The sequence below is a fragment of the Haemorhous mexicanus genome, chromosome 6, assembly GCF_027477595.1.
Source record: "Haemorhous mexicanus isolate bHaeMex1 chromosome 6, bHaeMex1.pri, whole genome shotgun sequence".
Taxonomy (NCBI): Eukaryota; Metazoa; Chordata; class Aves; order Passeriformes; family Fringillidae; genus Haemorhous; species Haemorhous mexicanus.
The window spans coordinates 47,988,516-48,049,463 of NC_082346.1; the positions used below are offsets into that span (position 1 = coordinate 47,988,516).

General features: G+C 38.6%; 2 protein-coding genes and 1 long non-coding RNA gene across 7 annotated transcripts; 2 read left to right on the top strand and 1 right to left on the bottom strand.

Annotated features, from left to right (window-relative positions):
• Positions 1–17,696: 17,696 nt before the first annotated feature.
• On the bottom strand, positions 17,697–49,084 carry GALC (galactosylceramidase). Of its 2 annotated transcripts, none has more exons than XM_059850105.1 (17): positions 48,849–49,084; positions 47,867–47,935; positions 45,898–45,961; positions 43,798–43,911; positions 42,292–42,431; positions 40,158–40,196; positions 34,817–34,947; positions 32,459–32,614; positions 30,315–30,439; positions 29,002–29,129; positions 28,459–28,548; positions 27,173–27,262; positions 26,686–26,830; positions 26,116–26,296; positions 23,715–23,878; positions 22,068–22,144; positions 17,697–20,298 (listed from the first exon to the last, which is right to left on the bottom strand). In XM_059850105.1, exons 1-17 carry the CDS (start codon positions 49,014–49,016, stop codon positions 20,155–20,157), a joined length of 2,025 nt encoding a protein of 674 aa, XP_059706088.1. In that variant the 5' UTR covers positions 49,017–49,084; the 3' UTR covers positions 17,697–20,154. The 2 variants fall into 2 exon arrangements, with proteins under 2 accessions (XP_059706088.1, XP_059706089.1); XM_059850106.1 differs by lacking the exon at positions 34,817–34,947 and adding an exon at positions 36,852–36,979.
• A 67-nt stretch (positions 49,085–49,151) lies between these two features.
• Positions 49,152–51,409, top strand: LOC132329248 (uncharacterized). Its single transcript, XR_009487001.1, has 2 exons — positions 49,152–50,511; positions 50,899–51,409. It is a non-coding gene; the product is annotated as an uncharacterized LOC132329248 (long non-coding RNA).
• Positions 51,410–52,964: 1,555 nt separating this feature from the next.
• GPR65 (G protein-coupled receptor 65) lies at positions 52,965–60,331 on the top strand. Of its 4 annotated transcripts, none has more exons than XM_059850109.1 (4): positions 52,965–53,114; positions 54,730–54,825; positions 55,788–55,842; positions 57,735–60,331. In XM_059850109.1, the coding sequence occupies exon 4, from the start codon at positions 57,841–57,843 to the stop codon at positions 58,894–58,896; it is 1,056 nt and encodes a 351-aa protein (XP_059706092.1). In that variant the 5' UTR covers positions 52,965–53,114; positions 54,730–54,825; positions 55,788–55,842; positions 57,735–57,840; the 3' UTR covers positions 58,897–60,331. The 4 variants fall into 4 exon arrangements, with proteins under 4 accessions (XP_059706092.1, XP_059706094.1, XP_059706090.1 ...); XM_059850111.1 differs by having other exon boundaries at positions 57,738–60,331; XM_059850107.1 differs by lacking the exon at positions 55,788–55,842.
• The last annotated feature ends 617 nt before the right edge of the window (positions 60,332–60,948 follow it).

Below are 60,948 nucleotides of genomic sequence, written 5' to 3' on the forward strand. Positions count from 1 at the left end.
TCAGTCACAGATAACAATTATATGACTAATAATCAGGGCAGAGAGAGGAACTGCTTTCTGACCCATTACAGACCACTGAACAGGGGTACACATGATTAGGGTTGGGCCATATGATGGTTATCAGTGAGGTCACCAAGAGGGAAAGAGGAAGATGCTGAAGTCAAGCTCTCAGAGGTGAGAGAACCCTGAATGGTGATTTCATTTGCAGGCTCCCATTTGGCCCTCTCCTGTATTAGTCTCATAATGGAGTCCCAGATCCAAAGTCCTCCCTCTGCTCTGCTCTTGGGCTCCCTGCTCAACCTACACCAAAATTCTGCCCCACCTGCACTTAGATCAGAGAGGTGCCCCACAGCAGCCTGAGAGTCACAGAGAGTTCATAGGTGGAGTCACACTGTGTAGCTGTGACTGGAGCATGCTTTATGAGAATACCAGGTGGGTGAGTAATCAGCCACCTGAAAGAAATACATGCCAATGGAGAATGCTAAGAGAGATTCAGAATTGCAGTTTAAAGCCAGAATTACTTGTGCCCTGGGCATGAAAAATGAATTATTGCCTTCCTTTTGCAGCAGTCTTTTATACATATTAGAAGATCAAATAGACACACACTAATTATTTTTTTTTCTGACAACCCATGCTTCTCCAGGCTTTTGATTATTCTCATTGCTTTTTAATAACATTCACATATTTCTTTGCAAACATACAATTTGCACTAAAAACAAGCAGAAGATCTCTTACCTATTCAGTTAGGACTGGGATGACCAAACACTCCAAACTGAAGAAAGAGAATAGCTCTCAAAAAAGACTGAATTTCCTAGTTGGACAACAGATTTTAAAGGTGGGAACTCTTTCTACTGTCAATAGATATAATGATACATTAAAAACCTCTCTGGACTCTTTTTTTGAACTAGTATATAAAACAATTCATCTGAAGGTGAGACAGCCACATGAGAACTCTCTAAATAAGAAAGAACTATGAGATATTTTACTTAGCACCATAGAGAAAGAATAGAATAGAATAGAATAGAATAGAATAGAATAGAATAGAATAGAATAGAATAGAATAGAATAGAATAGAATATATTGTTTCCATTGGAAGGAACCTCAGATTATTATAGAGTATTTTATTTGGGACCTACCTAAAATAATCATCTAGTCCAACCCTCTAACCAATTCAGGGTTGATCAAAAGTTAAAGTAAATTATTAAAGGCATTTTCAAAATGTCTCTTAAATACTGCCAGGCTTTAGGCTCCAAATTCCTGAATTATGGGACCAATGGTCCCATATGGGACAATTTAGACAGATGATGTAAGATCTGTCTGCAGGAAGATGCAACCCCCTAAAGCACTTGATGTCTTCGCAGCCCTATGTTTGTGCTCACCACTCTGGAAATGAGTCCACTGCCTGAATCCAAAGTGGCACATGCCTGGCATCCAGATGTCCCTGAAGATACGTTTAAACCCTATCTTTAACTTATAAAAGCTGTTACCACCTCCACTATTCTAAACCTTTCCCCACAAGGCACTGAACTGGCTCTCAGGCAAGATGAGTGAAATCAGATGTATGGCTTGCCCTGCATACTAACACTGCTTCTGAGACAAAAACACTGCAAGCACTATCAAAACAAACACCTCTGAGCACCTCTCACACTCTCGTACAAGCTTCTTTGTATTTGCAGGGATCTGGAGAAGTCAGGGAAATGCTGTGTTTCCTCTCCAGTGCTTCCCTCCTTGCTTTAGATTTAATAATAATAATAAGTCACTGTGAGCATGTACAAGCATACAGGTTAAAAAAACCTCTGAACATTAATCTCTGGAGAGAAGTAAATTTTTTTAGATGATATTATAGACCAAACTATATTCTTTATTCTTATTAAGTTACAAATCTTCTACGTACTCCTTTCCTACTCTCCAACCTCCTTCGTGCTGCCCCTACACCAGACTGACAGCAGAAATGAAGGGAAAGGACAAAATCAGATTTCTAAAATGAACTCAGAAAGTACATTGCATTGCTGCAAAGCACATTTTGCAGAGAGCACTGAAAGCAATTTGAAGCACAGGCAAAAAAAAAACCCTCCTAAATCATGGCAATGAAATGCAAATATTCATCACTGGCAGATTATACACATGACATGCCAAAACTGAGCTGAAAAATTACGTTCAGAAGCAGCCACACAATAACTCTGACCTTTTCTCTATTACTGCATTAGATAATTATCAGACCAGGAAAACCATCAAGTAACACACAAAGGAGGCAATGCAATGCTCACAGCTCTTTGCTTTTTACTGCATTGGGTTGTCTGAATTCAGTCAGTTATTATTCAGCAAATAGAAATCAGCAGTTACAGGCTAAAGGATAATATTCTGCTAGTCTATAGACCTCAACAAGTGAAAATATCAGCAGAAAGAACATGTATCTTTACTGTGAAACTGGTTACCATTTCTTAATAGAGCTGAGAACATATTGAAGACACAGTACACATATCCTGTATAGCAGTTAGCATGTCATGCAAATTGTTGTGGAAACACATTGTCATTTGCATGGAAACTCTTAGAAAATCCAAAGGATTGCTTGCAAAAAGCAACAACAGTTAAATCCTTACATCTCAAAAGCTGAATTTAGTATGAATCCCCCAGGACGACCTTGACATCAAAGACAGGATGCATACCTGCAAAAGGGAGAGAGGCAGAGACCAGTAAGGAGATCTACTTTTGTTTGAGCCCCCAAGTACCAGGATGAGAACTTCTGATACCTTGTGACAGCAAAGCAAAATGTGACACTTTGAGGATACCTTGGGGTATGAAAAGTGATGGAAGGCTGATGGTGATTGACTTAGGTACTAAATATAAGGCAAATATTTACTGTTTGATTAATAAAGCAATAGCTTAGGCCCTGGAATAAAACAGAGTTCTCACATGCTCATTTTGTGGAGAAAAACTGAGTCAATAATAGCTTCAGGGGGCTGGAGAGTTCAGTGAGGAGTAAGACAGCAGGACAGACTGACCCAGAGGGCTGTCTGGCAATGAACCCACAGAGACAGCTCAGATTTGATGGTCAGCAGGAGAGTGAGTAGGACACGATGTTTCTCTTCACAAGGAGTATGTGAAAAAGGAAAGGTTAGTACTGAGCACTGTTTGAATAGAGAGAGAGCTAGCAGGTGTGGATTTGACATTTCTGAGTATAAAGCTGGGAAGAGAAGCTTTCCTTGGGACAGCCAGTGGGAATTTCAGGCAGTGAGAGCTAAACGTTTCACAGGCCCATCGGGCAAATATTTGAAAGAAAGATGACACAATAAATGTGGCATTTTATAGCCTCAGCTAATGAGCAGGCTTCAGTACCTACTGCTCAAATATAATTGAAAAGCAGAGCACTACTTAACCTATTCCTCATCAATGCAGGTGTTTTATCCTCAAGTTTAATCTCCTTTCCTCTTTTTTTCCACTTGTGATCGGCCAAGAGTATTTCCTCCTTTGCAAGGCTGCTGAATTCTTTCTTCTGTAAAAAGCAGGACTATTGAATGGAATAACTCTCTCTGGGATTTACTTCTTTTGCTTGTTTTGATGGGTAAACACCAAATCACAGTGACTTTTTCCCCTCTCTTCTGTGTCGATACAAAACATGTGCTGCTTTTACAAGGCCTATCAAAAGTAAAGGAAAAAATTTCCTACAGATTTTCCAATAGTCCTATTTGGAATAAAAATAGATAAATGGGCAGAATAGAAAAGCTAAAGGAGACAAAAGTGCAAGGCATCAGTCTGATGAAATATAGTTGCTATTGTTTGACAAGAACTGAGGTGTTGTTTATCCCAAATCTCTGTCTCAAATCCATGAGTTGTGGATGATCAATCTATACATTTCATTAACCCTACAAAAATCTCCTGAATCAAATTTAACCAAGTTTTTAAAGCTCTCAAGATTTCCCTATCTCTCTGATATTACAGTGCAGAACAGCAACTGCTGCTCAATTCCTGTAAAAGGGAGGCCAAAAACCCTCTTGAGAAAGTGTCTTGATGCAGAAATCCTGAAAATGAAGAAAGCCTCATTTTCAGACCACACCTCTTCAATTATGACTTTTCTAGAACCACTAGAGCCCTGCTCATCCCCCCTCCTTACCCCTTTTCTTGAAGGAAATCTCCAGCCAAACCAGAAAACCTAATTTTAACATTCCCAGCATTGACATGGATGGGAAAAAACTAGGGGAAATGTTACTTTTTTTTCTTGAAAAAAACCTTTCATTTCTGCCCTCAGATAAAGATATGAAAAAGAGGAAAAAACTGATTCTGCAGGTCACCCTCACAGTCCTGACTTAATAATTGACTGAGAGGTTCTATAGCAAAAGGAAAAGAAGGATAGAGAAGGTTGACATTATTTTTCTCCCTCTGTCCTGAGTCACCTGCTCTGACATGGAGAGAAAGTGAGATTCTTTCACTCTAAAGTGGGTGGGTTGTATCTGCAGTTTGGAATGAAGCATCACAAAGAATTTAGAGCATATCAAACTTGTAATCCCAGTACCCTGTTTGAAGGAGGCCCTGCTCACCACACCCATTGCTGGAACACAGCCACACCACAGAGATAAGGATGAAGAAGAAGATTCTGTACCCAGGATCACGAATCACAGCAGGTAAACAGAGCACAGTGAACATTACAGGTTACAGGGCTCAGAGCCTGGGTGTTGCAAAGCCTGACATTGATTAATCAAGTCCTACAAATCATGAAGACTTATCTAATGCCAAATCTGACAGACACTTATTGAGGAGGCACCTTGCATGCTAACATTTCTGTGTACCTTTGCCTGGTACATAGGGCAGTGAGAGAAATCTCCCATTCAGTGGCCTGCAGCATCCTGGGTTTCCCTCAGAGATTCCTGTCCAAGTTCTGGCCAGGTTGTGAACACTGATCACCTGAGTGTGCCCAAGTGGAGGTGCTCTAGGCATGTTCTGATAGCCAAAGGCACCTGCTCTCTCCCTCAGGTGACTGAACCAGCTGTCCCAGGAGAAACTGTGCTGCACTATGCAAGGGAAGCCATTCTATCACTGTCCGAGGAAAAATTACACTCCTTTAAGTATACATTGTTATTATTAGGGGGGAATTGGTTTTTGTGATTAGTGTTCAAAGAACCCAGCCATTTCACTGAGCAAAGCACACTCCAGAAAGCATACTGCCCCAAAGAACCCATTCCTACAAAAGCCAAGACTGGGAGCAGGAAATACAGTCACATCTGCAGAAGTGAAGCAAAAGGAATTTACTTAAGTGTTGTGCAGAAAGTCTGTGGCCAAGACCAGCTGCTTTGAGACCTGTCAATCCTACAGCTAAGACACAAGATGCTGCTTCCTTTGCAAGCCCAGTCCTGACAAACCTTTAGCTGGATTTTGTGCCTTTCATTTCACTTCACTTTCACTGCTAAAAGTAGTATTGATCTCCCAGGAGGAAGAAAATATTCCTTTGCCTCTCTGAGGTGCCATGGCAATTAAGATGGGCATAACTTTTTAGGAAGCTTCTGAAATGGAAGGCACTTAGAAGTTCAAAGCAATATTATTATATTGCTCAGAAAATGACACAATATGCTGACAGAAATTATGCAGTATACTGCTTAATAAACTTAGAGCCAGCATAGTAAAAATTCTGTCAGTAATAAACTGTTTTCCCAGTTGACTGCAGTCTTGCGTTGCCAGAAATTATCATCATCTTGCAGGTCCTTTAGCACTCCACCTTCATACTCAGTAAAATGGCACCCCAATTACATTGGCAGACATATTATTTATTATCTACAGTAATGAAAAATACAAATAATTGACCTTGGAATTCTTAAGCTTACTGCTAAATTGACCCATTAAAAAAGTAATAATATTGTATGCACACTTAGGTGAATGTGTTTCCATCTAAGAGGGTATGCCATCAAGATGTGGATCTGCCTGTATTTAATATCTTTGAGGTAACCTTTATTCCCCTTTACATTTCTCTTTCTTGCTGCCCCACATGTAACTTACACGTATTGTCTTATTGAAGAATCACCTGGGCAATCTGTTCTTGTGTCCCTCACTGGCCTACAAAGTAACTAACACACATCCAGAAGGCTTAAAAAAAATATCAAACAACAATAAACCAATAGCTGATATTTGTTCTACTTTAGCACAGTGTCAGCTTTTCCTATGATTTTAAAAATGGTCATAAATGATGTATTGGTGTACAGGGGTGATTTGGGAGAAAAAACGTCACCACACATGCCAATGGCCAGTAACATCAACGGGACCCTTTTGAAAGGCCTCTGATTTACTTCCTGTTAGATATAAATGATCTGGACATCGATTATCTGATCAAAAGCATCATATTGTCCATTCGATGTCAGCACTTTCTAAATGGAGAACAGCACAATCTGAGAGTAATTTGTAAATAACAGAGCGAAAGCTGTTCACGTAAACAGATCGATGGACAAATGCATAAAGGGAATGGGGCCTCCTGGCAGATTACTCATAAAAACAAGCTATTAGAATTCATTAAATAAGCATTACCAGTTTACCAGCTTTAACTATCACACTGCAGCAGATGAAGGATTTCAGAAGACACGGCTCAGTAGTCTGAGCACAAGGTATTTGAAGTATTCCAATGCCCGAGAACTACTGGTTTGAATCCAGGCATAAGGCATAACATTTTGTCCCTCTATGGATGATAAGCCACATATTGGGTGTTTATGGAATGTAGATAAGACTTAGAGAGAACTCTCTCCTGCTGGGATTATAACAACCACATATCAGCTTTTCATTAAAGGAAAAGAATTAGTCAACAGTGTGCTGGGCCAATCTTCTCAAGTCCAGCACGAGCATGCATGACTCACAACTTTCTGCTCAGTACAAAGCTTTGGAGAGTGGCTTTTTTTTGGAGACTATCTGTGACCAGCCAAAGCTCAGTGCCAGAGTATGCCTGGTAAAACTGTATAATGGCAATTCATCACAGGTTACAAACTGTGCAGCCAAAAAGATGTTAGCACCAGTGCTAGAGCCATAAATCTTTTCCTGAATCCTACCAAAAGGTTTAAGCATCGTCCTGATGAGATTCTTGTTTTTTGCCTTTACTATGAGACAGCACTCATGAAACGCACAAATTCTAAGACCATCATGGTTCCTTCTCGCACTAAAATTTGCTTATGAATCCTTAAAAAAAGTACACAAAAAAAACAACTGAAAAAAGTCATTTGGCAACAGATATAATGAAGAGCCAGTAATCTCTCAAGAACAATATAGCTTCATTAAAGTGTAGGAAACATGTAAATTTTTTTGATGTATGTCCAGTGCTGCTACCCTGTGATATGTCTTCTAAGAGTGTGATGACCAAATGCCACAAGGCCTTCTCAGAAATGTAGCATAGACCTAATAAATACGTAAATAATCCAACATTTCTTTGACATTTATTGACTTCCCAGGGGCTCATGGAATATGAAAGACCAGAATTTTAAGCAGTGTTGCCTTGTGTAGTTGAAAGGCAAAAGATGGAAGGATTTTGTTTACCTGTAGTCAGAGATGCAGAGAGAATATGAGAAGCTGAAAGTAGAGGTAAAGTAGCGACTGAGCTTGTTCTGAAGCCAGAGATAACACGGGTTTAGATCTCTGAAACAGAGAGCAGAGGGTCCACAAGTTAAACCTCATCTGTCAGAGTAAGCTAAGGCTGATGTTTAATATTCGTATTCCATAAAAGAAGAATTTAAGGTTGAGCACAGTTCCAGATGTGGTCTCAGGTACTCTCAAGTCAGAGTACCTGAGATTTCTCCTTTGACCAGTCTATTAAGATATGGATACTGCCACAATCATTCAGTGTAGAACTAGGAAAAAGAGTTTTTACCCCCTACTACTTGACCTCCCTCCCCACGCCATTATCTATATAAGACAGTGGTAAATGGGAAACATATTTTGCCATTATTCAGGTAATTAGTCTTTCTACAAGGTGCTTCTTCCAATTGGCTTATAAGGTACTCAGTTTGCAAAAGAAGGAATGTACTGAGGAGGATTTTATGAAGCAAAACTAGCTTTATTGGTGATAGCTGATCCAATATTGTGCTGTTTGCTTAAAATGTATTGTTGCTGTAAGCAACACACTGAATTGCAAAACTATAACTGCAAACAGTTTATATGTCTGTGGGTGTACACATCAGCACCAAAGCAGAATGCAAACACGTTGGAATAGCTCAAACTCTAATTCAGCTATCATGCTTGCAGAGCTTGATTTACTGTTTTAATAGGGTGTCTTCTCTATGCTGGAGCTGTCTTAAGCATCATTAAAATACTAAAATTTGTTGCCAGCTAAGAACATACATATGTTTTTACAACAGCTCATCTCAAATATCATAACTCATCTGACAACAATTGTAAACTAGCATAAGATGAGGCTGACTCCTGAGTCAAGCCTCTTGCATCCCCCCCCTCCAAAATAGCAATCAGCTTCAACAATATGGAAAAACAGACTGTCAGTTTAATTTCCAGGACTAAAGCACAGAGAACAAGGGTCCAGATCCATTCCCACTGACTCAATTGCCAGGCTGTGGGTTGCTCTGGTATGAGTTCTTCTTTCTTCTATCTGAAAACTCCTGCTCTGCTCTGGAATGGTAATATGTACTTCTAAAATCAGCATTTCAAAGGGCTGCCCATGTTTACCACGAAATACTCATAGGAAGTCATGCCTTAAGTCACTTGTTTTGGTGCTTTTGGACAGGGGGGTGTGCCAGATAAACCCAGTGGATTTAACAAAGAATAACACAGAAAAAGGTTCCTCTAAATTCTTATGCTCTTCAAGCACAAGAAAATCCAGGAAAATTATTGGACCTTTTATCTCATTTTTGCACATTTCTTGTGAACTAATGTGCCTTCTCAGTCTGAATTCTTCACCAAGTGAGTTGTAAGGACGGATTGCACAAATTAAGCCTAACCATAAACCAAGGAACTGGTCTGCAGAAGGGCTCATGACCCTCAGCTCCTGCTGAAGGTCACCCTTGTCTTCACCCTCCCTGGGAGTTAACTCCATTCCCTCACTTAAAACATCCTGCAGCTAGCCGAGGGTTGGTGCTCAGCCAGCTACTCCCAGGAGCCCTGCCTCACTCCCTTGGCCCAGGGGCTGACTCAAGCCCTGCTCCTGGTGTGGTGCTTTCCACAGTACAGCCCTCAGAATCCTGTGCTCTGCAGGCACTGTGCACGGCTTTCTGAGGCATCAGAATATAGCTCTGTTCTCTTACTGGAACTCCTCCTCCTCCTCAGCTTCACTGCTCTGTGCTCTGCATTACAGCCCAGGGCAGCCCAAGCACCCACAGCACTGCAGCACCGTGCCCAAACAGCTGGATTTTCATTCCTGGTGGGGAATCCAGCAACAGGAGCTCCCACCAGCAACTGGCAAGAACAGATTTACACCAGCATCTCGCCCAGGCTCCTCCTTCTCTCTCAGGAGCTAAAGGCTTTGTCTTAAAAAATTCACTCCCTAAATAATGCAGGAGGAGCTTTTCAAAATTATTCAAAACATTGCTAACAGGCTGCCAAGCTGCATGCCTGCACTGGTTATACAAAGCACAGTCATCCTGGTGTTATCCTGCTGGCTGAGACAGGGCCCTATTACTCACCTGCTCCAAGGATTCTTGCAAAGAACCACTGTCTTCAACAGTGGGATCTCTCTCAGTTTCTTGTATATCCTTCACTTATCCAAGCACGTTTTTGGTAAGCAATTTGCCTTCAAAGCACTGTGGGTGAAAGGGAAAACCTGTCAAAGTTTCAGTAACCACATTTCTTTCTCACTTTTGCACAAGAGACTAAAGTTCTAGCAAGGAAAAGTAAAATGAAAACCTGAGATGCTTCTGAAGATCGCTTTCTGTCAGAGCAAACAAGGAAAAGAGACATAACCCTGAAGCACGGAGCACCTAAAGGCCTGTAAAAATAACCAGAGGAACTTCATAAAGAAAACAAAGAAATATACAGACAGTATTGGGATTACAAACCAATAATTAAAATTTGTCTTCTTTTTCAAAAAAGACATTATCTCTCATTTGATAGAGGGGCATGACACTCCCATAGAAAACATTATCTTCTTCTCCCACAGAAACTGACATTAAATACTGGTCTTAGGAGCCACATAAGACAAACAAGACAAATTAACACCAAGGTCCTTGCCTTGTGCATTCTCCCCACCCCACATATCATATATCCCCTTTAAAGAAGCAAACCTCAGGGATGCCTTACAGAAAAGGAGGACTACAGAACAGTGTCCACTTCAGTTTCACACTTCCTCTAGTTATTGCAATAATCTCTGTCAAAATCAGACACATTTCTCACTTTGTTTTCCAGAAGACAAGACATAGTAATACTTTTTCATGTCAGGATCTTGTATCTTTGTTTTCATTAACACAAAGACTTTCTGCTTCCCAGTCCCTGCATACATCCAGGTAGGCTCTTTCTAGAATAATGCTAAAGGTACAGAAAGAAGACCAGGGAGCCCATAACTAAGGATTTCCTTGTGTAAGCTGTTGCTGGAGAGGCAGAGCTGAGATAGCCCATACTGATGTGCAGAGTTGTGCTGCCTGGCCATGGGGATCTGTGAGGGACAGGGAAGGACATCACCTCAGGAAGCCTGGGGCTTAATTCAGAGTGAAAGCAAATAGCAAATAGCTGGCTATTAACCTACAGCACATAAAGCTTTTGAAAACCTGGCATGAGGGAGTGAATTGCTTTCCCGGTAATCACTGCTCATTTACCTCTCCCATATTTCAGATTATGATGTTCTGAGACACTTGCTAATGGACAAACCCATCCTCCCTTTCCACTTTCACACTGTTGACCCCTCTCTTTTCATAAGTTTTTCAATCACCCCAAAGTCAGCCAATTCCAATTTCAGACGTGATCTTTGTGTCCTCCCTTCACATGTTTACAGGGCTGCTGCCTTTCCTTGTCTCCAGACCCCTTTGAGCAAAGGACTGCCTTGCTCAAGCCTAAGCTGGATGACAATTCCTCTCAGTACAAATCTGCTGCTTCTTTCTCAGTGTCTCCATCCCCTGCAGCTGACCAAGCTATCAATTTCATATTTTAAAACTTCAGCAGAAAAATGAGCCCCACACCTCAGAAAACCTCAGACTGCTGGGAAATAACCATCTTGCAGCTGTACACTGTAAAAAGCTCCTGCCCAGCATTCTCCTCCACTCGAGTCTGGGGTTTCACCCTGTGATCCCACCTGCACACAAGCACAGCTCTCCCAGACAGCCTCAGAGCTCACACAGCTGCACACAGCTCACAGGGAGACCTTCTGATAGTGGGGCTGGGGCATTTCAGAAGCTTTTAGGATACAGGCTGTAGAAAATAATCACAGCAGATCATTTCTTAGGTTGAACAAGAGTTAAAAATTGCCAAGACTCACACAAAAGCTGTGCCACTGGCAGAAATTAGAAATTGGCTTTTTCTTCATTTAATGGTTTTGATCCAGACAAACCTCTGTAGGTAATAGACGCTTTACAAAGCATTTGGGGTTTTATAGGTTAATCTGCTTTAAGGAGATGCAAAATTATTAAATGAGGAATTAGTATTCCTTGTAAGGGAAGCCTTGAGTTTTGTGCACAGAAGGCCGCCCGTAGTCTCAACCTTATCTTTCTTCTCAAGTAAAGCTGCCTTCATTCCTTGTTTTTCATGGCTCAGAGAAGCTGGCCTCAAAGCCCGCAAGACAGCTGTTTCCTTAGCCATGCTTCCACTGCCATCTAGTGCCGTCAGCACAGACTGCAAGGGCCTCTTTTGCTTTACGAACTTGTCACAAAAGATAAAAAGTCCTAAGGTTCATGTCAAACCTCAATTTTTCATTCGGAAACCAATCTTTGCGATACCACTATAGATTTTTTTTTTTTCCCGAGAACAGATCAGACTTGCTGTAATGAGGTGGGGTTTTTTTGCAGCCTGAAGTATGAGCTACCCCTCCAGACTGTCTGGGCTGAGTGGTGATTTCAAATACCATGTCAGTCACACTCAGTGAACGGGAATAGCATTGTTGTTTATCTGGTTTTGGTTAGGACTGAGAGACTTTTCACAGGGACTTGGGTCTCCAGAGGAGAAGAAGTAGCAATAGTCACACAATAATGTGAGCAGTGCTCATTAGCTTCAGGAAAACAGCTGCAGATGGAAAAGTGAACTTGGCCCTCTTTTTCTCTCATACCATTCTGCTCTTTTGCTGGGTACAACTGACATCATTTTTTTCAGCAGAAAAAGGAGAGAGCCTGGACATGAGAGCATATTATGAACTCAGGTTTTTACAGATGCAATAACACTCCTCCTGCCTTTTTAGGTCGTGTTAACTGCACGGGGACTGATCCAACTCTGAGAAGACACTATGTAAACTTTACATCATTATACTTTGTGTTTCTATATCAAACCAAGCCATTTCCAACCTATCCTATTCACCTCTATTCTACTGACCCCACTAGGAAGGTGACTCTGAGGCACAGCATGTTTCTTTACCTGTTCCAGATCTCCTTGCAGGTAGTGGGCAGCTGTTAGTGATGTTATGTTTCAGCTCACTGACTCCACCACTCTTGCCTGTTTTTTTCTCTACTGTGAGACTGTTGGACTGTGAACCCACAGGATTCCAGTGTATACAGAATCAATGGAGTTCTTTCCAAAACTTTGTGAAGAGCTCTCTACTCATAGTGTGACTATCCATAGAGGTAGAGCATTATCCCTGTTCTATGCAGACAAATAGAAAAGGCAGTATGTTCAGTGGTAGATTCAAATGAAAATAAGGTCATGTCTTCCAGTCCCCTAACACCTCTAACACAGAGGCACACCCTCAGCAGATTGTTCTCAGGGCAGTCATTTCCTCACAATTTCAACAGGAAGTGACACTGAGCTGTTAATCAATGTTGTCCCCACTAATGCATTAAGTCTTTGTAGGAAGGAAGTTAAAGCAGCAGTTCTGTTTCTACTTAGGTCTGCTAAGCAAGAGTGCTCAGTGCCATGGTATTCCTGTGTGCTTCCTGATGAGGAAACTGAGGCACGTGAAACAATCCCAGGAACAACATTAGGATTGTACTCCAGACCTTCATCCACCACTCATTTAAAGCTCTGGTAACTGTAGTGAATTTAAAAGTTATTAAAAAATCCAGATACCAGGAGCACTATACACAATGCTCCATAAACACTTAAAACCAGAAGACACATTTTACATTTTGAAAACTCAGTATAGGGTTATATTCAAGTTCATTATATTCTGATTTCAGAACCCTGTCCCAACAGAGAGAAACCTAAACAGAGACTCTCTAGAGCATCAGAAAAATGCAGCATGCAACACATATTTCTCTCATTTGCAGTTGAAGACACTGGCAGTATTTTCATGGTGTTGAGGTCCTTGCAGATTAAAGCAGGATGTGGCCCACCATCTTTTGAAGTGGTAGAATAGGGGAGAAAAAGACATTTCAGTTACAAAATGCAAGGCTAAAAGATCAAAGGGCAAAAAACACCATCACAGTTAGAATTAGCATGTTACTGTAGAAGAAAATACCTAATTTTTCAGAGAAACTGCCCTCTGAAATGACTTAGTACAGATAACTAATGCCAGCGGAAGTCTTCAAAGGCATCTGAGGATGCATTGTAGGCTCTTCTGGGAGGTTGCTGAACACAGAATTACTGTAATCAAGTTTTGATGTAATAAAAGCAACCAAGTACCCTTTCTGCATCAGGCTTCTTGAAGAAAAAAATAAAAAAAAATTTAAAACAGCAAAGAAACATGGTTCAAAGGAAAAGAAAGAAAATCCTCCAGTCTATTATATTCCAGTGCCTGGTTGTATAATAAAAGTGATCAAAAACCTGACTGACTTCCAGGAGGTTGAGTTCCACAGAGAAGGTACAGAAGATTGGCATTTATCATTTCCAAGTCACCACGTCGCACACAAGAAAAACACCCATCTTCAATCATTGAGGATGTTACCCAGGTAGCCACCCTATATGGCACTGAAGGATGTGTGGGAGAAAGGAAAAATACAGGTAAGGTCACTTGTGCCTTGAGGGCTAAAACACCACAAGAAATTTTAGATGTCTACATGGCCCTTCTGCTAACTCCTTGCAAAGCCTGTTTAGATTAGTTTTATTATAAAAATCAAGTGATGTGACAATATTCAGATTCAGCACCAGAAAAATATAATTAGCTGCAGTACAGAGGTGAAAATATTCCACTGTTCAAAAAATGAAGATTGTTGCATTTTCATGTGGCTAAGTATTTGTTTGAGAAGGGTGACACATATCCCTAAATATTCACCATTTTAAAAGTACAATCAGGAAATGAAAATGAAACCAAGGTATGTACTGAATTTATTTACATATGGGGAGGCTAGAATTTTTGTTGTGGAGATTTACTAGAACTAACATTTAGAAAAATATATTTATATCATACTATAGTATTTGAAATGAGTCTCCCATGTGAAGAGACACCATAAGAGAAACTCCCATTGGCTTGGGAACTGCGTGTTCACAGCTGATGCATCTGTATGAACACATTCATCTAATCAAAGCATTTTGTCTCTCAAGGTAGAATCACAGGTGTTTAATGAAGGGCTCAATCCATCCTGCAAGTAAATACTAGAGCTCAATAAACACAATTACATTCTGCAGTATCAACCTTGCTTTTATCATGAATTGGGAAGAAAAGTTGAATGACCTCCCTGCATCCCTTACACAGATCATAAACAAAAGCAATTATGCTGTTTGTCTCAAAATCCATAGAACAGCCATCTGCAAAAGAGAAGTGGAAGCTCTGTCACCCTTTTGTTTCAGCACTCTCCTAAGGCAGGTCCTAAAAACGTACAGTCTATCTAGAAAGGAGATTGGCTGAATGATCAACAGGGTATTCTCAGCTTCCTTCCTCAGGTACAGGCTTGCCCTGCTGCACTGAGCATTTTCATATAATTCTGGCAAAACAATTTATTTAGGACAAAGTATCAGCTGGGCTGAAAGAAAAAAATTAAGCTGAACCAATAAACAGCAATCTTAGACTGAACAGGAAATAGGCAGCTTATGCCAGAGACGTTGTGGATCCCAGTGAAGCTTTACAGGTCTCTGCACAGAGCCATTTGTGTGCACCTCCATTCAGCACAAAACCTGCCTGATCTCTGGCCAGTGAACACTACCATTTATTGCTCCCACTACAAGAGCAATCACATCAGAAGGGAGTATGGACATCCTTAGCAGGATTTGCTGCTAGCCATTGCCAGCTGCTCTTTCAAATGACTCTGTTAACACTATATAATCAAGCTGAGAGGCTACAGAGTCACTCCTGTGTGATCTCAGATTGGCCAATGTACAAAAAACTTCCCAAAAACAAGGAAGGGGGGTAGCAGTAACAGACAAATATTTGCCCTCTATTTTCCATAAGGCTCTGCTGCTATGCTCACAGGGAAGGAATCTTCTGCAACCGGGAGAGGGACTAAGTCACACATCAGACATGCCTAACCTGTTCTCATGTTTTCTAACCTTTTCTGATTCTACTGTTTTTGGGAAACAGCAGTGCCTATAATTAGCTAAACAACATTTGCTTTTTTAGCAACAATGAAGTCTTGCATTCTCTATAAGCATTTTAACTGAACCATTGTCCATGGAAAACAGTAAGGAAGATGGCTGTATTTTCCAGCAGTAACTGAACAAAGCCAAGTTAAATCCAGACTGTTCTTTGCTTTCCCCTGTACTACTTGGGAACATGTGTGCAGTTTGAGGGGCTTCTGTTGGTGATGCTGCTTTGATTTTTTTAATAGTCATTTTGTTGTTACCATTTTAGACCATGAAGGATTCCCAGACCATGGCTGCATAACATTAGAATAATATTACACACTAGGTTCAGGTTCCTCTTACATACTCTCAAGTTAATTCTGCACTGAGACACCCCCTTCAACACCAATAGCTTTGAAATGCCTCTGTGAGCACAGTAAAACCAAAGATTACTGTTTTCCTGCACTAAGTGAAGTCAAACTCAGTCAGGTACCCTTGATACCAACAGAAAAGCCATTTTAAAAAAAATTTAAGAGTCAACACTCCAACAAATACTTTTAGGATACTTTCATCTCTGCTTTCCAGAGACATGTAGGTTTTAGCCTGGGGTACACAAAAGTAAGAGTCAGGTTTAATGCACTCATTGCAAAGTTACCAGGAGCCCCTGACAAAACTGGTGTTGGGTTGTATGTCTGTTTCTAACCTTATCCAAACATAATTCCTTGAGGGGAAAAACAGAGTTTCACAGTTGTTTGTCTTAGCCACTATGAAAACCGCAGAGAAGTATCTTGGCACACAGCAAAAGCTTGGCAAGACTGCTGCAGCACACATTTTCTTCTCCTCAATTACTACTGGGCCTTTTGGGCTTTTTTTAGAACACAAGTTCTAGAAACACAACCCTTATTGTTTCAGCCACACTTGGGCATAAATGGAAGGAGCACAGCAAGAGGAATTTGCTCATGCTGACTTTTCAATGCACACTACTCTCAGAATTCTAAAAAAGCTATCTGATGATTCCGCTACCAGCCTACGAAGCCTTCAGAACTAGAGGGTTGTTACAACTTGCCTGTCTCCCACTCCCAGCATGTGATAGACTTGTACTTACAAAGGGTTTAAAAACAAACAAAACAAAAAAAAAAAACCAAAGCACAAACAAAAACCCACAAAAACCAAACAAACAAAAAGACCAAAACATCAAAAAGAGGATAATAAAGTCCCCAAGAACTGTTCCTCTTTGGCCATCCTGCTGAAATAAGACGGCTATAATTATGATGGTTACTTTCATAATACCCACTTCCTTCCAGAAAATGGACTCTGGATCAAAACTTCAGGTAAACAAATGAAAATTTATTAAGTAAAAACAACCTGCTGCTACGATGCAGTAAAACTGATTCTATGTGGCAAAAACAAACCACTACCACTCCAAATCAAATCTGGAAGCAGAAATTTAGTTTTGATACAGAGATACAAGGAGACAGCTGCAAAAGGAGCCTAAAGTAAGTGTCTCCTGTAATTTTAAAGCAAAGGAGTCCTAGTGTTTTGCATGAGTTTGAAAATCCCAAGAATTGCTCAAGTCTAACCTCAAAGGTGGGGTGGCAGAAAAGGGACAGAACAGATTTTGATACAATGTTTGTGTAGCTGGTTACTGGAAGGCAATAATTCCAGGGTAAGTCACATCTACTTGCACAATAGACTGAGAAACATAACTAGCTCTGTGGAATTTCTCCATTCCTTGTAAAATCAAACCCTAAAGTTTAGATTTAAAAAACAAAATGTGTTTGAAGACAGATTCAAAAGGATATTCAGAATAAAGAAGCCTTTAAACCATAGAAGCACATCCTTACAACACTGTCCGTTTCCAAATGTAGAAACTGACTTTCAGCTAAATCTCACATGACCTTAGAACTCAGCAGTTTTGCATCACTGGTCCTCAAATACAATTTAATTCCCTTCACTAAATTTAAAAAAAAAATCCCAATCAAAAAAACCAGAAAGAAGCGAAATGTATATTGAATGCTATAAGAAAATCATTTTATCAATAGCACAAGTCCTAATGTGTATGGATTTTGTGATATTTTTAATAAGGACTGGTTGGGTATACTCTTCCAATCCAATTAAGTTAATGTCAAGCATATTTATCAGAAATTGCAATGGAAAAATTGTCAGCTTTCTTGCTGGAGAAAAACAAGACCTATTTTACAGAAGCATTCTGCACAAATAAAGCGTTTTTAAGTGTTTTATTTGTCCATTTGGAATGATTAGCATTTATAATCAACAACATAAATCCACCCTTCAGTGAAAAACCCGACAGCTTGTTATTGCCAAACATATTACAGTCTACTGAAGGGTGAAGAATTACAGACATATAAAGATGAATAACATTATGTCACCATTAAATCACTTATTCTGTTCATAACACTTTAATCCTCCAACATTGTAAATTAAGATTAGGGGAAAAAAATCATCATTTCCAGTGACAAAATACATAGTGTTTAGTACACAATATAACAGTAATATTTATTACACTAGTGCATTAGAAAGTTAAAAAAACAGACAGCATCATGGCTGATCTCTCTGCTTGCAGCTACAGAAGCTACCAGGAAGTCTCCAAGAAGCATCCAAGTACAGATATCCATCACAGCTAAAATAAATTTATTCTGAGATTATTATACTCATATTACTTGAATATGAGGACCTAAAATTAGAGTCTTTCACATGTGGAGTGACCAGTGACATTCCTTAGGAAATCAAGCAAGTAATGAACAGATCTGCATCCATACTTGAAAATTACATGGAAAATTGCCTTTCATTTTTCACCCACTTAAGTAAACAGTTACTTAACATTTGAAGTCTTCTGCTAGAGTTTTAAAGTTTAGTGGTTTAAACCATTTTTCAAGGTTACTGGCATGTATGAAATTTCCAAGTATGAATAAGTAATATCAATATAACAGCTGAAAGACAACATTTTTACTTACTAGAGACAGAATTTTAAGAACTCTTCTTCAAAAATGAAAATGGAAGATCAACTTTATAAAAATTTTCCAGAAATTATCTGTATAACATTAACTTTATATTAGATGACAACTTCAAAGACTGAAGTTAACAATTATTGGAATCAGCCTTCAAAAGAAAGGGGATCAGAAGAATAATCTCTGTAAATCAAACTGCACTGAAAATCTTTTTCTCCAGATATTGCCTGCTACAAATGGCCTCATACAGCTATTAGAGCCCTATAAAGTATATGGAACAACTTGCTTGTCAATTAAACAGGATGTGAATGAGAAAAGCAGATAGACTCAGGAGGTACATTTCATTAAGGGAATGAACATCATCTTCCTTCAAACTGACCAACAACAAACAAGAAAAATTCTGGAGCAAACTGAACTACAAAAGCATGTGAGAAAAAAATCCATTCAATACCTCATGTTCTCAATTAATTGCTTTTTTTAAAACACAGCAACTTGGGGAAAAAAATAAAATGAAACAACAGTTAAATAGAATCCCTCCATTCCCAAAGAATCTGAATTATCCTCTGAACGTCCATGATACCTAGGAAAAGTTTAAAAACAGATACTCTTGTGTCATTACTATTGCTCAACATACTAAACAATTCCCTCTGTGTCCACCAACTGTACTTATCTTGTGATCAGATTGCAAACTCTTAAAGGCAAAGACCACTTTTTTTTAAATTTCTTTTATACCAGGAAGTGATAGTATCCATATCTCCTTTGTGCCACAGTAATATAATAAACTAAATATCATTGTTAGGCTTTAGTTATTTTCAAAGCTCTAAATCCATCAAAAGAGAGAGATGTTTGCCCAAGTTTCTAGGAACAAAAGGCCAGTTTCCACATGTGACCTGACATGGAAATACCCATGATGCAATGTTTTGCTCTTTGTACTATGCAAAAAAACCCCACAATATTATCAACAAACTGCAAGTTATGGTATCTTTTTTATCCATTTCAACCCTTTCAGTGGAAAGAGGAGGTAGATTAAAAATAAGCCACATGCTGCACTCCCTGATCAGTCATAAGGCACATTTCCATTCCACTGAAAATAGGATATATTTTAGGGCTGGCAACAAAAGTTGAAAGATGTAATCAAATGCATTTGGAGAACTGCAATGTCTAGTCACAGACTGTAGCAAAAAACAGACAAAATATCTTTTTTTTTACTATAGGAAATCTAGGTGCTTTATCCAAATGGAATTTGAGAATGATAGACCTACAAAAGTGTGGGGCCCACTGGCTCATAAGGCTTACTGGCATTTAATTCTTTCTGTCACAGTGAAAGCAATGGACGTAATAGAAGAAGTGTTAAAAAATGCAGCTTAGGATGAATCTGTCATCTGTTAATTTCTAAAGTTATCTTAGAAGTGAGCTGGTAAGTTAAGATGTTGTTATTAAAAGATACTTAAATCCAAGAATTTGTTTTCATCATTACCTTGAACTAAAATTTACCCCCAGAAACTGAAGGGCAAAAATCCCACAGCAATAGGGAATAAAGCTACAATCATGTTGATATCTACTCAAGTAAACCTTTAACAAAGACCACGGACTGAATCCAGACTCTTTGCCAAGAGATCAATCACAGTTTAGCCCTCAGCTCTCCTCCAGTTTGACTTGGCTCTTATTCAAAGTAACATGAGAACCAGGTTCTCCAAATGCCAAAGCCACCTCAGGAAGCTTCAATGTGAAAGTTGTCAAACTGTGCAAACTCAAACGAGCGAGTTCCAAGGGCAGCCCAGCCGTTCCCCGGTTTGGAAACGGTGACATTCTCCCAGAGAGGATAACCATTTAACAGTCCTGAGGCCGAGTTGCCCTGTCAAAAAAAGGAAAATGTTAGCTTTGTAAAATCCACGGTCTGTGTAGACACTGAGCCTGCTCACATGGGAGACAAGACAAAGCAGAAGGATGTCAAGTCAACTTTCAACTACATTTCACACATTTTTCATGCAGAGATGCATCTAAATATTGCATAGAATCCTCTGGTGTCTATCAGCTCTGTGGAATAGATCTAATGTCTTTACAGTGAATACATTAAAGGCTCCTCTTCTCCTACTCACAGCTTTGCTAACTCAGTGTAGAACCTGAAGGGTAAACTGGTTTTCCTCTTTCTTGTATCAGACTCTTTCAAAACTGCCCAACTTTCTTAATGTGATATGATACACTTGGCACTGCTTCTGTAGAATGAGGCAGAAGTCAAAAGTAAAGAATGATGTTATTTAGTAATTAAGCTGAAATAAAGAGGAGACAGCAAAACTTTGAAGTATCACTCAAGTCACTTCAAGACGTTGATATTAAAAGCAGTTTCAAGAGAAATTACAGTTTATCTTTTGTGTGTTCACTTAACTGTAGCAACAGTATTTAGAAAAAAGTACTTCATTTACTTGTATTTCTTAATCTGAAAGGCAATTATAGACACAGGTAAAAGCAAAGAATGTCTTTTAAGGAGTCGGTGTGAGAACTATTTAAAGATGGCGCTGTACTTCGATCATTACATCAAAGACATAGTAGGTACAAAATACTTTAACAATGCTGATGGAAGTTTGATGCATTGTAATTTTAAAATTACCCACACTATTTTGAGTTTTAATTGATTAATGTTCATCTTCAGTAACCAAATGTCTTGGCCCATTTTACAGATGGCAAGCACTGTCATAACTGTAAGTATACCAATGCCAAAACTAAACTACATCCATTTCAGTGAATGCCTTAGTTGCAAGTGTCCCTTTGTCTCCAAATGTGACAATACGAGAGACAAAAAACAGCGTCTAATACTCGGTGGCATTCTAGCAGGAGGGACTTGGTGCATAATTTTAAGAGTTACCTTCAGTAGTAAAAATCCCCAGCCAGGATTCCCCACATTTCAAGCCAGCTGGAGTTGCAAATGTTACATTAGACAAAGGGATTAGGTTCTCAGAAGAGGAACTTAAAGCCTTTTAGGTACTTGCACCAATGACACACCCATCAAAGCACACAGGGATATTTAAAGTACAGTTTGGGGCTGCTTTCCTTCCCAAGTCACTATGGTTAAAAAGGGTGAAGTGGGAGGGAAGGAAAAAAATGCAGACAGGCTTCTCGTTAACTGCAGCCCATTTATACAGTAACACAATGCCTGTGCTCTTCCAACACAGTAGAGAAGGAACTCAGCTTATCTGAGTTTCCCAGTCCTTTATTAGCTCCACATACAAGGCCTTAGCCTGCAAAGGGAACTGGTGGGAGACAGATTTGTAACACAGGCTACCTTAGTATTTTACTGACCGTCCTAAGAACAGGAAGGCAGGCCACCATCTTTCCAACAGATTAAATAAGAGACTTGCCTCTCCAACCCTTCTACCTCCAGCTTTCAATTCAGCTTTCCAGTTATTTTCCATAACTTCTACAGATTCTCAAGATCTCTTTTGCAATAGAGGCAGCAGAACTCAGTATGGCATTTTAATATTGGTTCAATGTAACAGACATTGTTTCTGGTTTTGATAGGGTAAACTAATGCAAGTACACCATCAATAGTATAGCACAGCTTTGTCTAAACTATTTAGGACTGGATGTTTCATAACTGCTTTCCAAGCTTTTTTCCTGTGTCCTTACCTGAATGTTGAGAGTAAGTGTGTGCCATGCATTATCCCGGACACCAGCAAGTCCTTTCATTAATATTTCTTTCCCAGCTGCAAAACATGCTTAAGTTAGCAAAGTGTTACTTCAGCTCTTTGCTGAAACTGATAAATACTGAAACTGAATACTGAAATATCTATTTTTCAGAAGTGTCCAGGACTGACATTTTACCAATTTCAGTTGCAGCATGGAAGGCTTAATATGCAAACCTGGACTCTGCACTATCAGTACATTCTCCTGTTTTGCCAGAACTGCGTTCTCACTGAAATCCTCAATGCTCTTGGTAATTTGGCATGAGATGAGGATTCACTCTATGGAGAGTACAGGTTCACAAAGTGTGACAGTAGCTATCACTCTGCTCGTTCTATAGATCTTCTTGTTTATTTATTGCTTGTAACTATTTTAAATCACAGGGTTTCAGTTGTCACACTATCATGTTGCTTAGTCCTACCTAAAATTTCAGCTAAGCAAAAATGGGGTGTGAATGACACCTGGAGGGAAGACGAAGACCTGAAAAAAATTAAGTGCTACAAGTCTTCATTTATTCAGTTGATAATTTTACATTCAGGATCCCTTCTAGAAAAATATAATGACTGAAAATAGCTCTACAGAAAAATTATCATATTGTGTAACAAGAGTCTCAGCTTGAAATAATGGAGTGGTTGATCAAAATCCACTCATTTCATCTAGGAAAAATTACTTCTGACAGCCTGAGAAACTAATCAGGTAATGTTGTTAGGTCTTATTATAAATAAAAAATTGAGTCAATCCTAAGCACAAGTATCTATTTCCATACAGCTGAGACTGAAGATTTTATGGAATTATACATTGCAAAGTTTCCCTAGGGAGCACTGATATGTTAAGAGAAGCTATGTAAAACCTTTGTTAAGCTACCTGTCTATGCTAGAAGTGGAAAGGAATACAGACACACACACGAAATATATCTTATCAGATATACTGTAGATCTAGAAGCTATATTTCACTCATCAGAAACTATTGAACATTTTAATTCATACTCCTGAAGTGATAGGAAATGCATTTAAACAACTGAATAGGCCAGTGCGTGTCAAGTACTCTACAGGTGAACATACATGAATGTTAACATCACCAGTAGAACATGCTTACTCCACTGAGCTACACCAACAGGAGGATGCTTAATTTGAGGAAACAGGAGGCCACTTACGATCATCACTTAAGTAAGTGATGTACTTACATCATAAGCCAGATGTAAGCACAGTGACTTGAACTGCTCTCTAAGAAAAGCCATTTCATGTCAATCAGGATTTTTTCTCATGCATAGTTTAAGAATACAGGTCAAATCTTTCTGTAATTAATATTGTATCAGAGTATTTATAAAAAGCAAAATAGTTCATATTTGCTAGTGTAAAGCAGACATTTTCAGTGAAAAAACAAAAACTCCAGAAATCTGAGCCTGAGAAATGGGCCAGCCAGTAGCCTTCAGATGCTTTCTCTACATATGAAAAGTAGCCATATTAGAACCAATAGGTTAAATTCATAGTAATGACAAATGAACTATAAAATCTGAATGTTACCTATTTTTATCAAAGTTATCGAAATGACATGTCCATATGCCAGCATGCCCTTTTGCAAAGAACTGCTTACCTAGGTCAGCAGTGACTCTGTAGGTGCCATCTGCAAAAACCCAGAAGAAAACTCCTTTGGAATCTCGCACATATATCCCACCATTATCAACTCTTCCTGCAATAAACACGCCTCCATCACGAGGTTTTTCTATGTAGATGTCACAAGTGACTGTCATGTTTACCCTGTAAGAGAAGATTAGTGTTTTAACAAGGAAGGAATCCATTTTTTTGAATAGGCAGTATGAGAAATGATTTGATTTCCTGAGATTATACTCCAGCTCAACAGTAAAGCACTGTGTTATGCATGCAATGAGAGCTGTAAAGAAGAATAAAGCAAAGTAATACCAGAACCATCAAATAGCACCCAGAAAATTTACACAACTTCCTCCTCAGAGCTGCACTACAAGGCTCTTAACCATAAAAATTCTTTCCCTCTATTAATGGATCTACATCCCACATCTGAAAGCACTTGTAATACAGATATAACCACAAGGTCAGTTACTTAAGAAGTAATAATTATCTATAATTATTTACAGAATGTGAAAAGATTCTCTGTGACAGCAGCTCAGCTCATTACGGAATCAGAGAATATCTATTCTAGCAACATTTCTGCTCACTTCTAACAGAGTAGTAAGAATGACCTGAGTTTTCATTCTAATGTAATGCTCCAGATTCCTGAATATATAGTCATTACACAAAAAAAGATTATTTCTTGCCTTCTCATTTATCAAAAAAGAGACCCCCACATTTCCCTTATGCCATTATAAAGAGACTCAAGGCAATACAGCAATAATTACATAGTAATAATTTCAGAATTTATCCAGGTTCAATAAAATCATTTTTTAGTGTTTTTCATAGAAAAACACTAAGAAATTCACAGTAAGAGAGCAAAAAAGCTTTCACATGCACAAGTTTAAAATCCAAACATTCCTGAAATTAAATCATGATAAATTTCCACTGACAACTGAAGTAAAGTATCATCCTACAGAGAAATTTAATGCAAGATTGGCTCAGAATTTCAATAGCAGGTGTTCATTGTCGAAAATATCTGCTGGGGACAAGCTGAGTCTTAAACTGAGGATGAAGCAAACAAACTTGAGGGCCTGAAATTGAGGACTAGCATTATAAAATGTTACAGTCACTAAAACTTGAATAATAAACTGAATATTCAGGAAGTAAGCTTGGTTTTGAAAGATGAAGACTCAGAAAGAAAGTGAACCAAAACAAAATAATATAAGTTTCTTAGGAATCTCAGTATAGTAATTTAAAAATATGTCCTATGTAGCTGTTACAGGAATCACTGAGTATAATTTACTTAATGAAGAAAAGTTGATTATAGGGAGAATATGAGACTTTTCTTAACAGAGGGCTGCAAAAGAAAACACCAGATAACTGAAGAACAACCTTCAAGTACAAGAAGGTGGTATTCTTCCAGGCTTTGGATCAAAGTGATTCAATCACATCTCCAGGCCTGAAATTAGAAGTGTGAAGCAAGTTCTGAAAAAGCATTTGCCGGATCAATGATCTAATTAAAGTGAAAAAAAAACCGACAAAATTGCTATTTTAAAAAATGTATCAAAAGAATTTAGGCAAGGCCTCTAAGCAGAGGAGAAAGTTTTTAGCATGAAGTTTATTATTACTATTAAAATCATAATTAGTTAACAGGCTCCTTCCCAAATGCTTATTAATTTTAAATAAACATTATTCTAAAATATGCTGCTTGATTCTGAATTACCATCATTGTAGCTCCTAGCAATTTTTTAGCTCCTAGAAAGAATTACAATTATAACCATACTTTACTCAAAGCAGTAAACCTCAGTTACTTTCAACCAGAAATAAAAGTGGTCGAAGCAGGATTGGCATCAAATCTACACAATTCTAAGAACTGCTCAGAAGATGGCAGTCTGCAACAAATACTATTGAATTACAAATTAAATAATCTGAGAGTTATGAGACTGATCAAACTCCTAACAAATAACTCAAAACTATGTAATTCAAAATTAATCATTTTCTTGGCCCAATTTAAGAAAAAAGAAACTCAGGGCACAGATTGGTTTCTAGTATGCCAACTCAGATCCATTAGTGTAAAAAATTAGCTTGAACAAATATGCCCAGAAGGACGTAAGCAAAAAAACCCCACATTCTAAGACAGTTTAGCATTAGGCTAACAATCATGAAATGTGGTGGACTCCCCATCCTTTAAGAGTCATTTAGACAGCTGACCTTTGGCCCTGAGCAGGGCTCAATGACTTTCAGAAGTGCCTGAATCATCATTCCTAAATGTCTACAGAGAATCTGAAGGCAAAAGCAAAAGCCCTCTGCCCAAGAGAAATGAGGCTTGAGACAAATTAACTGATCATTACTCGCACTGGTGAAGAGAACATTTCCCCAAATGTCACTACAAAATAGTATTTACATACCACTTAAAATTTCCTATGACACTGATGGTCTGGTCTGCATCAGAAACCCAAGTGATGGGCCGCTGAACCACCACCTGGCGGAGTGTGAACACATGATCTCCTGGGTCAGAAGCATTTACAAAGTATTCAAATACACCTGTCTGATCTGCAAAATTTGGGGCTTCACTGAAAGGTGGATTACCTGTTCAGAAAATAAAATACACATCAACTCTAAAACATTATTTTTCTTCGGTGCACTTGTTTTCAGAAATTTCTCCTGAAAATTTCCTCCAGATTTTTGACTTGCTGTATCAAAGCAGCCCCCAAAATGGAAGTTTTTAAGCAGACACCAATTTAGGAAACACATTAACACCAGGTAAGACATTAAATTAAATACACATCATTGCAAGAGTAAGGTGTACATTCATACAGGTGTAAGTTTTTGGAAAAACAGGTATAAATAAAGAAAAACCAACTAGATCTTCAGGCTACCTCATGTAGATGATTCAAATAACATAACTTACTGCCTTCCTACATTACAATTATATCTGTGTGTGAATAAGGTTTTTGGATAAGAGGATTCTGGCTTACGTATATTGAAATCATCATTGTAAATGGAAGGAAAGGGCTGAGGAGGAGGCGGCTCTGGGTAACCACATTTCCATCCTGTCTTGAGTGTGGTTAAAGTGTAGACTTCATCCACGTTTAGATCTAAAGAAAATCTTCCCCTCCATACCTGGAATTGAAAAAAGCTCAAGCTGCAAAAGTTAACAATTAAATGACAAAACACCCTAGCTCCTGAAGTCAAGATCCTCTGAAGTTCTAATTTAAGGCAAAATTCCCACCTTCTTGCTCAGCATTCAAATATCTCTGGGCTCTTTTTAAAACTCCTTTTCCGCAAACTTGTTATTACCTCCAGGTACACTTGTACACAGCCAGTAAAACTGCAGTGCAGTCAAACAGCCTTAAAGCACACCCTAAATTTGCAGCTTAAGCATGAAAGTTGAGGAGTTTCATCAAAGAGGGAAGACACGCCTGAAAATGCAGAGGGACTGATAATTAAAACTGATCAACTTACCCGTAAAGGATGGAGTTGCTGGAAAAGGCTGGAGTTTCCAGATTCAAAATCAAGTCTGGAATGCCACACTTGAAGGGTTTCCACCATATACTACAATGGAACACACCATACAATTTAAAACACAACAGCAAAATAAACAACCTTTAATATTCAACTTGAGAAATACCAGTCCTCTATAGGTGTCTAATTTTTGTTAAAGCTGTTGATCACATTAGAGGCCTCAACTTTATTCAGCTAATCATTACATATGCCTTACACTTTTATAGATTATACATCAATAAGGCATTGCCCTAACAGGCCCTAATGTTGCTTATAAAGACAGAAAGCACTGCAAACACAGACACAATCTTTAGCTTCTTTATCACCAACAATACACCTTGGATACAAACTCTCTTCCAAAAAGTAACCAGACTGAAATAATATCCCACAAGTTTCACTTTTATGAGGCCTTCAGTTTAGTTGCTAGTTCTTGGATTTTAATTTTTGAGCAAAGTATTTTGCTTACATGTCTCCAGCCTTCTGCAATACTCAATTCTCCATATCAACTATATTAGTATCAGATTTTGATCACACCTAACCCCTATAATTTCTTTTCAGTTACCAATATCAACAACAAAGCGAGCAACCTAGAGGTTGATTTGGATAAGCCATCTGATACTTCCCTAAAAGGAAGCTGTGTATCCAAATTGACACTCAGCTACTTTTTCTAAGTGAACCATTTTATTGTCAAAAGTATCATCCAAATTATCTCCTCCTAAAAGAAATTATTGCTGCCAAAAAAATCAAAATCAAATTCCAAATAAGTAACTGTCAAATTCTGAGAAGGAATCATCCGAATCAACTAACAATGATTCCCTCCAGTTTATACTGTGAAAGTATTGTTCACATTTCAGAGAGAAATATACTTTGGTGAAATTAAAAAGTAGAGTAAACAAATCAACAACTAGGAGATTGTCAGAATATCTCTTCACAGGATGCAACAACAAAACCTACAGATATCCCCCTGAAAATTAACTGATAACTAGAAAGGCCATGGCTGTGCCGGCCCGACAAACTATGTCAGCAGGTCAGAGCACCCAGCCTTGGAACATATTCTAAAGAAAAACTTAGTTGCATTTCTGTCCTATGAAATTTTTTTCTTCAATATACAGATGATTAGACTGAGAGGCAGCAATTCTCCCCTTTCAGTTATGACATTGCAAACTGTGATACTGACTTGCATGTGTCTGATTATGAATGGCAATTCATTTTACAAGGCTGATCAAATATTTTCAAGATCTACTTACAAATGACCCTCTGAGGTAGAAAGTTGCTCTCTGAGGTATGACATTGAAATTTGGCAATGGAGGCCTGATACATTTAGAGTGATTATGACTCTGAAGAAAAAAGACAAATGTAATAGAAGAGACACTTTACTGGAATGCAACACATGGCAACATTCATGAAAAACCTACAGCATAGAATTGAAATTAAAAGAGCAATAATTTATTTCACTGTTATCTTAATAGCTGCAATTGCAGTAGTTTAATTATTTCATTCTGAATACAGATTTTAAGAAAGCACATGATATAACTTCCTCCCATTGTGTCATCCAATTAAAGCTAATGTGCAATAAAAAGACAAACATGGCATATATATTGGCCTCCAGGAAGTCTCAGCAAGGTATTTTAAGTCCAGATAGAAAAAATAGCCTCTAGTGAGCTCACTAATAAAGCTACAAGTATCAAAGAACATTCACAGATACCCAACTACGTAAATCAAGACAGGTTCTTCATAACAAAACATTTCCTGCAACTTTTCTAGTCCACTGGAATTGCTGATGCACATACCATAGTTTCAATGATGATGGTAAGGTTTCCTAGACCATCTGTCAGAGCTACAAAACTGCCACCTCCTTCTAAGTGTCCATCCACTTGCAAGTATGACCAGCCTGGCTGAGTAAACTGTGTGGTGTGTGCTGAGACAAAAATTAAAATACAGTATTTAATAGAAATTAATAGAAATGGTAACATTTGTAGGCTTAATTACATTTCTCTCTCATACATGCTGACAAAACTGAAACCTTATTTGGGGAAGAAAGTAATAGAACTTCCAAAACAAAATTTACCTACATAAGAGGAAAGATTAAAGAATTATACTATGGGAAAATTAAAAATATCAACACTGTGGCAAACAAAACAGTTAAAATGATAGCAATTATTTAGACATTAAGCACAAATGATATACAGTAATCTTGTCCATTCAATTTGAATATTCATCACAGAAAAAAAATCTGGTTTTTTTCTTTAAATAAAGTAAACATTTCTTTTTAACAAACAATTGGCAGGGAAAGCACAGATGGGCAACTTCATGAGGAATAACTAAATAAGTAGGGTTTTCAGAAACTATCAAAGAAGACTATGACCCAGATCATGAAAATCCTGAGCAATGTGGACATAGGAACAACTGCTCAGCTGTTCTATTAATGGGAAACTGTGGCCAGTTTTGCTTTAATGCTTTTACAAATATAGATAACTAGAAGAAGAACAAAAATTATAGCATTTGTCTTGTTCCTCCTTTATGGCACTGCACAGTTACTCTACAGAACTGCAGCAAAGACAGTAAAATATTACAGGACTACAGAGTAGCCAGTGAATCCGTGTGTCCACAGACACTACATGAACATGCTTCCCTTTCCCAAGCTCAAGGAAATGCTAATTTACACAAGCCAGGAATGTCAAGCAGGAAAAGAATACAGAGATTCTTTGTTCCACTTTTGTAAATGGAGAAGTACCAAATAGAATTGATTGATACTCAAAGATTAAAAATAAAAAAGGGAAAGGAAACAGGAAAACACATTAACCTTTATGGGCACTTCAAATCAAAATATTTCAATAGTAACAGCTATAAAGGCCCATAGCTTATTACTTTCTCATACAGCTAAAGGTCAAGTATAAATATTTCCCTTACTATTATATTTTTCTGCTTTCTATTGAAATGAGATTATTTTCTTCTTTCTTAATGAATTCACAAAACTTTCCACAAATCTACCTCAATTTGGTACAAAAAATATTCCACACAAAACCACTAAATAAATAAAGGCCTTGGAAAATACAGTGATGTTTAGTGTCAGATCACCAACTTATAACAGCAAGATTTTCACCTGTAATCCAGATAGGAGATTCAACTTTATAGTGGCCACTCCACGGCTCCTGCGCTGTCATTAATGCACAACGACCAAAGGGCAGCTCCTCATAATAACTAGCCACCAGGTTCCATGCAATTGTTCTGGAAGAAAAACAGGTGTTTTCTCCATTCACATGGATAGTATTAGATTAACTTAGTACAAGAATCCATTCCTCCTTTTTCTCCAGCATACAATGAAAACAATTTGGGGGGTGGAGGGAATATCTTTCCCACAAAGAAAACCCACAGAAGAGGAAAATAAAGCAAATCAGTGTTGAGAACTTCTTCCAAAACGGGCGGTAAATTCTCTGGCTAGAACACCACAAAAAGTTTTACATTAAAAGAAACATGTATTGAGGGCAAAGAATCCATTTGTTTGAGGTTTTTTCCTGTTCTAAAGAGAAAAAAAAATTGTTAGCAAAGTCTACAGCTTTTTGCTGAGTGTTGTTTCATTGAGGTTTTTCTCATTGCTTGGTTATTTCTGTGCACGGTGGTAGTTGTTTTGGGTGGAGTTTTTTAGGGAAGCAATTAAGTACCACAAAAAAAACCTTTATACCTATAAGTAAAAAACAAAAAATAACTTTAACCAGCCATCCTCAAGGAGTTTTGCTCCATCCTGATGAGGATAATCACTTCACACACTTTGATTTGGGCTTCACTGAAAGCTCTTTGTAAGGACGTTAAGTTTAAAGTCCTCTGGGCCTTAAGTATGGAAATACACCTTAACAGAGCAATTAAGCAAAAGGCAAAAGCTGTCAATCTGCTTTGCTATTGCATACAGGTGCATACAAAGGCCTCATTCTAAAGTCACTGCCACAGACTTATCACACTATACATATATACAGAAGAGATCCTGGAAGTCTACAAAAACATGATCATAAAATAAACAGCTGTTGAATTGTAAATTCAACTTGCTCACATCAAACTTGTTCTGTTGATTTCAAACTTAGAAAGAAAAGTAGGAAACTCAACTTCAAAGGAAACAAACTTAGAAAGATAAGCTGCCTTTCGTCTGAAAGATTTTGTTTTCAGTATACAAGCCAAGATAACTTCACTGTTGGACATCTGGACTTAGAACTATTCTACAATAATGTATAAACACAACACATATGCCTTGCTGTTAGGCTGCGAAAGAAATGGGCATATATAATTTGAAAGGGCTTGGAAAAATAGAAAAACAATGGGAATAAAATGCTGCCAAATTAAGATATTAAAGTATATGAGGATTAAGAAGCAAGCAGAATGATCAGGAATTCATGCAGGAAATATTCACCTGTTTGAAAATTTCAGCTTGCAAAGAAGACAGAAGATTTGTAGAAACCAGGTGACTAAAGAAATTTCCCTTTACAAGTATTAGTGATTTTTCCTGCACTCCATTTGAAGCGACAAGAAGATTTCTCCTTATTTTTCCAAAATGAAGTTACAAAGCATCTAAAAGCTTTGAACAACTTTGCTTACATCTTGAGCCCTACAGCTTCTTTAATTGAACTTTTTCTTTCAGATTACCAGTTGCTGCATCAGAAATATCAAACTTTATTCTCTATTCTTTTTCAAAACTGAGTTGTGTAATTTCCCAGTAAAGAGAACATTTTTTTTTTAGAGTTTTCAGTTTGGAAAGAAAATGTGCAGAAAACAGTAAATTTATCATGCATGTGTAAGAATGGATTCTGAGAAAGAAGTTGTATGGAAAACTAGATAATTACATCTGTAATTATCTGTTTAACTGAAGACAAACAATCTGATAAAGACCTTAAGAAAAATATGATCAATTAGTTTTATTGTTATTTTCCTCCAATGTTAGCTCTTCTTAAGAACATTCTCTTTTTTAATAATTATCATCATTCTCAAAGGCATCTGAAATTAACTGTGTAAACCCACTGCATAAACTGCATAACCCCATCAAGTGCTGGGAAATAAGAATACACTGAAACCTGTGAGACTTCTACTCCAGAAAGAGGTCAGAACAGCAGACTTCCTATCTTAGAATATTTGAATTCAGACCACATTGGGGTGACTTTCAGTTTACCTGTTTTCTCACCAGAGCTGATGGATGTGTTATACAGCATTTCAAATAATTCTTACCCCAGGTTGTGAAAGCAAGCAACAGAGCCCAACACTTACGCGGTCATGTTTCCATTCACATAGTTTTGGTTCAGGATCCGAGCCCAGCAGCCAGCACCAACATCATTATTGAAAGTACTGTAATCTTCTGATGACCACAGTTTCTTCCCAGTTAATATGGCATTTTCCACTGTTTTTGTCCCAGGATAGTGAGCCCTACACAATATTTTGAAAAGAAAGAGCACTTAATACAAAGAGAAAATCAAAGTTTGGAAGTACATATAGCAGCAATGATTCACTTCTTTCAAACTGAAAATGAAAAATAAAATTTCTTTGGAATATTGCAAGTGGAATACAAGAAAATTGATCAAGGGGGAGCTGTAACATTCCAGAGCTTATTGTATTTACATCAGTAGATTATTTCTTCTGCTACGTGATAGTATTTAGATAAACTTAGATTTACAGATGCCATGCAATTTTCACAGCTTGCTAAAGCAAATCTCTCTCCTGAAATTGAGCTTGAAGATGGTCATTACCATAACATGCTGAATAGAGAAAATACATGCTAACTCATACTATCTTAAACAAAACTATAAATAACATAAAACCAACAGTAAGATACAGCACTAGGCATTATGCTAAGAATTTAGCTGCATGAATGTCTTAGAACTAAACATGAACTTGACTGATTTTGTATATCTTTTTTTAATAAACTCAGGTTTCAAGAAAACATGCTAGTTGGATTAGAGAAGTTACAAGGTATAAACTGATAATAGTTGAAACATATAATGATAGCTAATTTTCTTTTCAAGATCTTCTTTAATATGAGGTGACATCCTCTCTCCCAATGGAGACTTTGATTATACTCAGTCACAACACTGACCCACCATGTAAGGTTTGCTGACTGAAATAAAACCTTTCAAACCACTTGGAGAAAACAGGGTTGCAATTTTCCTCACTTAGCACATTCATTCAACACACTTAATATACACACTAAAATTAAACTATTTCCTTTATTATTAGCCTGCAACTTGACAAATTGATACATTTGTGGCAGGACTACAAAAAACACAAGTTTTTCTAGTCTGACTGTTGGGATTTTTTTCATTATTTTCCCTCTAGTGGACAATGACCTACTTCCCAGTGTTGTAGTCCTTCATATGCAGCTTCACTATCGGTAATGTAACAGATAGTGGGGATTTTAGCTACATTCTGCTCTGCTGTACAGATTAGTGTACATTTCCCCTTTGGTTTGGAAATCTAAGTATTGCCTTAGTACAGAGCAAAGGGTTTTTGTAATGGCATAAAGTGCATAGCTTGCAAAAACAAAGCAGAAAAGGAATAATTTGTCTTTCTACACTCCAGAACAGGTGTTTCTTAAGTGTCAATATCCCTGCCCAATAAAAGCTGAAATACACAAGAAATATTTAATTTTCCTGCTAAGACTGAATCAGAGTAGGGATGTAAAACTTACACTTATAGAGTTAAGCAAATACACCTTACTTAGACAGTGTAAAAAGTGTTGAGCTTCATCCAGACATGATCCAAGACTCCACCTGTGAAAAACTGCCCAGATACTCTTCATGTTCAGAATGGGGGGAGGGGTTAATTACAAGGGTAGATGACACTGACTTCCTATATGTATTTGCAGAAAAAGCCCTCATTTCTACACCTCCTATGGCTGAGATATATAAAGATTAATGGAGAAGACTCCAATTGAAGCAAGGAACTGACAAATTTGAAGCATGTGATTGGGTCAGGCAAGTTCATGGGACCTAGTAAGTAAAGTTTAGAGTTACTGTAAAAAGAAAAGTTAATGAACATTTCGTACACACATTTCCATTCAGCCATCAAGTCAGTACTCAATCTCAAACTTAGTCCACTAGAAAAATATTATTATGACAAAACACAGAACTAGGATAAAAAGTCAGCTGGTTCCATGTTTTCCAAACACAAATTTGTCATTAAAACAAAATGGGAACTAAAAATCAAGCCACTGTAACTCAAAGAATCACAGCCCAAATGCATTTCTGGATCACAAAATTTCAGTAGCAAGCCAGTGGAAATTACAAGGCTGTGTACTAAGCTATAAAGCTAAAGCACTTTTTGTATACCAGTTAAGAGTAATCAAAACCCTTAGGATAAACAATGTTGTCCAAAAAACCTTCAATCCATCAAAATGCCCAAGAGGAATCTTCAGCATGATGGGAAGACTCCTGATTCAATTAAAGGTTGAGGCTGTTACTGGGACAAGAGCTGTATGATTTGATTAGGTTAGTAAGAAAGTTTTATAGTATCAATCCTTTCCTTGCAGGTAAGAATACAGAGAGGTAAAGTTTTGTCTGTGTCAGTTATAAATAAGATGAAGACAAACTATAAACAAACCACCAAGAAAGAAGAACAGAGAGAACCCCCTACCCAATCACATCGACCACTTCGTGGAGCTCAGAGTCAATCACCATGACAAAGGAAATGGGCTCCCACAGATTATCGCTGGCTATGATCCTCACCTGCTCCAGACCATGCTTATCCAATGTGTACCTCAACAGCTTGGAAAAAAAAAAAGGAGAGCAAAGAACAGAGAGAAGGGAAAAATAAAAAAAAAGTTTTTCAAATTCTCAAAACTTTATTTTGGGAAAGGCAGCATCTTCTTCAGCACTAGTTGAATAAACTACTACGCTTCAATTCATGGTTTTGCAACTTGGACAACTGTTACACAAAACATACAAGACTGTCAAGCACAAAGTGACTTCAAAGGACACCTCCTTCTTCTACCATACTGAATTCCAAAATACATGATAAAAGGAAAAATTTAAAATATTTTGTTCCTCTTACAGACATAAAAGTACAGATAAAGACAAAGCATATCACATTTCATGCAAGATACTCTCTTTGCAGATCAGCCACTTAGATGTTACAGTGCTGTTAAGTAAACTACAAGATTGTGTATGAACTTTCTGAACCTGAGCATTTGAAGGACAAACACCTAAATACTATCTTTCACTAGGTCAGCAAGCACTCACTATGGTAGTAAGTACCTTAGAGTCAGCATTGGTTGAGAAATATGGTGTTCTTATTTGTACTAACCTTAATTTCTTGACAGATAACAAAACCACTGCATAGGAAAATCTAAGACTTCATTTTTTGTGATCAGTGGCGGTGGGGAAGTTGGGGAAAAATCTGTATGACATTCAAGAAAAACCTCTGACAAAAAGAACTTCCATTTTAAACAGCAACTAAAACATGTCTGTTCTAAAGGCACAAACAAAAACAAGTACTCCTATCCTTGATTCTGCCAAGCCCTTAAAGAAACAACAACCGTACCCAGTCAGTGCATTCATTCTGCATGCTGTATTGTCGTGGAAAACATTACTAAAACATTTCCTAATGCATCTGCTGAGCTGAAAGTCTTGCCTAACCTAAGAAAGTATTTTTAAGTTTATTTTAGACCATTATGATTGATGTTTACAAACTCAACACATATGAAAGCAGTTTATTTATAAAATCCCCACTTAACTGACTTGCTATAACCCTTGAACCATGCACTCACTTAAACTATGATGAGCATATCATACTTCCTTACATACATGAGTGGATAAATGATACATGAGTGACCACAAGAATGCTTTTATCACAGTAAGGTTAACAACAGAGATAAATAAGTTAACAAATGGAACACAAGCGAGCAATATTTATCTGCACAGGTAATTTCCACTGGGAACGTTTAATTTTGTAAAAACTATGGATAATTTTGAGAAACCAGAGTTTACACAAAGAGCAAGAGCAGCAGAGTAAATTGCAAGAAGCAAATAAAAAAGTGTATTATGGAACAAGAGTGAAGGCAAACAGTTGACTTGACATTTGCTGAAACACCAACAGAAAACATTGAGATAGGCTGTATTAGTTTACAAACTTTGGAGGCTTGTTTTTACTTCTATGTTACTGTCAGTGCGTGCATTTCTAATATTATCTGTTATCAGAAATTAATAAGAAACAAAAACTTCTAGCTCTAGTATATGACCAGAAAAATCTCAGCTGCAGCCACAGAAAGTCCCAGAGTGATAAGTTCCACTCTGAAAGTTCTAGTTCACCCAAAATGAAAACCAGTTGCAGACCAAGAATCCAACCCTAAGGTTTTTCTGACTTGGAACATGCACATGCAGATTAGTTAGAAGTTTCCTGCCATTTGCTAGTGCTAAGAAGCCTAAAACACAGCTCCTAAATGGACACTTGAAAGAAATTATAGAAGAGTGATAAGGTCAGCTTACACATGTACTAAACCGAAAGAAGAGAGAAAGACAAGAAAGACTAATCCATCACCACTGTAAACAATGATGGAAATAATGGAAACAGCTAGGAAGTATGAAATAAGAATATATGACTCTTGAAAATGGAGAGGAAGACTTACAGATAGGAAGCAATGTTTAAAAGGCCTCCCTTCTCCCACACTTACCCGACTACCTCAATAGCATCATTAAGATAGGGATCAACTATCATCTCATTTGAGATGCTCCAATCTCCATCCGCAGCGATGATGCCAATGTTCCATAGACCCAGTCTGTCCAAAGAATGTCGAAGCACCTTAGTAACAGATAACACCACTTAAAGTACAGCCTTCATCAATGAGGCAACATGAAATTTAAGACTGAAAACAAGAACTTTGGAAGGAGTCAGTGAAAGTCTCTATTTACAGACCAAGATGGATAAGAAAAGTTCTCACTTCTCAAACAAGAGCTATGGTGGCAACTAAGATGAAGTTAATGGTAAGTATTTTTAAAACTGAAGGGTTACCTCTGATATTGAGTTGGCCATTACATAAAAATGGGCTTCTCATCACTTGGATAACTTTTCACACCACAAGTGCACACATATACTCCACGTGGACACTCAACATACTGACTCCCTGGCACGTACATAAGTCATTACACAAAAGTAATGGATTTATCACCAAGTCAGTCATGTTAAACTAATCTAAAAATGACAGCTGGCTGAAATGTGGAAGTGGACATACCTCCCTAAGTGATCAGAAGCAAAAGTTAACCTGATCCCCAAAAAAGTGCATTGAAAAAACAGGGATTGAAGTTTTAAAATAGAAAAGACCTATCCATGCAGCACTCTACAAGAACAGAAATCTCTGCCAAACACTGTCCTGTTCAAGTGAAGAGCACCTAAACAATTTTTCACTGCCCATTTTACTGAATGAAAAAAAAAATCCTTACTGTTTTAAGAGTTTAATATTTAAGTTTACCCACTACTTGGTTCTCATGTTTCACTAACTTTCAGGGAAAGCAATGAATAAACCTAGAATTGCATATTTACAACAAAACTGAGGGCAACCAACTTGGAATTCAAACATGCCACCAGAAAAGAATTCCTATTCTGTCTTTCCAGCTTCTCTTCACGGTTTCACTGTTAAAGATGATACACAGCTCACATTTGTCTGTGGAAATTGTTAGGTAAAATATACCCACACAAAATATACTCAGCCTAAATAGTAAGACTGAACCACACTTATAGAGGGCTGGTACTATCTGAAAACTCAAACCAGAAATTTTTTAAAAAATATAATTAAAAATATATTTTCAGCAGCTTGCACATACAGCTGCATCTGAAAAAAACCCCAGTCCACAGTCTAAAATGGTTTTTTTCAATTTTAGATATAAAAGAATGATGCATTGTGTGCATGCATGCATGCCTACAAAAGATTTTGCAACTTGATTCAAAGATCAGTAGGCTTGAACCCTCAAACTGCTTCTTGTAATAGCCCTCTGGCAATGTGAAGAAGAATAGGAAGCATTCCTCTTTTTCATGTAGTCAAGTAAGGACAGAAATAAAAGTCTAAGTGTTGATGACAATCAAAGCCTAGATCTAAAACTAATTAGGACATAAAACTTACTAAGAAGAAAAGTAGCAATGAAGTTCCGTTCAGCTGTTTGAAACCTTTGGAACACAAAGTCCACCAAAAGAAAAACTCATAATATTAGAAGGTCCTTGCAATTTAAAGCATTCTAGCTACCTAGACACTCAGAAAAATTGCCTAACCACAGAGACAGCTCAGAAGAACAAAATGAATGATTTCAGAATTTCCATGCTGAAAGAGAAGTACCAAGGGCACAGAACTTCATGCACCCAAAACACACTCCACATCTGCAGAACAGCTCCCTCATACACAGTATTCCTTTAACTGAAAGAACAGGGTTTTCTTGAACAAGAATTTAGAAGCATTAGAGTCTCCGTTTCTTTCTTCTTTTTTTTTTTTTTCTACTTATTAAGAAACATATCGAGTGCCTTAGAGGATGAAGTATCTAAAATAACATCTACAAGTAAAAATGTAGCCAGATAACTAAGAGCTTATCTGTGATGTATTTAACAGGAATTACAGAAAATGTTTGTTGTGCAGCAGTACATTTTGGTATATCGCCCTCTTGCAAAATGGCAGACTGCAAACAGAACTATAGTGCTGATGAGAGAAGTGGTGCCAAGTGACACTGTAAGAGAATGAATGGTAAAGTAGGTGTTCAATAAAAAACCTCTTATCAATTAACATACAGTGGAAGGAGGGCCAAAACCTTTCAGTAAATACTTGGGTGATTTTATGGTCAAATTTTAAACTAAATATCCAGCTCTAGAAACCAAATACTCAGTCCCAATTCAACAGTATTCAAAAAGCTATAAAGTAGAATGTTGCCCCTAGACTCTATAGTTTGTTCTCCATATTCTTTCTCGCCACATTATCAAGCCAAGACAAGCAGACAAGAAAGCCTCAAGGTGACATGACACAGATTTGAGATTGTTCAGCCTGAAGAAGAGAAGGTTTTGGGGTGACCTAATTGCTGCCTTCCAGTACCTTGAGAGAGCCCACAAGAAAATATGGAAAGAGACTTTTTACAAAAGCATGTAGTGACAGGACAAGGGGGAACGGATGGCCCCATTCCTGGAAGTGCTCAAGGCTAGGCTGAATGAGGTTTCGAGAAACATGGTCTAGTGGAAGGTGTCTCTGACCATGGCAGGAGGATTGCAACTGGATGGTATTTAAGGTCTCTTGCAATTCAAGCCATTCTATGATTCTCTGAGTCTTGTTTACTTTTAAGAAGAGGTAATGCCATTGTGTCTTAGCCTTAAGCAAGAACAAGGAAAGGAAGAAAGCAGAAGCTTGTACTTAAGATTTCACCACAAGACAATGTAACAAACAGAAGAGAGTTTTCAAAGCAGGGCAGGGGGCTCTGCAGGAGCATGTTCAGCAGTGAGAAATATTACAGCTATCTTAAGGCTGGTTATGTGAAATGCTGTGTTCTTCCAGCTTTTTAGAACAAAAGGTACTGAATTTTGCAAAGTTAGAAACACAAAGCCTTTACTGTGATTTAATAGCAATATTTCAGAGTACTGTAATCACAGAACTTAGCTACAGAATTTTAAGCAATTCTAGATCTTGGATTTCTAGCTATATCCAAGCTGGTATAAAGATGATTTAAGTTTGTATGATAGTAGCATGAACTGAAGCTTCCATAAAAATTTAGAAGTTCTAACATTTAGCATACACTGACATGCCTGAAGTTCAAAGTAACAGTTTCAGACACACAAAATAAACAATCTAGATATCTGAACATGTTATCTTTCCATTCATGCAACTACAAGAAACAGAGTTCAGCAAGTGATATAGCTTCAGAATTAAGGTCACTTTCCCACACAAATTCAGAAAAGCTAATAGTTTGTGTAAGGTACGACAAGCACTTCACAGAAATAAGAAAAGAATACATACCTTAATGTATTTGCTACTAAATGCCCTTTCATTCCATATCTATAAAGAGAAAGTAAAATCCATTTAGAAAAATCAGGATACGTCAATGGAGAATTAAAAGATTTTATTTATATATATGTAAGATTATAGAATCCATTAATCAACTCCATGGTTTCCGTGTGCTAGAGGGAAGTGCTGGTTGATTTTGTTATCGGCTTTTCTGGGGAAAATTCACTATGAAAGTTCATAGTGGGTGCTTGTTTATCTTTCTCTAAGGTCTGCTGATTGCCTTCTCGCTGACGAGAATGCTAGAGCTGCTTGAGCTCTACAATGGCAGCAGTGTTACATTACCAATGGCTCTACAGTTTGCTAGGAATCATTGAGAAACGTGTTGTGGCTTCAAGGTGTGGCCTAATGAATGGGCCCCTGTTGCACTACATGGGCATAGGAGAGCCAGAATAACTAACATATTGAACAAAAATCGATGAAGTTTACTGTTCTTTCTAATTTACACAGGACTACATCCAAGCTCAAACACATAAGCATATTTTAAGTAAACAGACGCAAAAGGAGCTAATTTCTAAATTTTCCATCTTTTAGGGAAAGGTAGTTTAAGCTAAACACACCTCAAAATTCAAAAGCAGGAGTACTGATCTTCCATTCTACCAAACCCCCTGGCCTATAAAACACATAGGCAGAAACCTTTTTTCTTTCTTTTCTAACTGCAACATGAACACTGTGACTCACATTCACCAGTAAAGGTTTAGATTATGAGTAAATACAATTTATTTTGATATTTCTACATCTTCCTATAAATGCTAACACAAAACTTCAGAAATGAGCCAATCAAAACATTACTTAGTGCAAGGCTCATCATAAAGCAAATAGTGATACAGAACATGTACTTATAGCAAAAAGAGTGGTAAAGACTAAAATGTGCAACCATAATAGCATTGAAATTGCTTTGACAGTTTCTGAGCCTTCACAGACCTCTCACTGTTTCCCTGTATTTCAGATTATACCCACAAAGAAATTTGACAATATGTAATATCATCACATTGCCTAGGTAAGCAGAAATCACCTTTTCTTAGAAGGAGAGAATTTAGCAAGCTAATTACTGCAAAGTAACAACACCGAAGTCAATATTACTCTAATACATGAAATGCAGAACTTGCTTTCTACTCCCAAGAACACAGGGCAGAGAAAAATGTAACAACAATTGTTCTTCCTCTCCCTACAACTGAATTGCTGAAGTATCACTATGTTACCCACAGGACAAGACTGACCCAACTGAAATAAGCCAGCACCATGAAGGGGGATGCATTCCCCAGGAGATATACCATCCCACATTGCAGCAGAAACATCAGAATTCTCAGGTATGGGAAACTCAGTTTTAGAAGCCTTGTCCTGGACTGCTGAAGTGATTTTCAGCTTTTCTGCACTTGAACTTCTCATATCAAAACATTTAAGACTCTAAAAGTAGTGTCCAGTGAGCATAGGATTGATTTTACAGGAATCCTAGACACACTTTCTTGCTCAAATAGTGAACTTGAAGAGTTTTTTTTAGATTGTCTGCTTCTCTCTCTCTCATCTCCAATTTACGACATTTTTTCTCAGACATTCATTCACTACTTCCGTATATTGCACTATAAGACAACATAGCAGTTGTACTGTAAAACATGACATTTTAACTACTATAAATGATTCAAGTTAAAATGCAAAAAGTTTTAGAGGACTGGTCCTCTGCAAAATAACAACCATACTTTATGCTAAGTCATGTTAGCTGACTTTCAAACTGTGTTAACTGATGCTTTTTGTTATGTGGTTTTGTTCTTTGTTCTACTGAAAGGCAAGAAGAACATGGAAGAAAAGGAAAAAGAACTCTCAAATTATTTGGTAACTGCTTTAGAACTGGGAAGGCAGGAACCATTTGATACTTTTTCTGCTTTAACAGCCATCATTTCAGGAAAACTGTAATCTAACACAACTACTGCCTTTCCCCTGGCAACAGTACAAGCCAAAACTGCAATTACGAAAAAAAATTTCTCTTGCCATCCTCCTCCTCCTCCAGTCATCAACAGTGAGAGGCAGGACCATGATTTTAGGACTGAAGATAGCTAAAATATAAATACACAGGAGATTTTGCTTTACTGACCCCAATATAATCAATGTCCAAATCATGATACTGTTTTGCTCCTAATATCCAAGAAATAATATAGTAAGCAGTGACATCTGGATAGTCATAGGGCCAATCTTCACCCCTCCCTATCCATCCTGGAAATGCCCAAGGTAACCCTGGAAAGAGAAGAAAAACAAATGAATAAGGTAAGTGGTTGGTTTACATTACTCAATAAGCTTAAAGAGCAAGCTGTAATTTGCTCTACCTGAAATGAAGGAACAAATATGCACTTGAAACTGGCTTGGTTCCAGTGAAAACAATGAAACATAACTTCTCCAACTGCAGAGTATGGTCTAACACAAACTATGATCAACCAATTAATAGTTGCTTTTTTTAATGAGCTAGGAAGCATTCGTTACTAGAGAACAACTGACTATTTATAATTTGTCAATTTTATGGTACTAGCTCTAACTGGTTTAAAAATCCAAAGATTTTAGGATAAAAATTTACAAAGCTACAGACAAAGGGCCAATACAGAACATGACAAATTGTTTATCTCCTGACCATGAACCTAAGAAGACACGATATCTAATGATAACAGAAGGAGGAAGATTAGGATCATGAAAATACATTTCCAAGTCTCAGCTGTTCACTAGATCTTGTAATAAATAAGAAAAATTAATCTAACCAGATGCTGCTAAGCATCCAGCCAACTTGTATAAGATACCATAAGCTAATTTAAAAGTAAGCCCTCCTTCCTTTATTGAGAGCTTGATGTGAGGGAAGAGGGATATTATTAATAATTACAGTAAGTCATAAATAGTAGGCTTAACAGAACCTGACTGGCAAATCCTGCACCAAGCCTTGCTTCATGGCTGGATATAGTAAAGCTGCCTGGAAGGTGAGGGAATTAAGACACCTTTCAACCAACAGACTTCTTACTTTGTTTCATGTGAAATCCATCTGTATTTCTAAAATACAAAGGTACAACCTAGGGTTCCACATTTGCATTGTCACAACACACACATAAGTCACAATCAAAACAGGAAGAGAGGAAACTCCTCTTACAACTCAACTACACATGTAGGACATATCAGAAGACCAGAATCACTACAGTGAAGAAGAGGTGTGTGATTGGTTTGTAATAAGAACATTTAATGAAATGCAGTATGTGCAAGATTTACATATTTATGCTTGCAGTAACTTTACCCCTCCTGATTTTTTTTACTCAATTATTCAGAAATTCATCTCTCATGATAAATCAATCATGTTCATTGCTGCAATATACTAAAAGCATTAGTTACTTAATACAAGCAAATTATGAGAGATTTGTTATCTTATGCTTCTTGTCAGGATGTTGTGCTGCTGTAACAAGGTAAAACATGGTAAGCATCAAGAAAAGCTTAACAAATATTAGAGATTCTATTTTGTCTACTGCAACATCAAAACACCTCTCCATTAAAATGTTAACTAAGGGTCAGATGGGTAATTTAGTCAGGGGAATAAAAAGGCGTTTAAAAGTAAATGCTCAAAGCAATTTACCAATCAGTTTAATTTTGGGGTTCCTCTTTTTAGCTTCTTTCATCAGCCACCATTCATAGCCCCGGAAGTAGTTCTCATCATTTTCATAGTGCATATGGGAGGGTTCAGTCCCATCTAGGAAGGAAAGAGACAGGCAGCTCACAATTATCTTCTGTGTCATAAGCTGTTACACATCATAAAGTTTGCTGCATTGCTCATTAACATGGTATGCAAGCATGTATCTCCAACATGGTTCACAAGTTCACAAGTATGTATTTCAAAGCCAAAGGAGTAGTGGGAGGTAAATGCAAGATTTGCTACCCTTTGTTCTTAGCATATTAACTTAGCATAATTTTAATATTTTAATTTTTAAGGGGTATTGCCTGCTTTTAACATCAGATGTGGTTAACTATTAGGCATTTTCTATCCCTAGCTATGATAACACTAAATCCATATTAGCTATTGTCTCATATCTTGATACTAACAACCACTAGGATTGTTACAGCATTAAGATTAAGAGGAAAAAAAAATCATTATACAAGCAAGTTATCTCTAAACCAAAAAACAAACAAAGTTATAGTTTTTTTCTTCTGCACAAGGCAAGTCCAGAGAGAGAAAAGAAAGGAACTATCATGAATTTTTTCAATTACAGGAAAGAGGCTGTGGCGTTTTTTATTTTTACAGCAAAATATCTACTTTATAACTTTCATGGTGTTCTGTGACAGCAGGAAAAATTTTGGAATTTAATGCAATGCGCTGAATTTCCTCAGGCAAAGGTAAACAAACTAGAAAGGTGCAAAAGAATCAGCGTTGCATGGGAAATCATTACAGACAAAAGTCAAGTAACAACTTGTATACATGACTGCAACAATTATGCAACATGTTAAATCGTAGGCAGAGACCTTTTCTAATGAAACTTTGTTTTAAATTAAGCCTGCTGAAACAGCACATTTCATCACAGAAAATAGGACTGATTTTTTTTCCTTACTAACACTTGACTATATGTAAGTTTGTCAGGGCCATAGAACAATTAGATTCCAAATTTAGGCTTCATATCACATTTCAAATGAACTCCTGATCACACCTCTCAGGCCAGAAGAGCTGCAGTCTAGTGCATTGAGATATATGCATCCTATTGTTCTTCTTTTCAAAACTGGACCATCACACAAGCATGTGACAGTCTCCTAAGTCAGCAGTAAGAGTGTTTGAAGAGAAGGTCTGTGCATGCCTCAAGATTCCATTCTCCCCACCCAGCAATTCATTACCAAGCTCTTAAAACCAGCATAGTACTTTTTAGCATGTTAATTTTTGTGAAGTAAACACAAGAATGAAAAACAGTACAAAACACAGACATTATGGGAAAAATGTGTATATATATAAATATATATACATACAAGTATATTTACAGAAACATATATATTAAATATATATATATATATATATATATATATATATATATATAAATAAATAAAACACCACAAAATCAAATTCTATGCTTCCTATTTACTAACTGTGTCTGATGTGGCCAGATTTACTTTAAGAAAAATACCAAAAAATACCAAAAAAAAAAAAAAAAAGATACATGGATACACGCTGTAGTCTCTGCTTCTCAGCTTTTGGTCACAACAGTTACTTAATAGTTCCTCCTGTATGTAAATGTAGTAGATAAGCTAGGCAAATTACATCAAGACATTTTTATTTGCTACTCTTCCCAGGAAGAAAAAAATTCCTGCCTACTGCCAGCCAATGCCATTCTAGTGAAACATTGCAGCTAATTAAATCAAATAAATGTAACTGTTTCTGATCAGATGCCTTTGTATTTCATGCTTTTAAGACAAAGTATCTGGTATTGCAAAACTTGAGCAGGAGAAATGTTCTGCAACTCAGAAACATACAATAAGGGGAAAAAACCAGAACTCATTTGCTCTAGAATGCAACCTATTAACCAGATGATAGCGAGAACTGCTTCCAGAATGTAGGTGTAAATCTCTCTTGTACAAGCCATTATGGATTATTGCAACTCAGTTCAGCTTTCGCCATGCCTCAGCTCCCTGTGCAGCACACCTTACTTACAGCTTCACTGAAACGAGAAGTTAAATGCTGCTCATGCAAAATCCATACCTGTTGACTGTGCATCACCTCCAATCTCTACCTTGAGAATATGTAAAGAAGCACCAAAATTTGGCTGTGGAAAAAAGACACAGGAAAACAGACAGAATCCTGCTGTTAACAAGAAGAATTGGATAAGTCAGTGTAAAATTTTGAGCATGCTTAAAATGCATTTTTTTACTTTTTTAAACTCCCACTATAAATGTAATGAGAGATAACATAAATTTCTGCTTTTCAAAAGAAAATCCACCAGGATAAATAGCACACTGACCTTTAAACAGTTTCATTGACTTTTGCACCATTAACAACATTTCTCCACAACCATGCAGATTTTAAATAGGTTGTGCTCAAGAAAATACTAAAGCACTACTAAAGCAGAACATAGAACATATGAGGAACACAGCAGTATTTTAATGTTATTAGAAGTCAAACTTGTTTTCTTTTAAAATCAAATTATTGAAGTCAGTTTTTTTATTCTTGTTTGTAAAGTGCTACACTGCTTATGTGAAAGAGCATACATACAGGTCAGGAATAATCTGGAAACTACAGACAAATAGGCAAGAGAAGAAAAAACCCACCACACTGGAAAACAATTGGCTAGTCAGCTATCCCCTCCCCTGGCATTTGACTGCTGGAGCCAAATATAAAATTCAAGCTCATACAGGTGATTCTACTGCCAATATGTTCTTCCAGCCATTAGTGGCTTAAGAGTTACTCAAGCCAGAAGTTACAATTAATCATTATTTTAACAACCACTAATAAGCTGGCCTCCTCCACGGAATGACCCAACTATAATTTTGGTATCTAAAAAAATTTTTAAGGCATAAGAATGCAATTTGATTTTTAAAAAATACTGCATACATTACATGTCTTTTGCCTTACAAGTTTAGGTTTGGGTTTTTTTTGTTTGGTTTTTTTTTTTTGCTTTTAACAGCAAAGTAACTATTTCCAGTTTACCATTTCTCTTTTTGACATTTTTTTGTTTTAAGCTTTTAACACATTTGTTCTTCTATTCATGAAAGGTGACTGACACTAAAAGACAAGGAGAATGAGGCAAGGTACACCCCTCCCAAACAAGACAGTTTAAGAGGTTTTGGTAAAAGAGTACATCAAAAGTTCTTTGAAAACCATGACCTCTCTAGAGTTACTTTTACCACATGCCTAATCAGAACATTCATATTAGTAACACACAGCTTTAGTCGCAAAAAAACATCAGCTTTGATTCCCCAGGCACATATTACACCTTACTCTATCCCTGAAAATTAATTCTTTAAACTGCATGGTAAATTATTCCCCTCCAGCCATCTGGATTGCATTACTTGAAAGTGACATGACATCCTCTTCCAGAAGAGTAATTTACAGTGCCAAAAGCAAAACAAGCTATTAATGTCCAGTGCAATAATCTTATAATATATTAAGTTGGGTAACTCTGCAGGTTACACTTGCTAACTAACATAGCTTACAAACCAATGAACTTCCTACACCTTCTAGAGTCACTGCAGTTGTACTTGAGACTAGTTTGGAATAGAAATGCTGTTACAAACCTGCAGTCTGCACAGTCATGTTTTTGCTATGTTTATCTATCTGTACTCCAAAAAAATCCAAACTGTCTCTAAGACCCCCTTGCTTCAATCACTATGAAGAGCTAAACACCCCATTTCAGCCACAGTCAAAAGTTATGATTTAGCCCACACAGATGATCAAATATATAATTAAACACATTTTTGAAAACATATTTTCAGAACACATTGTGAAAACACAAAAGGAATTTGCACAACAATACGAAGAATGAGTCTCCTGAACAAAAACACCACCTAAAATTTAAGGTTCTGATAATAATCAGCACTAAAATCGAAGCTTTACAACATGTGATTTTGTCTAATGTCAAGCAGCATAGAATATACTACAGAAGTTCCCATATTACACAGTAAGAAACTCTGCATGAAATGAAACATTATTGTAGCAGTGAAACCAACTTTACCTTGAACAGGTAATCTAAAATCTCGGAGCGATAAGGTTCTTGGTAGTTCACCAGGAGTCTAGATGTGGCCTAAAATGGAAAGAAAACGTGAAAATGTGAAATGCAACTTTCAAACATTTAATTACATCCCAGCTTTTCATTCTATGCCTTTCACAGAGCTAATAAACCTACAAAAATAATTATAGCATCTGGAACTCAGCTAAGCCCTTAGTAACTTGTTTCTAAACCTCCAGCTGTGCCTTTCTGGTTTCACAGGTTGCAACTGCCTGGTACTCCAGTTACCTGGAATTTACTGAAAACAGAGTCCAAAGAACAGAGAAACAAAGAGATCACACGGCTTTATGACAAGCAAAAGGCAGCTCCCTTCCCTCCTGCCCTACTCAACTCTCCCTGCTTTGGCTCACCATATGCCAAAGCAAGGGGAACTCACAGGGCACACAGGCGGGAGACCAATGAAAGCATCTCAGCAGGTCGAAGAGGGAATAAAAGCTCCGGGAATCTCACGGCTCTGCTACCTGGACCTCACGAAAGACGACGGGTGGCTGTGGCTCGTCCAGCATTTTAAAACGCAGGGACTATCTTAATAGTAGAAGGTAATAGTAGAGGGTCTTAACCCTCTACATAAAAACCCGCCCTGGCTTAGCTCTCCTCCACCAGCCCCCAGGACACGGCTGGCCCGGGGCACCCCGAAAAGCCCCGGCGCAGGCGGCCGGAGGGCTGGCGCAAAGCGGAGCCCGGCTCCCTCTCCCCGCAGCGGGACCACTGCCCGCACCGCTCCCCTCAGCGCCTCCAGGCCTCCCTCGCCGAGCCCCGCTCACGTCGTGGGGCTGTCCCCACACCCCGCCAGTCCTCAGGTCTCCGCTCCGCGACACCCCCGGCCCAGGCCCCGCCGAAGCCACCACAATGACGGGATGCCCAGCCCAGGTGTCCCTTGCCGCGCCGAGGAGGGTACCAGCACCCCAGCCCCGGCGGAGCCGCTCACCCCGCCGCCGCTGACAGCCCCGATCCCGTCGAACTCCCTGCCTAGCCCGTTGGCATCGTCCAGCACGTAGGTGGCCGCCAAGAGCGGAGCGGCACCGACCCTGGGGGGCCCCGGGCCGCAGCTGCAGGCAAGCAGGATCGTGCCCCAGAGCAGAGCCGCGCAGCTCATCCCGGCCCAGCTCCGCTCCCGCCGCGTCCCGCGGCCGCCCCGTCCCTGCAGCGCCTCCGCACTGCCAGGCAACGCGCGCACCTGACCGCGCCGCCCGCCAGCCCCGGGGCGGGGCGGCAGCGCCCGGCACCGCCCAGCGCCGCCATCCTGCTCAAGGGAAAGGAGGGCGGGCAGGCTTCCCGGCCTTTATGGGCACCCTCGCCCGGCTGAAGGCTACAGCTGCCATTTTGAGAAAGGGCAAGGCGACCTGGTGAGGCGCGTGTCGCCATGCTGGAGTTGGGCACCAAGCAGCGAGTGAAGCTATTGCGGCGCCATCCTGTGTGGGAAAGCTGCATATCTGTGAGGCGAGGCGGGCTTTGTGTGGGAGTGGCGTTCAGTGCAGTGTGAGCAGCCGCGCCTAGCGGCCAAGTCAAGCTGACAGTCTTTTTCGGTGACTGTGATTCTGCTTTTTGGGGCCTCTGACTCTCCTTCTTGGGGCCTATGGCAAGGCGCGATACTCGTTCCGGGCGAAGAACGGCTTTTCCTAGTGCGTCTTTCATTTCCAGGCCCTCCCAGCGCCTCGCAGCCAGTTTCCTGGTTTTGCGCCACTCTCAGGCTGCCACCCAATGCCCTGAAGGGTCGGCACGAAGCGGCGCTTTGAAGGAGCGCATTCCAGCGCGCCTGAGAAGGAGGATCCTGGGTCGCCGCAGGGGCAGATGCTGGGAGCGGCTACAGGCCCTCCCTGCCCGCAGAGGTTGCTGGCTGCGCCGCCCCCTTCCCGGGGAATCCCAGTTGGCTCCACTTAGATCCGCCGCTCCATCAGCAGAGCCCCAGAGAGGGATGCTGAAAGTTGGCGTTAAATTATGATGGGCTGAACGTGGCTGTTTACGCCTTCAGGGGTGCGCTGTGGGGCAGCCGCGTCGAAATGAGAGCAGCCGAAGTGGTGCTGAGCCGCACGCCAAAAATATCCGTGAGGATTGCCGGGGTGTTCCCTCAGACTCCAGCTCATACAAGCATGCGGCTCGGAGGAAAAGTAACCCGGAGATCGGCGATCAGCTTGCTTATCGTATAAACATTCGTAATGGGGATCTCCCTTGTCCGTTGACCTCAGTATTTCATAAGATATGCTTCATGTGCCTAAAGGAGGAATGAGCCATGAGGAGATGCAGTGGCTAAAGTCCTGCGTTGTGTTAGAGCTGTGAAAAAGCCCCGGTTTTGCACACATTCTCACCATAAAGAATGCTGCTATTCGAGCCTCGGACACTTATTGTCACTGTGTCTCTGCCACTGTCATTGAGAGATCAAATGTCTCAGTGATGACATTACCTGACTGACGTTTCCTGTTTATTTCTTTTTAAATAACAATACCAAGCACTCACAAAACATTTTGCACTTTACAGCAATATCGAGTGTTAGCTAATGAGCCTGCTCACACCCAAATGAGCTATATGACACCATTATTACATGCAGATGGTCAGAATGACTTCCTCAGGGGTATTGTGAGTCAGTGCCACAGGTAACATTATGCTCCTGGTGCTATTTCTCATTCATTCCAGCTGACTGTAGAGCTTTGCACACCTGGAAGGTTTGCAAAACCATTATGAATTATTAATGGATTCATTTTGATAGTTTAATTGATTAATGCATCATTTTATTTCATGTAAAAGGCTTCAGCTGTGAAATTCAGTCTCTTATTCACTCGTGAGGTCCTAAAATTGTCAGTTTTCAAAACCTGTACTTGCAATCCTGTGATGTGCTGAGTGCCCACCCTTTTCAGTTGGTACAGGAAAACATTCTCATAATCTGTTTTGGTGGAAGGAAAAGGATATTTTGGTGTGACTCTGTCAATTTTCATCCTGAATCTTGGCCTTGTGTTGAACCATTTTTTTCTTTACACTGACAGGAATGAGAATGAGGTGTCTACAAACAAACTATGGGCCAGATATGGAGAGGTGAAAGAAGCAGTGGGAGGAACAATTAATTCCATAGGAATTCCACTAATTGACACAGACTCTTACTCGAGACTGTCCTACATGTCTGGATTTAGAGAAAAAGAACAGAGACACGAGGAAAAAGAAAAACGAGGCGGTATACATTAGAAGGGGGTATTACACATTTTGGGAAGTCTGTACCTCTCAAGTGCCTCAGCCAATGAGGAGAGTGAAATGTGGCCAGGAAATCAGGATTAAAAAGGAGGCTGCATCCCCTATCAATTTTGATAGACCGCATGGGGAATGCCTCATGATCTCTCCTTTATTGAAATAAAGTTACAGGACTCCTCTGTTTTCTTTTTGGACATAAACCTCTGATGTTTATGTCCAAAAAGAAGTTTGTGAAATAATTTTCCTGACAACACCTTTGTTCACGGACCCTTTGTAAACTCAAATTTAAACAATAAACTTATTGAGGACTTACTCATTGCTTCTTTTCTAGATGAGATCATTTTCCACTGTTAATGCTTTTCTGTTTTAGGGCTGGGGTATTATGCTAATAAGACCTGTTGTTTTTGGATGACTGATCTAAGATACTGTGTATGTCCAGATCTCACAAAAACCCTGGAAAATTGTGCTGCTTGCATCAGAAATTAAATTTTTGCATATGGACACAATTAAGAATTTATTTTAACATTCAGCTTTACTTCCAGAATGTATAAAAGGCATCATCTCCTCTCTTTCTTCCTTTTACCTTTCAATTCTGCTGTCATGACAGCAAAGAACTGTAGAAATGTTCCAATTTTGTTTCTCTATTTCTAATAATTATAAGAACTGGTTTTTCTTTAGCAAAGTATAGGAATGCTCAATAAAGCACCAGAACCAGCATACTGGACACTTAGTAGGTACCATGTTAGAAAAAAGCACATGGAAAGTGATGAAACAGTTCTTCCTGTAATGACTCTTCCCTCAGTGAAAATGAAGGTGTGACTGAAACCTATTTTAGAAATTTATCTAAGCTAGTGCTCTTCCATTCACCAAACAGGAAGGGGCTATTATAACAGTTTGAGAATGGCCACAAGTATTGGATAGTTTAGGCTTCATGTAATCAGATCAGTAAAAAACTGTGGATGAAAAGGTCACACTGACTGAAAAAAAGGAACCAAATCTCTGCATGCAGTGGTTAAATATTATGGAGCTGCCTGGTATTCTCAAGGAAGTCAGTATGCCCCTATTTTAGAACTTTTCAATTTGTTCTCTTTCATTTCTCCTTAGCATCTGAATCATCAAACTGGATAGTTTTGGTGTTACTCAACAGATGGACATTTCAAGTGAAATTGTACCCACTTTCTTAAAGGAGAATTGTATTGTTCCAAACAGAATTTAAGAAAAAATACAATAAATTATTCAGATCACAAAGGGGGAGAAGAACCATGCTCATGTAACAACTTTCCACCAGTCTAATTGAATAGAATTATCTGTTAAAAGAATCACTCCCCTGAAAACTGCATCCAGCCTCAGAGTCAGTTTATATAAAAATACATAAATGTGTAACCTGTCACAGTGCATGAAATGCTATTATCCTTTGTTAACTAGAGCTATTCATGAACTTCTCATAAATTCTGAAAATACTTAATTCTTTTTCCACAAACTCCTAAAGTCATTGTAAGACATTTTTCTCAGGTGGATTCTTACTTGACTCTGATCAGTTTGTAGGGAAAGGCAGGTGAGATCCTTCAGTCAACAAAAAACATACATATTTTGAACATATACAAGTAAAACAAATCCAACACAGTATTTTATTTCTGTGGATTGGTTTCTCTGCAGAACATAATGTCTCCTAGATAAGAAGTGTATAATATACTACGCTAAAATAATTAGGCAATATTTTAAATTAAATTTTTATGAAGTCTCTAAAAGTATTCCTATATCTACTGAGATTGCTTCCATCCTTTGTTCATCATCTTTTTTCTCATGGGTAAGCTTAGATTAACAAGGAATTGGGGACAGAAAAAAAAAAAAAAGGAAGCAAAACCGAGATGTGTGAACCGCTGCCTGTTTATCTACGAGCAGCTTCCTGTCTCTGTATCTGATGAAGCAGAAGCAGACACTTTTCTTAGAAGCAGATACGGGTTACACTGCCAGTGGCATAACGGGAACCCCTGCACGGGGACACGTGGCGGCCAAGGTAAGTGCTCAGGAGCCTGGGACAGGTTTCAACATTCTGGGACAGGTTTCAGCCTAGCTCTCCCTAATGGGATGCTGACATCATGCATCTGAAAGAAGGGACACAAAAGGGGCTGGAAAAGGTTGCTTTGGGAGAAGGATTATTTCAGTCCCAGCGCAACCAAAACGAGACTAAGGCAAAAGACATCAAAAGATTGAATTAGGAAAGACATGCCTAGGATTACGAAAGAAGAAACTTGATTCATTGTTGTAATGACATTGCCATGATCAAAATACTGTTGATCACAAATGGGGATAAGAATGAAGAAGAGCTCTATTTGGGGGTAAATTTTTAACATTTTGAGCTGTCCCGTCACTGCCTCAGGCCTCACAGAGGGTTCCAGTAACTCTTCTATTAGTGTTCTCCAGTATTTTCAGACACTGTTAAGATAGCCAGTAGTATTTATATGAATATGCAAAATGCTTAAAACTTAGCAGAAAAATAAGCTCTGGTAAAAGTAGCTTCTTTGAATGCCATGTATCATGTATGTGAAAATATATTGCACATCTTTCTGTATGCATAGAGGAAAACATGATGCACTTAATGATAGAGCAAAATAATACTTGCCTGCATGGCCTACATTCTAAAAAAATGTGGGTTTTCTTTTTCCTATTTGCTCACATTAAGTGAATGTTTATGCTCAATGAAACAGTCTCTAAAGTATATCTTCGAAAGTCTGGGCTCTTTTAGACCTGTTTGAGACTCTACAGAATCTGATGGAGACCTATAGGTGAAATGTAATGTTGTATGAGGAAAATTGCTGTTAATTTTAAGGAAAAAAGGCCATGTTTCTGAAAGGCATATTTCAACTCTCCTAAACTGTGAAGTTTTTCAGAATTGAGATGTAAGATCTGCTCGTTAGGTAAAATGAATTAGCTATGGAACATCCTCAGTACTTGAAGAACTCAACTTGGCAACAGAACTTATTTTGAGAACACAAAGCAATCTACTTTGTTGAAATCGCTTAAAGAGAAAAAGGAAAACAATTTACCTTTCCATCTTATGACTGATATACAGTACCACCAGTACAGCAGCTACTGCAGTAGCTCTCAAAGCATTGTTCCTTTCTTCCCTTACAAAGTTTTTTACAGATGGGAGTATGGAATATACTTGTGTATTTAAGCTTATGAAAGCTTAACTTTGTACTTTGTGACTTTCAAAATGTCATAAATGGAGAGACACATAAAGTTCTCTGTGAACCTGAAAAAGATGCTGTACAGGGTTCTCTTACAGTACTTGAAGCGTAACGTTTGCTAGTCCGTTTCTCTAATTTTTTTGTCTTACTGACTCTTCAGAATTCCTGTACGGTAGGTTTTCTGTAGCAAAATGACAGAGGCAGTAACTATGGTAATAATTAAAAAACATGTCTAAAAAAAATTACTGTTAAGAATTTTTATTTTTTTATTTTAAACATCTGATACCAAAACAAGTCAGTAAAATAAGCCAACAGTATATGGAATTAGTCACAGTAGGTTTGGACCACGAAAGTCAAACCATTACACCATATCATTAAACCAAAATTCCTTGATGGTTAAAAAAAATATATCATTGGGAAAAATAATCAAATGTTTTTTAGGATAGCTGTAAGCCAATACCATCCTCCTAGGCAAAGCCAGCAGGTGGGCTCAGTAGCAGAGAGAAAACCTGGGAATGCTTCAGATCATGCATTCAGGTAAGAAAAAAATCATTACAAAGTCCTAATTATGAAAAAAACAACTCAGCAAGAAAGTGTGATATGGACTACTTCCTCTAAAAGAAGGCCCCAAGCAATTTGAGTGAAATGTGTTGTAATCAGTGCAAAGTGGTGCATTTTGCTTTTATATTTCTGTGCAAGAAACTGCAGCATGCCTTGTGGTAGGCTTCATTTGCTGGCTCTTTGACACACTTAAGTATAGGTCATCAATACGTGCCAGAATGACACACTTCTCGTTATTGCTGTCATTGAAAGCATGTCTTCATGTAAGTGCCATCAATGTGTCATCAAAGTTCTACATGGATTACCTGGCAATGCTGCAGGCCTCCAGGGCTGTGTTCAAGAGAACTAAGTAACATACTGGTTAAGAAGAAAAGAAAGCAATGGGGTACAGTGACTTTTGATTATGAAGGACAGAAAAAACTTTCTGAGGTGACAGTTTTCATCTGGTCTCAACTCACTTCTTTGAATTTCATTTTTAGTGTCCCAGCCTGCCTTTAGCCAATTACACTTTCAGATATTAGTTCCTTAAGGCTGATGGCAGAAGAGCAAAGCAAAGTCTTGCCCCAAAGAACATGTGGTTTATTCAGATGAGAGCAATATAAGGACAAGTGTTTTACCTTATTATAAGTAAGATCAACAGAGTGAAAGTCTTCGAAAACAATGAGCTAAAATGAAAAAGCTGAAAAAATCCAAGTGGTATGAGGAAATTGGCATGTTGGTCTAAGAGCAGATACAAAACAATCTGTTGTGGGTAATAAGAGAGAATTTGGGAGCTTACGAGGATGGTGGGTCTGTAATACAACAAGTTAACAAAAGAGAAAGAGTTTATGGGGGAGGGAGAAGGAATTCCAATTTCTCAGTCACAAGACCAGGAAACACTGCCTCATACACTTGCTGCATTATACACATGCTTCTCAAAGGGCATGTTTCCCTCTTAGACATGAAGAGACCTGTCACAGGAAAAGAGATGCTAAAGTGAGATTAGGAGAAGAGGTAGGTATTTTATCTTTGATTCATCTGGTCTGTCTGCATACATTTGATTTCTCTTTGGTGAGAAGTGGGTCACAAAACCCTGGGATCCAATTTCTAGAGCTAGATTTTTATTTTGAGATACTTACCTGTGCTGATAAGCTTACAATGCCTTATTTACTGTGTGGTTTTATGAAACCAAGCGGAAATGAAGACATCTTATGCTTGTCTTAAGTATAGACACTGCATTTTTTTTAAATTAGTCATCATGTTCATAAGGTTCCTCAATGGACCAAATTGGCAAGTCCTTCTCAAGAATTTTCTTTGGCTTTCAAGCTTGTGAATGAGTTTAGCTCTAGCTGATAATTTAGGCAACTTCATCAAATAATGAATGCAGTGGCAGGTAAAATTGAGTATGTGTTTTCTGGGTAGTTTTGTCATTGCTCCTCTTTTTTATGAATATTAATGAAAGAGGCTTTTTTGTGAACAAGAGATCCGTATAATAAACTCTCAGCACAGATGGCAAACCTGGTTTGGGTTTTCTGATAAACCCACCAACACATCAAACCTATAAAAGAGTGATTTTTTTCTTACCATGTGGTAAAGTTTCTGCACACAAGACGTGTTCAACTTCAAACACACACTGGAGTTCTTTCCCATGTGAGAGCAGTTGTAGATGTGCTGTCTTTCAGCCTACTCATTCTTCAGCCTCTTCTCCTCCTCTGCTGCAGGCTCAAAGCATAGATCAGCTATCAGAGCAGTCTCTCTAGCTGTTAGTATATTAGGCAGTATAACTGGTCTGCAACCAATATTTTCCATTCTTGTGTTTCCTGAACATAACAATTTGTTCTCTAGAGAAGGGAACTGCCAAGTGTCAGAGCTGTGATACTATCAGTGAGTGCCAGCTGTCTCACAACTGCAGTTGTACACGCTTTCTTACCCTCTCTTCACCCTTTCTAAAGGTCACTTCATCTATGTGTTCTTAAGGATCACACATGCAACACCTCCAGTCCCACTGCTTTAGTCAGGGCTGCCATTTTACTGATATTTTCATGTTGAAGCTTCCTGGAAGTGACTAAGAAAAGTTTAATTGCTAATGGCTTTATAACTTCATGCATCGCAGCTGCAATTTTTAGAGGGAAGAAGTGTTAATGAAAAACTCTGCTGAGTCTGTACCTCACATGTTCAAAGGGACACCCAGCAGATTGTCATGTGCGTGGAGGAATCCAATAGCCTGGCAGGTTTCACACAAGGGTTTCTGGTACATGCAGTGAGTCTTGCTGGGACAGCACACTTAATGGCAAGTTCATGTGGGATCACATACAAAGGAGGAGAGAGGAAGCAGAGATGTGTGAGGATGGAAACAAGACAAGAGTGATTTGCAATACGGAAAGATTCCAGACACACATTTTCCTCTTCTGAGCAGATCCCAACATCCAGTGGTACCTGTATCGCTGTATTTCTATCCTTGTCTCTTCATTGCCTTAGGGGAGAGGAGGTTGTTTGAAATAAGAAATCTGCCATTTTCATATGCCCAAAGCAGTGCTTACCATAATAATAGAAAGTGCACTTCTCTTATTTTCTTTGTGGTCCACTTTCTGATCTCCTTTAACTCTCCCGCCAGAGACCCAGGATTGCAGGACAGCACCCCACTCCTAGGAGAAGTGTCTTAACTACTCATCCTACTTCTGCTGGGGAAGCTTCCATCTAATTGACTTTGACAGCCTTACATTTTGCGTTCCTTTTCCTATGCATTCCTAACTCCAGGAGCATTAACTTCCTCTGATCTCATAAAAACAGTTTCTTTCTTCTAGGCAAAAAAAAAAAAAAAACCCCAAAAAAACCAAAAACGCACACACCAAGAATCCCATAAAAACAACAGAAATGTAATAGCTGACATTTTTCCTTTTTGGTAGCAGATGGCTGGAGTCTTGTCAATCAGGTCCTGAAGAACTAACAGATGACAACCCATCAGACTACAACAGGGGGTTTTATTGCACCCAGGCTGGAATTATCTCAAGGATGCTACCGGGGTGGACAATGAATAACAACACTGGGTGCCATGATGATCACACCCTGGATAAGTATTTGTTTCCATTTGTGTACAGCGTTGTGATGATGATCAGTATTCCCATCAACTGCATATCCCTCTATGCATCTTGCATTCAGGTGAGGAAAAAGAATGAGTTAGCAGTCTACATCTTTAGCCTATCCCTGGCTGACCTTTTGTACTCTTCAATTCTGCCTCTGTGGATTGATTATGCCTGGCATGGAGATGACTGGAGGCTCTCTGCCTTGCTTTGTCAGATTTTTGCCTTCCTTACGTATATGAATTTCTACACCAGCACTGCGTTCCTTGCTTGCATCTCTCTTGACAGGTACCTGGCGTTAGTTCACCCCTTGAAGCTCCAGTATTTGCGCACAAGAAGATTTTCATTGATTGTCAGCATAGTTATTTGGCTTCTAGAAAGCATCTTTAATTCAGTCATATTGGTGAATAAAGAAGTATTCAATGATCCTTGCAATTTCACTAATCATACATTATGCTATGATAACTACCCCCTGGAAAGGTGGCAGGCCAACATAAATTTATTCCGGATATGCTCAGGGTACTTGGTCCCTTTGATAATTATTGTGTTTTGCTACCATAAAATCTACCAAGTAGTGAGGTGTAACCAAGCCACAGTAGATGAAGAAAAGAAAAAAGTGAAGAAACTTATTGTGAACATCACAGTTAGTTTCATTGTTTGCTTCACTCCTTATCATGTTGTGCTGCTTATCCGCAGCATCAAAGAACCTTCCACCTCTGACCCACATCTTTTGTTGCTGATGTATAAGGTTTACAGAATCACACAGGCCTTAACAAGTTTGAATTGCATTGCGGATCCCATTCTGTACTGCTTTGTGAGTGAAACTGCACGGACAGAGATAGTGAATTTGCTCAGATGTTGCTTGTGCCTAGGAAAGCGTGGGGAAGACCAAGTGAAAGGACATGCTCTGTGCAGTTCTGCTGCAAAAAACACTGCACTGATCACCTACAGAAGTTCCTGTGAAACCCAGACTGTCAAAATTTCCTGAAAGAGTACATGCAAAGGAAAACTGGATAACCTAAAAGGAAAAGAAAGAAAAATTGTTTTCCTAGGAACTTGTGTACCTAGGAAATGCCTCAAAAGTCAGAGATACCAGTCTAAGCAAAACCAGTAGCTGAAGCCAATAAGAACTTACTATAGGGTCAATGAAATAAATGGAGTATCAACAGATATCTTTAAATCACGTGTGGTGTATAAATCAGTGACTACAATCAAATGCAGTCCAGAAGGATGGCTGTGACATGCTGACAGAATTACTAGGATCCCCCACAGAACTGTCTCCTGCGGCAGCTTGCTGGCCAGCTTATCCCTTATGATAAGCTGGAGGAAGGCTGAAGTCCTCTTTGTCCTGAATAGCAAAGGACCAGACAGAGGGAGTGTGGTAAATTTCATGTTGTTATTTTTTGCTGCTGTGAGGGTTCTTGTGTTTCATGAAAGACTCCAATTCTCCTTTAGAATACCCCTGAGATCAGATACTTCTTAAAATTGTTTACCTCCTGTGTATGGACACTTACCTGCACTTAAGCTTTTGTTTTTCTTGAAAAATATATGTTCTGATGTACAGCTGTATGTCATGCAGTTTCATTACAATACCAGTATTGGGTTTCAGATAGTTGAAGATTCATTAATTCAAATGCCTATAAAGAAGGGAATTCTAGCCATTAGTGTTTTAATTTGGATGAAATATTTCCTGATACATGCAGGGGAGGAAGAGAAGGATAGAAAGGTGAGGTTTCACATCTCAGCAATGTAAAGGGCCATCCTTCAGAGCTGCTTATTGTGACTGAAATCTGGAGTGTGGTTCTGTTTTCAGACTCAATAGAGTAAGGTTTGCATCCATTTACTTAACTGCACATGGAGGCCTCAGCTAGAGGTTCCAGGGCTCTCAGTCTGGCAGTTTTAAAAAAATGAAATGAGCCAGCCAATACTGGCAAACCAGCAAAGAGCATGAATGTACCAACAGTAAAAACGGAAGCAAAAGAACCCACACTTTTAAAAAGTTGGTGTTAGCACAAATCAGAAGTGCAGCTGTTAATTCAGGGACCTGTTCATGTGCAGGCAGAAACAGCTGCCTGGCTTCCTGGTTCCTTGTCCCATCCAGACACCTGACCCTCTGAAAAAAGTTAAAACATTACATTTTTTTCTCTTCTCACAACCTTTTTACTTTTGCTCAATTCCCAGGAAAAATATTTGGTTATGATGTTTTTTTTATTTCATAGGGAAAGAATTTTTCTTTTCATGGAAAAAAAAAGAATTGCCCTCTAGCAAATTTGTGTGGTGGAAAGATTTTGACCAGTATTTTTTAGCACCCTTTTACGTCTGACATTATGTGTGGAAGATGTGCATAAAGTGGTCACAAGCAATAAGATATTTATTATGAGGGTGTGCATCTGTGTTTAAATAAAAAAATTCTCCATTGCAAAGAGCATTTCCATTGTTTTCATGAGTTGCTCTGTGTGTCTATACTTTCTGGTAATTCCACGTTCTGGACCTTGCCAGGCTGTGCAAGCTGGGCTTGTTCAGCCTGGAGAAGAGAAGACTATGGGGTACCTAATGACAGCTTTGCAATCCTGCAATGAGGATATTGAGAAGATGGAGCCAAGCTCTTCACAAGAGCTCATAGCAGGAGTAGTGTGTTTTCAGCCTGGCTGGAAATTAGGGACCACACCACCACTTGCTCAACCCTCTTCTGTCCCCCCACAGACAGGTGGAATGGAAAGGAGAATCAAAGTAAAACTTGTAGATTTAGATAAGAACAGTTTTATAATCAAAAATAAATTTAAAATGTAGAGTAATGGTCAATTATAATAATAATGATAATAATAAGGGAAAAAACAAGTGATGCACAGCACAATTGCTCACCAGCCACTGACCAAAGCCAGATGCCACTTCCTGAACCCAGATCAGCCACCCTTCTGGGTAACTTCCCCCAGGTTATCTACTGGGCAGGACATTCTATTGTGTGGAATGTCCCTTTGGCCAGTTTGGGTCACCTGTCCCAGCTATGCTCCCTCCAGTTTCTTTTGCATACCTCCTGACT

Bases quoted from the DNA above. Each gene is read 5' to 3' on its own strand.
- GPR65 (XM_059850109.1), top strand. From the start codon at position 57,841: ATGCTACCGGGGTGGACAATGAATAACAACACTGGGTGCCATGATGAT.
- GALC (XM_059850105.1), bottom strand. From the start codon at position 49,016: ATGAGCTGCGCGGCTCTGCTCTGGGGCACGATCCTGCTTGCCTGCAGC. The intron at 32,615-34,816 runs GTAGGGGGTTCT...AATATTGTGTAG, and splicing joins GAAGTGGTCGATGTGATTGG to GGCTCACTATCCTGGGACAA. The intron at 30,440-32,458 runs GTAAGTGTTGGG...TTTTTCTTCCAG, and splicing joins GTGAATGGAAACATGACCGC to AACAATTGCATGGAACCTGG.